Here is a 72,089-nt window from a genome sequence, read left to right on the forward strand (position 1 = left end):
AGTTCGGTTAAAAATCATTAAAATTCATAAAAAAAAAAGTTTAACCATTAATTCAACTGATTTTTTTAGTCCGATTCAATTAATTTATATCGATTCGTGAGTCAATCGACTCAATCTATTGTTCTGAACTGATACCTCAATCTACTTCAAATTCGACCAACTAATCTGATCCAATCCGAAAATCATGATTTTGAAAAATGTCCAACACTAAAATTTGGCAATCTTAACACCCATCTCTCTCTCTCTTTCTGCTTGTGTGTCGCTTTTGCCTTCAAGATGGGCAAACACCATAAGGCAAAAAATGGGTTATAGGGTATACTATTAGCTTAACATGTGTGTTTTAGGGTTAAGTTGAATTGAGTTTAAAGCAAAATTATTTATTTATCAAGATTTGGGTTTAAGTTAATGCGATTTGATAACTTGTTTTTGTTATTTTAAAATATTAAAAAATAGTTTTATATCAATATTTATATACATGGCAGTAACCATTATTATTCGTATATAAAAATTTAATTTTAAATCAAATTTGATTTAATCCGATTTAATCATAAAAATTAAAACAACCTAAACCCAAAATAATCATTATCTTAATTGATCCGAGCTCTAATTATATGTCCTAAAATGATTTGAAATTGAAGTGGAGAAAATTTTAAAAATTTATCATTTTTAGGAGGGCAAAGTACAATTTTACTTTTAATAATTTAAAATTTTTAAAATTTCAAAGGGTCTAAATAGAAATTTTTCTATTTTAGGGGGCCAGGTCCTGCCAACCTCCCTAGTTTCGCTCCTGATACTATGTCGACCTTAAAGTATGACATTTTTCTTAATGTATTTTGATATAATAATCTCTATTATAGATTTTAATTATATCTGCTATTTTTAAGATTATACCTAAAATTAGACATAAAATTTTTTCAACTCATAAATAGAAGGATAATGCATTTCAGCGCACTCAAACTCATGTTCTCCTGCATTGACAATATGCCCATGCTACTCGAGTTAAGACACAATTCACAATGGCCTTTCAATTTATATATATATTTTTATTTTTTCGATTTTTTTTACAATTGTTTTTTTAAAATAAAAGGTTTATAATATCATTAACCACCAAAGGGTACACATAAAAAGGCCCCAAAGCCTTGGAAAGTAATACAACAAGAACATGGGCTAACCAGGCCCAGCCCAAACCTGAAATAAGCAAACCTTAGCCACATAAACTTCCGGCCGTCATTGCTTGTAACGGGGAAGGGAAGGGGATGGCTGGAGAGAATAGATCCAAAAGGGCTGACGAACATATGACTGGCAAATCCACTGCCGAGGAGGGGCCAAAGTCTAGGACTACCGTCGCCTCCGTTGAGCATGTCGGGGACACCGACGGCTGTAGATCCAACGCTTTCGAGAGGGCATTAGCAACCGACCGGCGAGGGCATCGTTTAACTCGATCGACATCACCATGTGCGAGCCGTCAAGGCCAAATAGCGACGGTGTGCCGCCGTGCGCAGTGACCTTGCTGGAGTGTTCAAAACAAAAGCCGAGAAAACTGAAACTAGTCCAGCGGTAGGAAAAGAGGAAGAACCCTTGGGGGGAAGTAAGCCGCCGCCTTTTTCCGAATACCTTTTTCCCCTGTAATAAAAAAATTCAAATTACATTCAAGGATAAAAATTAGATAATGTTTTTAAATTTTAATAATTTCTCTAATGGTTGAATCGATCGTACCATCGGTTTTCAGACGATCAGTTTAATTGGTTTATCTAGTTTAATTAAATAAATTCATAATTTAAAAAAATAGAGAAAGTTGATTCAATTAATTTTATTAATCCGATTTAATTAGTTTATACCAGTCCACATGTCAATCGATCCAACTCTTTACTTTAAACCGATACTTCAATTAATTTTTGATCCATCTCAATAAATCAATTAGGTCCAAAAATTTTAAGTTATTTCAATTTAAGTTTATTATAGATTTTGATCATTTCAAGTTTAGGTCAATTTGAATTTAGATTTTTCGGATCGATGAAATATGTTTAGATTATCCAGAGTTTTGGCTATTAAAATTCAAATTGTTTTGAGTTTAAAATATTTGATGTTCGAGCTTTACTTGTATATTTTTATAATACAATTAAATTGGATCGAATTTATATTTAAATGGACTAAATTGTAATTTTTGAATTCGAATGATACTCTTAAGGGTAATTTATTTAATTGGTCATCCAATTTTTAGGTGTTTTCATTTTTGTCACCTAATCGTTAAATCTCTAGTGGCGGTTGGCTGTACACACCAAATTATGTTTAAACTTTTATTTTGGTCACCCAACTTCTAGGTCGCTTTCATTTTGGTCACTTAAAAGAAAACCATTTTTAGAGAAAAAAAAACATCATTTTTTAAGTATTGATGGGGTAAAAGTTTAAGGACTAAAGTGAAAAAGTGGTTGAAACTAAAAATAATGTATTAAAATTTGTCAAATTGTACTTGTTTATCACATTGCCAAAAATAATATATTTTTTTAAATATTGAAAATTTAAATTCCAGAACATCAAAATAAATTAAATAAATTCTTAAAAACTTTTTATCCCTTCATAACACCAATTGATTTATTACTATAATATTGAAATTAATTAAACTAACCTCCTTCTAAGTTTTAAAATTTTATTTTATGTTTTCATATTATTGCTAATGAAATAAACTCAAATCAATCATATTTAATATTTGCTTATGTTTGGTTATATAATCTCGAATATTCCATGCTAAGTTCAAAGTAAAGAAAAATCATGACAATTAATTAAATTAACTACTCGTTTTCCGTCTGGGTAAGGAAGTGATGAAAACAAATTCTAGGTTTTATTTGGCACAAAAGATAAAATTAATTAATTAAATTAATTGTAAGGATCTTTCTTTACTTTTAGCTTTAGTATGAAAGACTCGAGATAATATAATCAAAAGAAATTTGAGTTTTATAGAAAATTATTAAAGATAAGTTATTTGAGTAGATTTTAGTTTGGAAACATAAAATAAAAATTTAAAATTTAGAAGGATATTAATTTAATTAATTTCAATTTTACAGTAACAAATTAGCTAACAAGGGATAATTTTTTTCAATAATTTATTTAATTGATTTTGATTATTTGAAATTTAAATTTTCAATATTGAAAAAAAATTAAAAATTTCAAAAAGGGGTAAACAAATACAATTTGACAATTTTTAAAGTATTATTTTAGTTTCTACCGTTTTTCCACTTTAATCTTTAATGTTTTTTACCCCATCAAGACTTAAAAGAATGATATTTTTTGGGTGACCAAAATGAAAGCAACATAGAAGTTAGGTGATCAAAATGAAAGTGCATGTACAGTTAACCGTTGTTAAAGATTTAATGGTTGGGGGACTAAAATAAAAGCATCATAATAGTTGAATGACGAAATTGCAAGCATTTCATTTTAGGTGACCAAAATGAAATCTCCCTAAAAGTTGGATGACCAATAGTAGTTTACCCTACTCTTAATTGGAACCGCCCATAACCCGAATGAGTCATTAAAGGACGGAGAGGATCCGAAACTGGATCCGGTAATCGTGCCCACAAAAGGAGCAAAGATCATAGTTTTCAAGTATTTTCGTGTTTTACCCTTCTCCAGCCGTTTGGCGTTCAGGTTTTTTTTTCTTTTCCAGAACTACCCTTAGGGTTTTTTTCTTTGCTCGCTCTTCTTTAACAGCAAACCGGAAGAAACCTCCGATTCCGACGACTTCCTCTCCTAATAATTTCTGATCGGCTCAATATGGCCGGATCCGGAGCCGGAGAAGGCCCGACCCTGATAAAGCAACTCGCGGCTTGCGACAAGTCGAGCCGTGACAGAGCCGTACGGTCTCTCCTCGATGGGTGGCTTCCTTCACAGAGTGAAGTCTCCGATGAAGAGATGAAAAGGCTGTGGAAAGGTCTCTTCTACTGCGTTTGGCACGCCGACAAGCTGCCCGCTCAGACCGACCTCATCAACAAGCTTTCCTCGGTTCTGCCGAAGCTCGAACCCGGTCTATCTCTCCAATACTTCTCCGTTTTTCTTCTCACCATGCGTCGTGAGTGGACCGGGATTGATAAGTTAAGGTTAGATAAGTTTTACCTCTTAATTCGTAGGTTTTTGAATTGCTTCTTTGTTATGTTGAAGAAATCGTCGTGGGATTTGGATTTTATGCGTCGTTCGATTAGGGTTTTAGTTGATGGTACATTTATAGCTGATGATAAGTTTCAAGGTAATGGCGTTAATTATCACATTGCTTCGATTTTTCTCGAGGAAATTAGGCCCTTTTTTCCATTAAGAAAGGAGGTTGTTGAGGTTCTATTGGAACCGTTTGTTGGAATCTTGGGGAAAGTGGGTGATAAGGTTTTGGTTGGGAAGATAAGGAGCAATGTCTTTGATGTGCTTGTTAAGACGGGAAGGAGATTGCTGGAGCTTAAGCAGTCCGGTGATGAGGTTGATGAAAGCGATGATGTAGTTGTGTTCGGGACGATTGGTTTAGTGATGGGGTTCTCTACAAAGTTCTATGAATTGGGTTCTTCAGTAGATTGCTGTCAGGGTAATAGAAAGGCTGTGTTGGCATTACATGAGGAATTCTTGAAGTTGGAGAAGGATTTGACGTCATTGGGTATTGATATTTCGATTCCCGAGGGTAATGAAGGCAATGAAGAAGATGAGGTACCTGAATTGATACCTGTTGGTGGTGAGACAGATGCGAATGTTTCAAATGATGTTTTGGAGCCAGTTGAAGTTAATATTACCGGTTCTGTGAAGAAGGCCACAAAGAAAAGCAAGAAGGCCAAAAAGGCAACTGGGGACAATGGTAAAAAGACTAAGAAAAGCAAGAAAACTGAATGTAGCCCTGCAGATCAGGAGAATGATGTTAAGTTACCTGCAGAGGTTGCCAGTTCTAATATCGAGCAGAATGGTGATGGGGATTCTATAACATTTACGGAATCAGTGATTTCAAACCTTCAGCTCCAGTTTGAGAAGGTTGCCGCAGAAGTGGGTTTGAATAGCGATGTTGCAACTGCCTGTGATTTACCAAAAGTTAATGGTGCTGTCTCCAAGAAGAGAAAGAGAGCAAAGGGTGCGAGTGGCCGAAAACCTCAGAATGGGGAGCTAACTGGTGAAGCTGATGGTGAAGGAGATGGAACTGCGAAAACTTGCGAGAATAGCACAAAGAGGGTAAGATTTTCAATGAAAAGCAATCTGGTTTGGAAGCCCCACAGTCCTTTACCTCCATTAAGTTTGAGGTTACCTCCCTCTGTTACTCCTAGAGGAAGTGCTCTTAAGCAAGGAATTCCTCCAGGTCCTATAAAGGAAATGGCTCCTATGACTAAGAAGGGAAAGAAAGCTAAATCTGTGAAGAAGGCTCGGAAAGTGATAAAGAGTATGTATCCTCTAGTCAAACGCACAAAGAAATTGAAATCTACTTCCTCTTAGCAGAGTCTGCTCAAGGGAAATGCCTCCTATGTATAAGATGGTGAAGAAAACTAAATCTGGGAAGAAGGCTCAGAAAGTGATAAAGAATGTGTATCCTCTAGTCAAACGAACGAAGAAATTGAAATCCATGCCCTCTTAGCAGAGTCTGCTTTGTGAGTTTCTTATGTGGAACAAGTTTTATATGCTTAGTCATTAAAATTCTTCTAAATTTGGCAGTCTTTGTCTTGTTTTTCTCTGTTTAAACCTTCCATAAGACATGTTATATTTACTTGGTAGACCTTTTGGTCTATGAATTCTGAAGTTGATTGTGATGAGAAGGTGATTTATCCATGAGTGAAAGATGGATTGAATTAATCTTTGGATTCTGAAGTTTGCCATGATGAGAAGGTGATTATTTATCCATGAGTGAGATGGATCATGGAACTTCGATTGAATTAGTCTTTGCTTTCTGGTGGACAGTATTACTTCATTGCTGCTCAAATTTTCTAGCGTATATTTGTTGCTTTATGTTTTCTTATATTTGTGACCTTAGTTGACTAATTTGGTAATAGAGCTCTTCTTTATTCATAACCATTCTCATTGATATGAATCTGGTAGCTTATGTTGAGGATTTATGAACTTTTCAACCTTCCTCATGTTCTAGGACATGTAATCTTTACCTCTTCCCTTCTGTTTCACTATGTTCAAATTTAATTTTCCTTAAATATTATTATATTAGCCTTTCACTTCTGTAATTTTTCGAGTCATGTTACCTCTTACCATGTGAATCACCATCATCATCTCTCACAACTCACAAAGGGTTAAATGTCTTAACAATCGTTGTCTAGGATTTAAGTTGGAAATGGAAATTGCCTCCGCTTCTTTGTTGAATAGTAACTTTCACGACCCCATAGACTGGCCAGGTACTCTTCACTTCCTCATAGTGTGTCAATGTCATGACCGCAATCTTAGTATTGTCCTCTTTGGCTCAAGCTTGGGGACTCGCATCTTAGGATGATCCAAAGAAAAGAATACTGGTAACGTACATGAGCTCCCAAATGGAGAGGGCTTGGGCACAAATCCTCGAGAAATCAATGGACAACCGAAAAAGACGAATACCGATTTATGGGCACAAAATCATTGCATAAGGAGGAGAGGAAGCAAGCAAAGGTATTGAAAGCTGAAACCCCTCTCTTTTCTTGCAATGCATAAAATTCACCTCTATCCTATAGGCCATAATAAGTCCATTATTGTGTCTGTGGTTACAAATATCTTTATTTAAGTAATTAATACTTGCCCACTGGTTCTGGTCAATTCATCATGGAAATAATACATAGAGAGGGACAATCATGGCAGTGTAATTATTAATACTATGGTAAACCAAACTGAACTAAACCCATGGAATGGTAGAATGTCCACTGTGTCATACAGGCCTAGCAGATTCGTATTCTTTTTTGGTTGGTGCATTATTATTAGATAAGAAAAAGAAAAAGGCCACCAAACTTTTAAAAAATAGGATTAGGATAAAGGATTGGCTAACTTCTTTCCAATGATGATGATGATAAATGATTGAGGAAGCTAACCAAAGCCTTTACGGCCCCCATTGACATTTGTAGTGTTTGATAAGCTGGATGAGTTGTATTCTATGCTTGATTTATGTCCATGCGGGTAACTTGTGTACTAAGTTAATGTATCTTCCCATACGACCCTTAACCCAGAATCAAATTAGCTAAGTCGGTTGGAATGGTTGGATTGGAAACCGGTCAGGAATAGAGAGTTAGACTGGTTGAGCCGATTGAATTGGGCTTTTATTTTTTTACTGATTTTTTTATTTAGTTAATAATTTATTCAATTGAATAAGACAAATTAGTTAGACTAGGAATAGGTGGTATAATTGGTTTAATCATCCATCTAATTAGTTATGAAAATCTTGCATTTAATCATAATTTAAACTAAATTATATTGCGCTGACAATGTGAGAAAAATTATGTATTAAATATCTTCTATTGAAATAGTAGAATTAAAGGTTTAAGATTAGGGTATTTTAATCATTTTTCAACTAATTTAATTTGGTGCTTGGTTGATTTACGTCATTAATTTAATTAGGAATTTAAATAAAATATACATTTACGCTTCATATCATATCTTAATCAGAATGTTCTTTTAAATATGATAAATTTCTATTAAAATTTTAATTTAATAGTTCTCATTATTAGACTTGTTGATATTATTAAAATCTTTCAAATAAATTATTTCTTATTAGCAAATCTATAGTACAATTTTTAATAGTTTGATATTAAAATATTATTCTATTAAACTATTTTTTCAATTTTAATTGGTACATCAGGTATCGACCGTATGCGATTCATGCATTTTGAGGAAGTGATCAAGCTAACATATTCAATTTTTCACTAATAAGAGGAAACATTTTTATCATATTTAATTTAAAATATAGTTTTACTTAATATAGTTAATATAAAGTGTTATGCCCTTAACCCGTCGGGTATAATTCTTCGAGAATTAAGGCCAACACCTTGAAGGTCACTCGAACACCATTCTTCGAAAATTGGGACCCATCCTTTGGGTCACCCCTCGGAACATTGAATAAGTGAAACTTTTTGACAGACCATGTTATAAGAACTCTTCAAACCAGACATATATGTACATAAGGCATGTAAGGGCCATACTTAGTCGCCATTTATGACAACAATCGTTAGACATCAATCCCATCTGACATGGTTGACAGCCTATCCATTTGTCACCCTAGCAACCACACCTAAGCTTAGGCTTGTTACAACTGGTCAGTTGATATAACCACCCGTTCTCACTAATAATGCTAGGGCATGTGGCACCTCAGGATTACAACTTTCTATATATAAATTAATATCAACTCCTATATTAGGGGACCGAATCTCTCTCTCTCTCTCTCAATCTTATAATCACCTCTATCACTAACCTTTTTCCAACCATCGTCCACAATGGCTCTTTGCCTCGCCTTAAGCTAGGTGAATCGTTAATTACTGTTGTATGTTGGACCCCTGCATCAACAGTCCATCGTCACCGCCCTAAACATTAGTACCCCTCACCATTCTCTCTTTACCAACTAAGAAGAGGATAATCGATAAATAAGCTTACCAAAATTAGGAGATCATCTAGCTTTAGGAAAAATGAAGCAACATTCACTCAAGAGAAAGAAAGAAACAAAAATCAAACCAAAGAAACAAGAAGCAGGAAATTTGACTTAAACACTACAACGGTAATAGAATATCCTTGGGGAAAAAACATAGGTTTTATAAAGGTTTTTCAACCAAGGAAGCTTCTAGAATAAGCGTTAATGCTTAACCAACTGATGACGGACACGTGTCCAACTAAACAACACATCGCAATAGAAACAGGCTTTGTCAATTCTTGAGAATGAGTTGTACCCCATGGCAATGAAAGTAGGTGTATGCAAGCATAGATGGAGAAACAATGTAGACCACACGTGCATTACACGCACCAAAGCCAAGACAATTTAAATTCAAGAACCTCAACAAGCACCCTAAACATGTTCGACATGTGGTAATGTCTCGAGGAAGGTCACTTTATAACCTTTCTCCAAATTAGGGGGCAATTGTTATAGCCTTAACCCCTGGGGCATAACTCCTCGAGAATTAGGACCAACACCTTGAGGAAGGCCCCTCGAACACCACTCATTGGAGACTAGGACCCACCATTTGAAGTAGTCACATGCCTCAAAAAAACCCCTCACGTGTCACCCCTTGAAGCATCGAATATGCGAAACTCCTCGCCAAATTCCTTGCTAGACCATGTCATGCGAACTTCTCGGTAACTCCTTGGACTAGACATATTTGTTTATAGGGCATGTAAGAGCCCCACTTAACCGCCATTTATGACAACAATCACTAGACACCTATCTTGTTTAACATGATTGACAACCTACCCAATCGTCACTTTAGCAGCCACACCTAAGCCTACGCTTGTCATGCTAGGCCAGCTGATGTAATCACCCTCGATCACCAATAACGTCAAGGCACGTGACACTTTGGGATTACAACTCACTATATATAAACCGATATCAACTCCCATATTAGGGGACCAAATCTTCTCTCTCTTACAATCACCACCATCATCAACTTTTTCGCAACCACCGTCAACAACGGCACCATGCCTCGTCTTAAGCTAGGTGAACTGCCGATTACCATATCACCCCTTTTGTTGGATCCCTACATCAACACAAAGCAACATTATTCAAAATAATAACTAATAAAAATAAATAACATATATCAATTATTTAAAAAATGATATATTATAAATTAAATTCTTCCCTATTCATTTTTTCTTAACAAATTTTATTATTTGGAATTTTATATATGAAACACAAAGCTCTCTATTATATCAATAATTAAAACTTATTATTTAAAATCAAATTTTTTTCTTTTTTCTTTTTTGTTAATGGAAACATAATAATTTAAATACAAATTAATCCAACATAGAATTTTTATTTATTATATAAATTCATTTAATAAAAGTTGCTTAGTTGAATCAAAATTATTATTTATGATAAAACAATTCTATTAAGTAAATTTATTTAATCAAATATAAAATTCTTATTTATAAATGTGATAAAACTTATAAATAATAAAAATGTTTAAATAGAAGATTTAGTAATATAATCAACAAACAAAGACTATATTGATAAGTTCAATAGTTTTTTCAAATTCATACTTTTATATATATTATAGAAAAGAAAATAATCATTCAGGTACCTTAAAAAAATTTAAAGATTATGGCACATGATGTTGGTGAAAAAAAATTCTGTAACAAATATATTTATTAAAAACTAATGTTATGATTAAACGAGGCTTTTGTTGAAATGATAAAATTAAGACTTGAAAATTGTAGTGTATTTTTGGGTTCAAATCCCATCAAGTGTATTTTTCTAGAATTTACATGATTTAAAATGATAAAAATACCCTCGTAACAATATTTATTTTTTTATAGAAGGAAGGAATTTTAGTAATTGCTCAACTGAATTAGGATTTGATTAATTTGTGACACCAACTTAATTACTCTTTTAAATATAGTATATATAAGTATCTAACTAGCAATGTTATATCTTCTACGTTCATTGTTCAAATATAGAGAGGGATCCACTTACACCCATGTAACCACACTCTTTCGTATCATTTTATAAGATTAATATTTTAATGATCCAATTGTCATATTTCATATTCCATTAGTATAGAATATTTTAATTATATATTTTGTGTAAAAATAACTTTCAACCATTCAATAAATATTAATATACAGAATTGTGCTAGATAGTATCTCGTCAAAGTTTATCACCTCACCAATGACAGAAACCCCACCATAGACCATTTGCTACTTGTACAATATGTCAACATGCCATCATGCAAACTGAGAGAACCTTGTGAAGCCTTTATTTCCTTATAGAAAATCTGCGTTGCAAAAGAATGTTTTAAAATTTGTGTCGTTCATAAAAGGAATATATATATGTAGAGAAATTATTATTTGAAACTGTGATTCCATGTTATCCTTATCCCTTTTCAATTGAAGGATGACAAATCAGTTTTTTCCTCTTGATTTAGAAAAAGCTAAAAATCAAAAGGAAAAAAAATCTGATTTATCATCCTCCCATTGGAAAAAAAAATAAGACTAAAAACTAAAAATCAGGAGGAAAAATCTGATTTATCATCCTCCCATTAGAAAAGAAGAAGGATGACGTGGAATTATAATTTCATACAATCTCTTCTCTATGTATATATATTTCATGTGTCATCTATGAAAAGAGTAAATTTTGATATCTTTGGTCGCTTTCACATTAGTGATTTGTTGTTGTAGTGTGAGACAAAGTAGACCTTCTAATTTATTGAGACAATATAATTGGTTAGGTTATGGAATTAAATGTGAAATGGAAAGCCTATCTTTCTTTTTCCAACTATTGCCAATTTTGTATATTTGAAATTGTACCATGGAAAGTGGATACAAATGGTTGATTATTTATTACCATTTGAGTAAACAATAACATGGTAAAAGTATTATGGAGGTTCTCGTATTAGGAGTTAGATTTCATTTTACTCCATTTCTTTAAAAAATAAATAAATTAGTCTTTGTACATTAAATCAAAGAGCCAACCAGGCTTTTCTATTAAAAATTTCATCTATTTTTACTGTGAAAAACTAGTGTGACTGATGGAATAATCAGATAGTTACACGTGATCACGTGTACCTCATTCTGACGTACAGGAACTAGTTTTTAACAATAGAAATAGATGAAGTTTTTAGCAGAAAGACTAATTTACTATTTGATCTGAGGTACAAAAACTAAATTGCTATTTTTTTTAATAGAGGAGACAAAATGCAATAAAACTCTTAATATAAAAGTTTTCATGATACTTTCACCGCACCACTAATATATTTTATCCTATTTAATGGATGATTTATTAGTACCACTTTCGATCTTTTATGAAGCTTATGACATGTTTTAAGCTTAGACGGAGATAACCTCATCCCCTTTATCCAAATCCGGGTAACATTGGTTCCTAGTTTTGTAATTGTCATCTACTGTCGAACAGTGTTGGATAACTTTGATAGGTAGTTGGAATCTATTTAGGTTTCGTTTAACATCAAACTCAAACTATGATTTCAAGTCAAAAGTAATGGTAAACAAAACTTTTAAATTATATTATATTTTTAGATCGCGATAAATTTTATTATTCTCAATTAAAAAAATTTAACATATCTTCTACTTTACAACATCATATCTAAAATTGATGTTTTAATTTTTCAAAAGTATTTTTTAATAACAATAATAAACATTGTCAAACATTTCAAAAGTATTTGAACCCTGTTCAAAAATATTTTTCTATCGTAACAATAAACTGAGCAGTAAAAGTATCATGGAGGCCTCTGTACTATGAGTTAGATTGTATTTTGTTCTCTTTACTAAAAAAATAGATAAATTAATCCATGTATGTTAGACCAAAGAGGAAATTGATCTTTTTCTATTAAAATTTTTATCCATTTGTACTATTAAAAATTAGCGTGGGTGACGAAAAAAAACTAGACAGTGACACGTGGTGTGCCAAGTGTATCTTATACTGCTGTACAATTACAAATTTTTAACAAAAGAAATTGCTCTTTGATCTAACATATAAAAATATAGACCCATTTTTTGAGTGGCGAAGATAAAATGTAATCCAAATTCTAATATAAATCACACTAAAATTTGAGTCTCAGCAGTAGAGCCATTTATTGGATATTCTGTTAGTTACCACTTTTAGTCCTCTATAAAGCCAGTGACGTAGATTGAGATAGCCTCCTCCCCTTGTATCCAAATCCAGGTAACATGGGTTCCTAGTTTTGTAATTGCAGGAGATAACAATGATTATTACATGGGGTCTCAACAACTGCAGAACAGTGTTGGATACTTGTATAGGTAGTTGGAACTTAGAGCTGGCAAGTAAAATAGCCCATCAGCCAATGTTCACATCCAAGGGACCCGGCAGGTTCGAAGTTGGTTGGACTCTTTAACATAAAAGCCAACCATGAAAGTAACATATTACTATTGTTGCTAAGCCTACAGTTTCAATTTTCAAGGAAAGATACCCCTGCAAAAATGGGTTCCTTTTTTGCTAGACACAGTTAATGCGTGGGACCATGATTTTGTAGTACAAAACAGTGAAATTCAGTGTTATATTGAAATTGTAACCTTGTCTATAGCGTTACAAGCAACTTAATCCACTGCCATACTTACCAACCAACCGCCATTACTCTCCTCAACACAAAGTCAAGCCAACACATGTGCTGAAAACCAAAATTTCAGACAAATTTCCTTTGTCTAGGTACTTATAGTTAGCTCAATTCTAAAGTACAAATTATAGAAAATATAGAGGGACTAATATAATAACTTAAAAGTTTTTTTATCACTAATTGACCATAGTGGTTCTACAATGCAGGCAAAGAGGAAGTATGAACAAGGGTTGAATCAAGTAGGTCATTCTATGGTCTCGGACTGCTTCCAGCACTGCTGTTAGAAACAGAACCGAAGGTAGTCTTTGTTAAGACTCCAGTGGGAGATGAGGCTAGCCGCTGCCCAGGACTATTGTTCCAATCATCGCATGTAATAAGGTTAAGTGCTGATGAGTTGGTGCTGTACAATACCTCACCAAGGGGGCCACCCATGGAATTCTCCCAAGAGATGGGTATCCAATTTGCTTGCTTATGGTTTGGTTCATTAATAACACTGCCTACACCTAGTCCCATGTGCATAGTGTCAAATTCACGAGATAATCTGAGAGGCGATGAAGACAGTTTTTCATTGCTGGGAGAAGAAGTTGAGGACATGAAATCAGAGGCAGCCATTGGTATTGATATGGAAAGTTGAGTCATGTCTGATTTAACATCAACTTCAGGCCAGGAAATGGTTGAACGATCGGACTGGCTTTTAGGCCAATCATCCATGAACTCTCGAAGGGAATGTTGGGATTCAGTTGCTTGACAAATAAGGTCTTGAGATGAACCAAAAGTTCTGCAGTTAATCAAGGAAGAGTCATTATGGGAAGGGTTAAGGAGTGAGTCGGAAAAAACAACTCCGAACTCATTTCTCAAGTTTTCTTCATACGTGATCAGTTGCTGCATTGGCATCAAGAAAGGGTTTTCTTTGGATTTTAGATCCAGTGTACTTTCATGTAATCTTTCACCCAAAGTTTCTTTGTTCACAAGCAACCTGCAAAACGACAACAATCATGGAATGAGATAAGTAAATTCTACAGTTACTATTAGTTATAAAGGAAAGCAGGTTATTTCTATCACCTATTAACAGGAGCTGTCACTGGCTGCAAATTCTTAAACTGCTGCTGAGCAACAGTAAGGCTGTTGGACTCGCTGCAGCCACTGATCGGCACTACCACTGATGCCAAAGCCGATGAGACAGTAGACATCACCTTGGTGGTAGTGGTGCTAGTGGCTCCAGCTGAATGGCCTGATTGACCTTCCACAGGCTTTCTTGAACGATGGCGGCCCCTATTCATGTGCCGCTCACAATACTTCTGGTCGGCAACTGCATCTCTCGAGCACCGCCATTTCTTTCCATCTGTTCTACGACACCGTCCGGGTTCAGGATCAGTGTTGTTCGAGAACCCAAGACGAAAAGCTCCCCATCCCACTATTAGAACATAAAAAACAAAAATGAAAAATGAATGCCAAAGCACTTTCCTGTTAGATAATTTGTATATGGTACAAATATTTAACTTTCTGCTTTAATTTATCTTGATAAAAACACATTGTTTATTATACTTTAAAAAGGCTGAGACAAGTTGCCCCAACCATTGTAGGGACCAAAACAAAAGTGGCAATGTGCTAAAGTTGAAAATTTTAAGTGGCATGATATTGATGCTTTTGTTTGAAACAGATTCTAAAGCAAGCAAGGCCTGTTTGGGGTACTGTCTCACTCAACTCAACATTTGGTAAATGTACTAGTAACCGGATTGTATTTTGACTCCTCTACTTAAAATGGGCAAATTAATTTTTGCACATTAGATCAAAAAGTAAACTGGTCCTTCTAAAAATTTCACTCACTTTTGCTGTTAAAAACTAATTTTTGTACGACAGCATGAGGTATACATAGCATATCGCATGTCTAAGTCTTTGATTATTCTACAAACAGAAGAAATATTTAATAGAAATGATCAATTTGCAATTTGATCTAACATATAGAGATTAACTAACCCATTTTTTTAGGGGATAAAATGCAATCCAACTCTTAGTACTTATTAGCCAATAAGAGAGTAAAATTAAAGCATAATCTCGTTAACCGTGGAATGCAGGAAGAACACTGTTTGCTGCAACTTTAGCATCAACCATGGAAGTTTCATATAGACATTTTAAGGTAAAAAAAAAAAAAGAAGTGGGTTTTTTCTTGTTAGTCTAAGAAAAAACAACTTACATGTATTGGTTTTTAGGGGACCACCAGAAAAGCTAGAGAAATCAGTAGAACCAAGGGCTTTTCTTATAGGAATAAGAAGATTAGATGGTATAGGCTCATTTGAATTTATGTATTTGTAGATCAAAGCTTGGTGTTCAAGTTCCATCCATTGAGATGGTGTAAATGGTCCTCTGTCTCCTCCTAATAATACCCCATGCATGTTTTCACTATTGAATCCACCATTGTTGTAACCTTAAAAACATACAAAACCAAGACAAAAAGAGAAAAACAGATGAGGTTAAAAGAAGGCAAAGAAATTGAAGCCATAAAAAGGTTTGTAATAAAAAGGGGAAAAAAGGGTTGTGGCAGTAACACAGAAACCATAACTTGTCTGCAACATTTAAGGTAGCTACAAGAATCATGGATCTGTTGTCTTTTGATACAACAACAAAACAAACACACACACACACATATAGTCACTGTTTGATCATTACCAAAAGTGTTTCTCACCTAAAACAGGAAGTGATAAAATTTAAGAGGAAGAAAAAAATGGGAAACATAATGCATTGACAAGACATAAAAAACATTCCAAAACCATGGAATTAAACCATAGAACCAATAATAAAAACAAGTCCAATTCATACTACAAAACTCACAAGCATGCCTTTAAACCAACAAATCACAGCCATTTTTTACAAAGTTAATGTCTTTCCTCCATGGCAACAATGTTAGAACCTTAACATTCCTTCACACCCACACACACACACACACACACACACACATGTATATATACCTGTATTTCTAGTAGAGGCAGGTGATGTGAGGTGGAAGTAAGGGAAAGTGACATTTTGGGAGCTTTTATCCACTGAAAGAGCTCGGGATTTAGGTGCAGAAGAAAAGCTCAGCATTGCCTGAGAGGCTGAAACCCCATCAGAGAAGACAGAGGTAGTAGCATTAGCATTAGATCTCAATAAACTATTCTTGTCGTGAAGCAACAACGGCATTGCCTCGGAGGCTGAAACCCCCTCGGTTTTAGCCAGTTTTGAGCTCCCCCACAACAACACATCTTCATTATTACCAGGTCTCTCTTGCTTAAGGAACCCAGATCCGTACAACTTAGCCTTTGTCTCAGGATCTGAAACAAGGGATGAAGTAACTACAGTCTCTGAACCCACAAACCCCTCTAAACCCACCACTACACCCCCAATATCCATATAGAAAAACCCACCAAAGCTACACAAACTCTGCACTCAAGAAATCAAGCATTGGGTTATTAGCAGTACTAAAGAAAGGAGCTTGTGAAGGTACAAAAAGGATCATTTTTTTCTCTAAGTGTTTGGTTACTATGGCCTAAGCTTTTTAGCTCACACACAAACCAGACTTGCTGTTTGTTTATAATAAAGATTTGATATTTGAGAAAGAAATATTCAAATAATTGGAGAGAGAGAAGAAGAAAGTTAGTAGTTAATGCTACCACTTTCACATACATACACATATAAATAAATATATATACATGAGTAAAAATATTACAAATTATATTTTATATCTTTTATTTTAAATTTGCAAAACTTTTGGTTTTTTTAGTACTACTTTATCCATATCCTGGTTAGGTAATTGAACACCATAAAAATATATATTAATGAAAATCGAAAATTTATTTGGTACATTGTTATTAAAACTCGTGAATCATAACCGATCAACTTATCATGTAATTTTAATATATTTATATTATAGTCACTCCCTAATTCATAAATAGGAGGATAATGCGTTTCAGCGCACTCCTCGAATCCACATTTTCCTATATTGATAATAATGTCCATACCAATCGAGTTAAGATTTAATCGACGAAAAAATAAATGTTGTCAACCAACAGACAAGATCCAAGTGGTGAATAGTGATGTTAATGTAAATTTACAATAAATAACCTGCTGAATTTAGGTAAATGCAATAAATAATGGTCATTTAAGACAGTATCCTTTGTGACAACTTCAATAATTTGTAATAAATATGTATTCACTAATTATGGCTTGCATTATTAATCCAAACATGTTTTTTTATTTAAATTGGAATTTATATTTAAAGGGAAAAAAACAGAACACTTTTTTAATTATAGCTTTGATAAATGGAAGTGAAACCTTTTTTAATTATTGGCCATGCATTCAATCTCATAATTAATCATAAATGTTGATGCCCTTTCTTAGAATTTTTATTGATGAACTTGAAAGAATTGTGAAAAAGTAAGGTTAAATTTGTCGTAGATTTAGTCTTTATGCTTTAATTTGATTATTTTTAATTTTTATATTTTCTGATTTTTAAAATTTTAGTCTTGACCAATCGGTAACTACTAATTTCGTTAAGTTAAATTCTGTTGTTTTCAAAAATTGATGTGGAAAAAATATATATGATCATATATGTAACGTCATGTTAGTTTGTTATTTTCATATATTACTTACAAAAAATGCAGTTAATGGATTTAACGGCTATCGTTTGCGTAGAGACTGGAATTTCAAATTTGAAAAAAATATAGGGATTAAAAATGATCCGATTGAAGAACATGGACTAAATCTATAACTTTACACATAATATATTACTAATAGTAGAATTTAACCAAACTGGTTTTAACTACTACTACTACTACTTGTTTAAGGCTAAAATTTTAAAATTTAAAAAGTACAGGAGTAAATTTGACTAATTCAAAAAGTACGGCAATTAAATTTGATCAAATTAATGTATAAAGACTAATTCCACAAGTTACACAAAGTGCAGTAACTAATAGCAAAAATTAACCAAAAAAAATATTGATACTATTCAACATAAAATAAAAATATAATAAAAATATTTTTTTTATATACAATATAAGGGCTTCAAAACTTGAGGAACGATGAAGAGAAGGGAATGCGTTAATTGTTGGATTAGTATATGCAATTATACACAATAATTTTTGGGGTTAAAGTACCTAGAAGGTCCATGTATTATGGGATCTGGATCAAATTAGTCGTTTTTATTATTAAATGGATGAATTTAGTCTTTATATTATTAAAAAGGATGAAATAAGTTCAGTTTGTAACAAAGTTAATATCTAATGTATAAAAAATTTTATTTTTTTTCAATTGTTGTTACAAATAAATTTATTCGCGTAACCATAAAAACTTTAAAAATATTAATTTTTCTGAACAATAAATGATATTTCTTAAACCGTAGATGTTAGCGCTATTCCAATTTAGCTTTATTTGATTCTTTTTAATAGTATAGAGATTAAATTAATCTATTTGATAATAAATGGACTAATTCGATAAAGCCCCTATAATAAAAGGACTTCTAAAATACATACACCAAAATTTTGGATAGCATTCCAATAATAACATATTCATTATTATGATGTTAGGAGATTTGATGACTATAAGGAACATTCATAAAATTCTTTCAAAATTTCGTCTTTCAAAATATGTTTTTTTTTTTAAATTTTTTTTTGAATAATCTACGATTTTATTTGACACAATGCTTAGAATTGCCCATAATTCCTCTTCAACCCATAAATAGGAAGATATTACGCTTTAAGCATTTGAATTCACGTCTTTTACATTGATAACAATATCCGTACTAATCGAGTTAATACAGTAATTATAACCCAATTCAATTTGCAGTTTTTAATTTAATAATCTCAGAAACATTAATTTTCGTATACAATAGTCAAATTCACCCGTGAGAAGTATTTAAAGCAACATTCATATTTTTCTAAATAAAAACTTTATGATTATGTAAATCACATATGGTGAAATCTTTCGAATTTATATTATTCATAAATTTAAATTTAATTTATGTATTTTTATCTTTAAAATTTTAGTTTTTTATTTTATTTTTTTAGTTTCAAAATTTAACTATTAACACTGTTAAAATTATTTTATTAAATTTTAGTTCATTACAACTTTATTTTTTTAGTTAATAATCCTAAGTGAGTTTTTTTTTTAATTTCAAAATGTCAAAACAACAAATAAAAAAAAAACTAACACTGCTAGTAATTAGACCTGAATTTTGAAATCTGAAAAGTAAAGAGACTAAATTTTTGAAAATAAAAGTATATGAGCTAAATTTTAAATTTGTAAAGAGTATAGGGACTTATGAAATATTTTAACATTTATAAAACCACATCTTTCACTATATTAATCAATCAAAAATAAAAAAAATTTATATCGATTAATTTAAATTTAAATCTATTCAACTTGATTTAATCATAAAAAATACAACAATATGAACTTGTCCAACTTAAATCCAAAATAACTCAAATTTGTAATGATCTAAAAAGTAGTTCAAAATAACTTGAATGGGAGGTGACCTAATCGGAAAAACTCAACAAGTAACCCTAAATGACTCGTACTCAAAATTATTCAAACCGAAAACAACTCAACTTCAAAATAACTCGAAAGTTTTGAAATTTCTATTTAACTAATCTAGATTAATTTAATCCAAAACCAATTTAAGGTGAAGAACTATTAGTTGGCATTCTTTCAAAAGAAAAAAAGTATAGATCACTTAAATAAGTTTTTATTTATTTATTTATAAAATGGTTTGAAATTGTTATTTAATAATAGAAGTATATATATTTTTTTAAATTAAAAAATTTAAATTGTAATTCAAATTCTTTTAGATATCCAAAATTTAAACTCGAAATGTTTCAACTCTTATGTAGCTGTTTTTTTCTTTTGTCTTAAATCTTTTTTGTATACGACAATTATATTGAAATCCCGATTAAATTTGGAATCGAGTCGATTTAACTTTAAATAAAAAAATAAAATATTTTTTAATAATAATTTATTTATTCATCAAAATATAAACCTAAAACATAAGTGGATAACAGGCATGCATGTTGTTTGAAAAGTGCATGTCTAATACTTAAAAAGGTCCCATGATGAGCTGCCCTTGAAACTGAAAAGGAAACATCCCTTCAATTTCCATTAATTGTCTTAAAGTCTAAACAACAATGACATTGATGTGATTTATAACATACCCAAATGGCAAGTATATTTTAAAAAATCAATTATGGCCGAAAAGGATAATTAATGTCAAGTTTCCAAATAAAAAGCAAAAATAAGTTCAGACCAAAGGGCGCAAAAATATGTGTATTAATGTTATGTTTGGGGGGAAAAGGACACTATGCTTATATGTGGGTGTAAACCTACTTAATTTACATGTTAGGTTTTTGATGATTTTTATTCGGGTTTAATTAGAATGATTGTATTTTTTAGTGAAATTTATAATCGAACCAACTGATTTTAATATTTATTTTAAATATATGTAATAATTTAAACTAATAGAATCCGATTATTTTAACTTAATTTGACTCAATTATAATAAGTAATTTAAAATAAAATAAGTTCCTTAATTGACTTAACCAACTGATGCTAAGTTTGTTCAATTCGACCGGCTAGGACCTATGTCGTTCAATTAATTGAATAGATTTGAAACTAGTTGATTAATTCAGTTGATACATGAAAACCAACTTTATTGACCTAAGAAACTGTCCATGCCAGTTACATGGTCCAAATTGAACACTAATTGTAACTTTATTTGTATTTGGATTACTGCGTAACTTGCCATATATGTGTTAGGCATCTTTTTACCAAAAAGATTTAAACCATTTAAAGCATACAGAAGAAAATCAAGTCAAGTAATGACTCTTTAAAAACTTCCAATATGCTCAAGTTTCTTTAATTGAAGAGATTCAGTAGTTCTAAAAGATTATTCCTTGAAGATCTTAGTTATTTTATTCCATATTGAAGACCTAGTACAATTCAAGAAGATTGAAGTTCACGCTATTTATAGTTTTGACAAGCCAAGACTGTTTAAAAGGGTTGTTCGTTGTTTTTGGTATGACATTGAAAGTACTTATCTTATTCATTGTGAGGAATTTATTTTAGTGTCTTGTTGTTGTAAGTAAATTGTTCTCTTATTCGATTGTAATTTAGGGGAAAGACTTAGTGGAGAAAGTGATCTGGTTAATGTATAAAAGTGAGGTTGCAACATGCTGAATGAGATGAACTTAAATCACATTTTGTACTCAAGATTTATAGTGGATTACTCTGTAGGCAAGGCTCCAAAAACGTAGAAAGTTTTCAAACAGTGTAACCAAATTTTTTATCCATATTAGGTTTTTACTTTTTTAGTTAATAAAGCCAATTGCAACTAAACGTGCATCTAGAAGGCAAAATTAAAAAACTCTATTTGGCATCAGAGCTAGTCACTTGACGAATTAAGTGATCATGTTATTGATTTGCTGGAAAGATGGATGGTACATCAATCTCGAGATCCCCTATGTTGGATGACACAAATTATGCCTACTAAAAGGCAATGATGAGAAAATTTATTAAGTCCATGCATGAGAGAACTTGACACTTAATACTAATTGGTGGGGAGCCTCCAACAGTTGATGTGGATGGTGTAAAAACTCTAAACCTTGAAGTGTGACACCCTACACTTAACTCAGACACCAATCGAATGCAAGAAGCTACATTTGTCACTAAAGCAACTCAGACAAACACTTATCATCGAAGCTAAAGATAAAACCAATATGACCAACATAATTTAAGTATGTTATGAATGTAAATTCACATATATTACTCTGGGGTGAGACACAGAGCCAGGTTACGAATCACGGGTCAAACTAGCAAAAAGTAAGGATATGTCTCAAAACAGTGAAGCCATGTCTTAAGACATGCCTCATCTGTTTCATGATTTTAGCTTTGAAGTTTGAAGTCCCAAGACAATGGAACCATGTCTCGAGACATGTACCCAAAAAAGCAAGAAATTCAAGTTTTTGTTCTTGAGGTCTAGAGACATGTTTTTGATGTCTCGAGACACATGTCCGAAAATGCAGAAAACAACATTGCAAGTAATGCAATTGTGACCCTAAATGCACCTAAACATGCCTTAGCCTGTCAGGTTGCCCTTTCCATCCATCCTCAAATAGAGAAAATTATTTGTTTTGATATATGGTAGTTCTTACTGCATTAGTAATATATATTTAGATTTGTCAACTGGACGAGTCAGATTGATTTTGGATTAGATTAATTTGGGTTTAAAATTTTCGAATATTTTAGAAATTGAATCATTTCAAATTCGTATCATTTTGAATTTATTTCAATCTCTAACAGGGACTCAACTAACGCGACTCAAACTCAAATCACACCTGAAACAATAAACATCCTGACCATTAAACCAACACACGAGATTTAATATATTTTATGAATTTGTACTATATAAATAATAAATCATAAATACCCATATGTACGTTAGCAACTTTGTGAAAGATTTTCTATAAATAGGACGTTGAAACATCGTATCAAAATGGGCCATGTTACAGCATATTGTATAAAAAATTTTGCTTAAAATTAAAGTAAAAACAAAAAATTTCCGTTGGCTAATTAATTGCCTGCAAAAAAAAATAGAGGAATTGGAAGTGGGCAAAAGTTTTGATGTTGGCATTTGAGAGGTTCGCCTCCCTCATTGACGACACAGATACCATTTATTTATTTTCTGTTCTAATAGGATTTTTTGTCCCACTTAATTTTAATTCAAATTTTGATTTTATAGTTTGTAGAATTATATTATATAATCTTATAATTAATATCTCTAAATTATGATATTTATTTTAAATTGATCTTCAAATTTCAAAACGTTTTAATTACATCATCAAATTATCGATATTATATCGATCAAGTTCTTCTATTAAATGACATGTAACATCTTACGTGACATAATTTAAAATAAAAAGTAAAAAAAAAAAGTAAAATGTTGCCGTATAACTTTTAAAATTAAAACTACAAATAAAGCAAAATCGAAAGAAAAAGATAATGAATAGTAGTTTTTGCACCAACTTCAAAAACCTCAAAATTAATATTTTTATAATATCCATTTTTTATAATACTCGTTTTTTTTTTAATTTTCATTTTAATTTATGTCACATAAGATTTGATGTATCGTTTAACAGTTAAATTAACGATTTTAGCAACGAAATGATCTTATTGATATAACATTAATAGTTTGAAAAAGTAATTCAGATGTTTTAAAGTTAGAAGACCGGTTTATAATAAGAATCATGATTTGATGGTTGAAGAAAAAGAAGAAGAAGCAAAAGGAGGTGATGGACTTTGAAGTGAATGTATTATCAGTAATAAAGGTCTTAATCATGGCAGCTTGACGATCTTCGGAATCTCGAACATGGGTTATACGAATGTTAAAATATGTCATAAGTCTTTATACTATTCATAAATTTAGAATTTAATCATCATATTTTTATTTTTAGGAATTTAGTCCCTTTACTTTTCAGTTTCCAAAATTCAGGTCCAATTGTTTACACTGGTAAAGTTATTTTGTAAAATTCAGGTTCATTATAACGTCATTTTTTTAGTGACATTGCTATCAAGTGAGCTTATTATTATTATTTCAAAATATCACACCAACAAATGCAATAAAAAAAATAGCAATGCTAACAATTAGATCTAAATTTTAAAATTTAAAAAGTAAAAGGGACTAAATTATTAAAAATAAAAATACAAAAACTAAATTCTAATTTTGTGAAGGGTACAAAGAGATGTAGCATATTTAAACCTTATATGAAGTACCATTGTCTATCACCGAATCTAAGCATTTTATAAAGAGAGTTTCTTTGTGGAGAAAAAAAATAATCCTTTTATGTATTTTTTTGAATTTTTTAAATAATTATACATTTTTATTGTTTTAAAGTTTTTTTTGAAAATTATTATGAATTTTTTAATTTTTTGTAATTAATAACAAATTGAGACGATGTGTAAACATTAATGATTATTTTTTTTAGAATTAACACTAAGTTGACATAAACTGTAAATATTAAAGGCTAAATTCATTATTGCCCTAATTAGAAAACAACAATGTCATTCTTCTTTTAGTTATTTAACTATTTAGTGACCAAAACCCATAATTGTAACTATTTGAAATTGAATTATCAAAATAAAAATGTATGACTAGTTGAGCGATCACTGATGTACTTTACCCTAATTTATATTATATCATTGCATTTTCACGTAATGGGCAAAAGTACTATGGAGTTTCTTATATTAGAAGTAGGATTGCATTTTGCCCCTTCTACTTGAAAATTGGACAAATTAGTCTATGTACATTAGATTAAAGAGTAAACTAGCCATTTTATTAAAAACTTCATCCATTTCTACCGTTAAAACCGGTATTTGTGCATCATAATGAGGTATATGTGACATATTCTGATTATTCTGTCAGTAAAAATGAATAATTTTTTTAAAAAAATAATCAACTTGCTCGTTAATCTAACGTATACAGATTAATTTACCAAATCTTTAAGTAAAAAAAGACAAACTCCTAATACAAATATTTCCATAATACTTTGACGTAAAATTTCATACCAAACTTTTCATTTAAGAAAAAGAAACGTACGAAATTGCAAAAGGGTCCACAAACACTGATATTTGTGTCCTTATTGCGAGTTACCATCACTGCCTCCTGGATTTGAGCTGTATATTCATATTTTTTTCTTTCATTTTGTTTTTTTTTTGGAAATAATTTTAAAATTTTTATTATAATTTCATTTTTGTCATTGGTTGGGAGGGAAACCTATTTACAACCAATTTTAAATTTATTTTGTTTTTCTCTTTATAGTGTATATCATTGTCAAATCCTTAAAAGCAACATGCTTGTGTAGATTTTTTCTTGCTGTATAAATATATATAAATGAACGCAAATAAATGGCCTCCTCAAGAATTCGACCATGAACAGTCCAACTCAATAATAATATGACTAAAACCCAACTCGCGGGCCATCTTAAGAGTATCAACAATTAATGGCTAAGGCCTCGGTGGAAGAAGCACCGAAGGCACACACCAGCTCGTGCGCATACCCGCGCGCACCATCTCTTCTGAGTCTCGAACAATCGCACCAAAATGCTACCAGTCGCTCGCTAGCTCTCCAAGTTGCGTCAACGTTAATCTTCAATTGCCTGTCACACGAAGGCTCTTATCAAACAACTCTCGACCTTTTAGGAGGTAAGGGTTCATAAAAGATGTTATGGACCCTAAAGTCATGATGAAGAGTCCTAGCTAATTAATAAGAGTGTTCTACGTACTTCTAATTAAGTTCTATTTCTAGATAACTAGGTTAAATTTAACAATAGAATCTGATTAGTGACATAATATAAATAATTATAATTTTTTAAACAATAAAATTAAAATTAATTTAAAACAAATTTTTAAAAAAATGAATTTTGAAAACATAATAATTAATATAGTATTTTAAAAATTTTATAATACATAGTATTGGACTACAATGTTTTTACAGTATGTACAGTTATTATTTAAAAATTAAAAACTTTTAAAGATAAAATAATTTACATGAAAGAATATGTTTAAATTTATTTTAATATAATTAATTGAATTTGTATAAGAACATTATGTTGTAAGCATGAGAGATTGAGTTTAATCTCAAATAACCGATTCCTCTCCCCCAATTATCAAAACAATATAATTTATTTATTTTTAAAAAATATATAAAATAATTTTATACATTTCAATGCGATGAGTAAGAAAACTAGTTTATTGTATGTAAATGAAGATTACCGAGGAATTTATAACCTCGACATTTTCGGAGTGTTACAATATTAATATAATTTATACTTGCCACCGAAATCTCTCAATATTGTGAAGCAATAATTACCGATATATGATCCTATAATGTGCCAACATTACAATAATAATGCCTAAAATTAAGCCTTACGCGAATATTCTGATCATGTTTATTTTTTAAATAATGTCTAAAATTACTCATAGCTTCTCTCCAACCCATAAATAGGAGGATAATGCGCTTCAGTACACTCAAACTCATGTTCTCCTGTATTGGTAACAATATCCATGTCAATTGAGCTAAGACTCAATGAATACCTTTGTTAATATTGTTAAACATACATACTTATAATTTTTAATATTATTAAACATACATATTTATATTTAATCATATAATAAATTTCATTTAATATTACAGTTTTCTTTGTCAAATTTTAACCAAAGTAAAGGAAAATAAAATTTTAATTACGTGCCAATTCATCATTGGCGGAAGTGTTTTGTTTTAACGAAGATGAAGTCAACGCCCCTAATGGTTACAAAATTACAGTTTAAGTACATGATTAGACAAGAAAAAAAAAAGACTAAAACTGTTTGGTTTGGTGTAATGGATTAGCCATTACACTCCTATTCCGTGGGCCTCACTAATCCCTACTTAATCCCATGTTTGGTTTGATGTATTACCTTACAACACGAATGTATTCCTCATTTTCTCTGCTTCAACAACGATTAGCCATTCCGTTCCAAAAGTAAGGATTAGCTAATCGTCTCAGTTTTACCCTCCCTAGCCAAAATCTGCTGCTCCACCCCACCCTCTCCCTCCCAACATCAACAGCAGTTTTCTTCGAACCAAATCTCCACCGTCTCAGATCGCCTGTGAGTAATCTTAACAGCAGTTGCCAGTGAAAATTGCCCTTTCTTCAAAAACCCAGCCCTAAACCCTTCTCCTCTTTCAATACTCCATTCGAACAGGTTGCGGCGTCTCCCTCCTCTGAGGTATGGCTCTGTTTCTTTAACTTTAGCATTGAACGACTCTTTTCAAGTCCAAAATTAGTCTACTCAGCTTTGAATTTAGGCCTATTTTTGCACAGTTACGGTCTTTTTGGGGGTTCTTTGTTCTTTGTTTTTTGTTTTTTGTTGGTTTGGTTAAATCATGTTCTGGTATTTGGATTTAAACAAAAAAAAAAAAAGAGAAAGACGAAGGTTTTTGTTAAGCCAATTGTGAAAAAGTAGTAGCAACAGCAACCGAATGCAGACCAAACATTTTTTCTTTGCTAAGGGTTCTTGCTTTTCAAACCATTTTTTCGCCATTTGTCTTGTAATTGTTTTTCTTGTTACAGTTCAGATTTTAGATTTTTTGGTTGTTGAGTCTTGGAGGTAGTTGTATTCAGTAATGGCTGGCTTGCTTTGATGCATTGCTTCTGTATATCTTTGTAGAAAACGAATCTGTATCTATTTTTAACACAAATTTGATTAGTTCACGCCAATGGATTTTTAACGTTAAATTAGTTATTGGCGTTAGAAATTTAGTCTAAGATGTTATATCGAATCAGTAGCCATGTATCGAACAAAAGCCAGAGGTTAGTCAATTGAAGGTAGCACCTTTATCTTGTGAGATATCCGCAGCCCAACATCTTGCAGAAGCTTGTTACCAGAAGCATCTTGCTGGTCCACGGACTACAAGCTTTCAGAAAGAAGTTCCTGTCTGGCTCCTTCAGCTATTAAATTGTTACCCTGTTCTATTTATGTTGGAGTAGCTGAAATCTGAGGTTGCATTTGTCATTAACAAATAGAAATCCAAAAGGAGAGGAAATTGATATCATCCCTCCACTTTTTGCTTGGAATTGCGTGCTTCAAATGTTCACTAATATGGTTAAAAATTCATGTTTTAAAAATTCTGTCTTCTTGTGAAAGTTTGTAGCAGTTTGTTGAATCATGCTTCTTGTTGATTTAACTTTGTAAATTCCGTGAACAAGTCTAAACCTTTACTGCTGATTTCAATGACATAGCTGCAGTTGTAATTCACTGCTGATTCTTGTGATCCAGGCATGCATGCTCTGTTAGCGGCTTGACTTGCAGTCTGGAAGGATTAATTCACTGCTGATTCTTGTGATCCACTGCTTCATTTTTTCTCTCAGTCTCAGCGTTTGGTTTGAGGTATGAATCTTGAACTTTTCATATCTTTGCCTGCCTTTGCCTTGGATTGTGGCATGTTCATGTGTGTAGTCTTCAACCGGATTCACCAACTGTATTATGTTTGATATGTGGTTTGAAACACTGAAAAATTGTACTGCTAGACAGTGAGATTTTGTTTGAAATTTTGACTGTTATACTTTGTTGTTTCATCTTGTTTTTTGACAAGTATAATAATTTTTCTGTTATACTTTGTTGTTTCGGAAAATCCATAGCCGTTGTGATGTGTTGTTAGAAATTAATTGTTTGGAAGCATTGCATCATGTTAATGGTACTCTAATGATACAACAACTGAATTCGTATGTCATTCATGCCATTGGAGACTTGTTGCATTGATATTGAGATATTGGTATTACACATATGCATTGAGAATGCGATAGGATGGCTAATTGCTTAACAAAGGCTACAAAAGGAGTCCATCATTAGCTTTTACTCTTGTCCTGACCTCTTGATTTTGCTTTCATGTATCTATTTGTTATTGGTTATGTTATTTTGCAAAAGGGAATCCACAAAATTTTTTTAATAGGCCGAGATTAAGTTATATATTGTTATGAGAGTTAAAATGCAAGTTTACCATTGTATTGACAAACATCTTTATAGTTTTTAAAAAGACTAAATCATAAGTTTATCATTTCTAAAAGAGTCAAATTATAATTTTATCATGTATTTATTTAAAATTTTATAAACATAAAAGTGATTAAAGCTAAAATTTTCCATTTTATGGGAGAGTAAGGGACTTGTATACGCCTTTGCCTTCGCCCTTAGTTCTTTTGTTACCTTCTACAATACAAATTTTTTTTCAGTTTGGGTATTTGACGTACTTGAGTAACTGCTTGATATGTTTGGAAGGTTAAAAATAATTGGCGGTGGGGCATAATATGGACCAAGATGTTGCTGTAGTCCATGAGGTGGGTGGGAAATTGATAATGTGGCCCAATTTGTTTTGGCTAATAATTCTAGGAGTAAATTTTAGGATTGTTTGAGCTATTTTCGCAGTTAATTTATAATTTAAGAAAAGATTTGTAGTTTTTTGTTGTTTTTTATCACATCAGGTTATCGTTGAATAAGAAGACATCTTATAATACACATTGTACCTAAAGATGAATTTTTTATCATCGACTACTCTTATTTCAATTTTTTTGTTATTTTACATTCTTTTAGTCTGATCAGTTGATTGAACATCAAATGTCGACTTAAATATGACATGGAACATATTTAAAATGTATGAATTAAATTATAAAACGTATGTACCTACTGTATGAACAATTTAGATCTGATATGTCACAAAAAAGATAAATAGCCTCCTAAAATTTAATAAGCATTGTCTTAATTTTTTAATACATTGGACCCAAGTTGTCCATACAATAGATACATACGTATTTACAATTTAATCCATATAACTAAACTAACAAAAGTATCCTGTTGATATTGAGATTTTAAATATTTTAAAATCTAAATAATAGATTCCAACATTTTGATGGCAAAATCTTGGCCTTCCCAGCTCTATAGGTCAGTGGAAACCCTCATCACCTTACGACCAAACACAGCTTCAACACTGTTTCATAGTACTGTTTTGAGACCATATGCATAGGTTAATGTAAAAATATTTGGACAGTAAAGCAAGTTCAAGATTCTTTAGAAATGCCCTATGGCAGCTGCAATCTCTGTCTGTTGCATTACCCATAACAAATAATATGTTTTAAATCACTCCTAAGTTATATATATTTTTACAAAATGAAATTTAAATTTAAAATGTTATAAAAGTTTTAAAACTTCAATTTCATTAGTAAACCAAATTAATTTTAGGTCAATTATACATATACCTTCAAATTTTAATATATTTAAAATGTATTTAAATATCTTTTCTTTCATTATTGTTTGGGTGATTGATAAAGAGATGAAATTAAAGTTAGGACGATATCATTTAATAGATACTTTTTTGCTTCGTGTGCTCTAATTTTGTGCTGTTTATTTTTATTTGATAATGTGTAATTGCAACTTCAATTCTTTGATAGTGTGTTCTAATTTTAAAATGTTGCAGTAATGGCTTGTCTGCCTTTAATTGCACAAAATGTGAGGCGTAAAAGAATTGGTACAGCTGTGACAATATGGTTGGAAATCTGTAGAATTGTGATTTGGTTCTTATTTAGAATGGGTGCCAGCCTTAGCCTACATAGACCAATGATTAGGTCCTATACCTTAGATTTTTATGCAAAACGGGATTATGTGAAAAGACTTGTATATGCTAGTGACGAGACATGTATTGAACAAGTTAAGATGAATAGAACTGGCTTTTTTAAACTATGTGAGATGTTAGAATCGATAGGGGGATTGAAGTCGTCAAGGTTCATGCTTGTTGATGAGCAAGTAGCAATGTTTTTACATACCATCTCCCATCACCTGAAAAATCGAGTTATCAAGCATCACTTTAGAAGGTCCGGGGAAACTGTTAGCAGAGCATTTCATAGTGTTTTAAATGTTGTCATACGCTTACAAGATGTGTTATTTAAAAAGCCGGAGCCAATTACAGCCGATTCTTCTGACACAAGGTGGAAATGGTTTAAGGTATTGGACTGAGTTTTATATATAGCTTGTACGCGAAAAGTTGATTTAGATTTAAATTAGTATTCTAACTCAAGGTTTTATATCATGTGATATAGAATTGCTTAAGTGCTCTTGATAGAACCCACATCAAGATTAGGGTTCTAACAGTTGATAAATCTAGATATCGAACGCGAAAAGGTGACATAGCAACAAATATGCTAGGTGTTTGTACACCTGAGATGCAATTTGTTTATGTTCTTCCTGGTTGGGAAGGTTCAGTTGCCGATGGACGGGTGCTTCGAGATGCCATTGTAGAAGACATGGACCAAAAGTTCCTCATGGTAAAGTGTATAGTTAGAGGACTTTGAATTATTCATTAAGATCAAACTTTGTGTGCTGAATTAATCATTTTAAAAAAAAATTATTTTATAGGTTGTTATTATCTAGTTGATGCTGGATACACAAATTGTGAGGGATTTCTTACACCATTTAGAGGACAACGATGTCATTTGAACGAGTGGCGTCAAGGTTATTAGCCAAGTTCTCCGCAAGAGTTTTTTAATATCAAAACATACCTCAGCACGTAATGTTATTGAAAGATGCTTTGGCTTATTAAAACTTAGATGGGGAATACTTAGGAGTTCATCGTTTTATCCTGTAAGGGTGCACAATAGAATTATTATTGCATGTTGTTTGTTCCATAATTTTATTCGAACCCATATGAGTATTGATCCCATTGAAGCGGAGGTGAGAGAAGGATTACCTAGTAATGTGGTGGATGACGATGAACCGAATATCACAAATATTCATCCATCGGATGCTTGGGCTACTTGGAGGATGGAACTAGCCAACCAAATGTTCGATGAATGGCAAGCATCTAGAAATTAGTTAGGTTTAGGGACAAATTGAGTTTGACTTAATTTGTTGATGTTATTTTATGTATCTAGTTTATGAAACTTTGATGGTGTTTGATTAAAATTTTGTATTGTACTAAACTTTGTTGAATTATAATTTAATTATCTTTTCATTCAGCATGTGTTATAATTTTAAATTTAGTATTGAGCTTTTGATTCATGATATTGAACTAACGATATAATTTTATAAACTGTTCACCTTTTGATTCATGATATTAAAAATAGTAAATAATGTTAATTTGTTTTTTTTTAAGATAATTATGTCAGGTGTTCCACAATCACATGCTTCTTCTCAAACTTCTCGAGAAACCAAAAGAAAATGGGTTCCAGAAGAAGATGCAGCCTTGGTTTCTTGCATGGTGGACTTGCACAATGTAGGAACATTTAACGCTGATACCGGGTTCAAAGCCGGTTATTTGAACGAGTTGGAAAAAATGCTAGAAAATGCTTTACCAAATGCAATGTTGAAAGCGAAACCAAATATTGAATCTCGGATTAGGTTACTAAAAAGGGAATGGTCAGTCGTCTATGACATGCTTAATGGCCAAAACAATAGCGGTTTTGGTTGGGACGAGCATAGGCAGCTCGTTGTTGCTGAAGATGCAGTTTGGGACTCCTATGTAAAGGTAAAATGTATTTCAAGTCTTTATTTGTTTTTTTACCAAACTTATAACTAATATGATTTCCTCATTTTTTTTAGAGTCACAAAGAAGCCACTCAATTCAGACACCGTACTTTCCCTTACTACGACCAGCTGACTGCCATATACGTAAGAGATCGAGCGACTGGGAAAGATGCTCAAACAGCTGCTGATGTTCAATAAATAAATGCTGACGATATACCTACTACAGATATGAATGAAGAGAGAAACACATTCTATGACTGTGAAGCTGACGTCTCTTTGGACGACAGGGATGTTTTTGGTCTGGAGCGGCGAGGAGATAGAGACCAAAGGGGTTCCTCATCTTCGAACAAGAGAAAGAAGAAATCTGATGCTCGTGATAATATGTATTCTTCATTTGATGAAGCTGCCACTTTATTGGCCGAAAACATCAGGGCCGTTGGCGATCAAATCAGTAGGAGTATTGCCTCTGAGGTGGTAGGTCAGCAGAAGTCAGAAGAATATCAAAAGATGGAAGAGAAAGCTTCAAATTTATATTCAACCTTATGGGAAATTGAAGGTTTAACCGACGATCAGCGGTATGAAGCTTTGAGTAAAATTCCAGATCATCCAACTCAAATGATCGTTTTCTTTAGTTTACCTTCTGTTGCTCGATTGGAATGGGTCAGAAGATTTCTTTCTCACCATTAAAAATCAATGTTCAAACTTTTTGATGTTGTAAAACTATATAACATATGGATTATGATGTAGAATTTCATTTTCATCTAACCTTTTCTTAATATAAGTTAATTATGTTTATGCAGAATATAATTCTCAAGAAATAAATGCTGATTTTAGTAAATTCATATAAGAACATTTTATTATTAAGAATTTTATGAAATTATATATCATTATTAAATTATATTTAATATTAATTATTTTAAATTGTATAAATTCATATAAGAAAATTTATTATCAAGAATTTTATGAAATTATATATTATTATTAAATTATATGTAATAATAATTATTTTAAATTATACAAATTCATATAAGATAATTTATTAGTTATAATTATTTTAAATTTTATTAAATCATATATTTTAATTAAAATATATTTAATATTAATTATTTCAAATTATCTTTTATAGTATCATATATTATGATTTGAGTAAATTCATATAAGAATATTAATTATTATAAATTTTATTAAATTATATATTTTAATTATAATATATTTAATAATAATTATGTTAATTTATATTTTATAGTATCATATATTATGATTTCAGTAAATTCATATAAGAATATTGATTATTAAGAATTTTATTATAATTATATATTTTAATTATAATATATTTAATAATAATTATGTTTAAATATGATTAAATTATTTATTATTGATATTAATAATCTTATTAAAATTTAAATAACAATTAAAATAATCATTTACTAAAACAAATTTATGCTAAGGGTATTTTAGTCACTTTAGTTTTTTCCATTATGCTATTACTCCTCTATTCCATTCAACCAAACACAAGAATACTATTACGCCTCTATTCCATTACATTCAACCAAACAATTGATTTGATATTACACCTCTATTCCATTAAATCTCTATTCCATTACGCCTCTATTACAATACAGCGAACCAAACGTGCTCTAAGTACCAAACTTAAACAAAAAGAATAATTTAAGGACTTTTTATTAAAGTAACCCTAAATTGAAATCCATAGAAGCATGCACCCCTTCGTAAAACCCTTAAAAACTAGTCCAACTTCAATTTATATTGTGTTAACTTAAAGCCCATTAAATTAGGTTTTCGAGTTCCCAAAATTTTCAACCCATTTTCTTTTTCTTTTCAAACAAAGGTTAGATTTTTCACCTGTTTCGACTTTCGTCACGCTTTACAAACCTTACTGTTTTTTTTTTCCATTTGTTCAGGTTAAAAAAGTTAAACATTTTGTTTTTTCGCTGTTCGTTGTCTCTTGCACAAATTTTTTTAGGGTTTATTGCTATAAACCCTAAAAATATTAGGTCAGAGTTTTTAGTATTCTGTTAAATTAGGGTTACATGTGACTGGATTTGGGGGAATTTTTTTAATTTCTGCTGGGTTTAAGGTTTCTAAGTCTCTTTATTTTCAATTCCAGTGGTATAATATTTCTAGGGTTGAATTAGGGTTACAGGTGACTGTCGATTTGGGAAATTTTTTTACTTTCTGTTAGGTTTAGGGTTTCTAAGCTTCTTTGTTTTCAATTCCAGTGGTATAATATTTCTAGGGTTTTAGAGCTGTTCTTACTCCTTTTTTTGCAAATTGATGTAATTCGTGTTTTTAGGGTTAGGGTGTCTATTGTTTTTACTGCAATTTCTTTTTTCTTGTGCAAATTAATGTAAATCGTGTGTTTTTGTTCAAATTGGGGGATTTTTTATTTTTACTTTTCTGGTTTCAGTAGCTGGGGTTTTAGGGTTAAGATTGGAGCAAAAGAGTATGGAATCTGATCAAGCCAAACTGTTTGTGGGAGGGATATCTCGGGAGACAAGTGAAGCTATTCTCACGGATCATTTCAGCAAATACGGCAACGTCGTTAGCTCTGTCGTAGCTAAAGACAAGAACACCAAAAGCCCTCGTGGTTTCGGCTTTGTGTTGTTCTCTGAACCTTCTTCAGCTGATAAAGCTCTTCAAGCTAGCCATGTAATTCTTGGTAGAACGGTCAGTTCAAAGCTTGTCTTTCAGTTAATTTATATCTATGTAATCTGTTAATTGATTTAGAGTAAAGTTTTTAATTTGTTTAGAGATAGAATAGCAAGGTATCTAGGTTTTTTTTTGGGTTGTTTGATTATGGTTATTGCTTGGATTTCTTAGGTAGAAGTGAAAAAGGCGATACCCCGAAGCGAACAAAACCAAATTCAGCGACATCAGCACCACAATTTGAATGAACAGCCGAGTAGGAATGGTGGTAGTGAACCTGTTGATAGCAATAATCACTTTAGGACTAAAAAGATCTTCGTAGGGGGTTTATCCGCTAGTCTAACCGAGGAAGAGTTTAAGAATTACTTTGAAAGATTCGGTAGAATAACCGACGTAGTTGTGATGCATGACAGCTTGACTAACCGGCCTAGAGGATTCGGGTTTGTTACTTTCGAATCGGAAGAGGCTGTGGAGAATGTTATGCAGAAGAGCTTTCATGAGTTGAGTAATAGGCTTGTGGAAGTCAAACGTGCAGTGCCGAAAGAAGGGAATAATGGTGGTAACAATGGTTATAACATGAAGGCTGGTGTTGTACCAGTATCACCTTATAATGGTTTTCAGCCTTTTGATTATGTTCCTGGTAGTCCTGGATATGGTATGTTCCCTGGTTATGCTCCTCTTATTGGGTATAATACCATTGATGGATATGTTTACGGAAGTGGTGTTTATGGCAATGGGTACCCAACCATTGGATATGGTAGGATCGGTTATGGTGTCCCTCCCGTTACTCCGAGGGGCTCCTTTTATGCCCCTGTAATGCTTGGACCAAGACTTTGCCCGCCACCTTATGGAACTGTATCTGCCTATCCCCCTTGCATGAACGATGGGGTTGGTCTAGTGGGTACAGTGACTGGTGGGTTCAATGGGATTACTGGGAACGCAGTTGATGGAAAATCAAATCAAGTTAATGATGACTCTCGAGATCCACCTACAAATGCCAGGCCACCTCAGACCGAAGGAGCAAACTTTGATGGTGAGGGTTTAAAGGAATGCAACGCCGGTGCTTCTAGCCAACAGGATCAGAAACATCATGATGGAGAGCTTGAGCCTTTATCTGTTGATGCTTCAAGATGATCACTCGGCACATTTGGGGGTTCGAACTTTGAAGGGTTAGTGAATTTTTTTAACTAAACAGGCTTAGGAAAAGTTTGACCATGATTTGGTCCATTTCCACTTTTAGACGTAATATTGTGCCATAACCATGCCCGGCAGTGCTCATATATATATTGTGTTTAGATTATGATGATTTGTCCGTACAGAAATCAGGGTATCATGTAATTCTAATCTCTCTTTGTGCAGTTTCACTACTCTGTCAGGCAATGTTAATAATGAAGCTATGTCTTTTTTATTCAACTGGTTTTTATTGGTTGGCTCAATTTGAAAAATTAATTCAAATATAAAATACATGGTTTTGATATTGGTTGGCTTTTTCAACCCTTCTTGGGCCTTTTTGTTTGGTGATCCGAATTAAAATGACTTGAAATTACTCAAAATCAAAATGTTTTTAGTCCAAAATTACTTAGGTAAATGAAATAGCCCAAATCTAACTCAAGTGGGAACTTAAAATTGGAACCTAAAATTATCAAAATCCAAAATAAAACAACTGGAATCCGATTTAGCCAAAAAAAAAAACAATTGGAACTTGAACTGTTCCTTAATGAGACCAAGTGTCAACAAAAGGCAGGAGTTGATGAAAGAGAAGATAAAAAGGAAAGAGAAAGGAGAAAGGTGGAGAAGTCTGTGTTCTAGTGTCCATCTCTCTCCCTTGTGCTATTGGGTTATATAGTGAGTCACTTAGGGTGCGTTTGGTTCGCTGTATTGGATTAGAGGTGTATTGGATTAGAGGTGTATTGGGATTAGAGGTGTATTGGATTAGAGGTGTAATAGCAAATCAACTGTTTGGTTGAATGTAATGGAATAGAGGCGTAATAGTAATCTTGTGTTTGGTTGAATGGAATAGAGGTGTAATAGCATAATGGAAAAAACTAAAATGACTAGAATACCCTTAGCATAAATTTGTTTTGGTAAATGATTATTGTTATTGTTATTTAAATTTTAATAAGATTATTATTATCAATAATAAATAATTTAATCATATTTAAACATAATTTTTATTAAATATATTTTAATTAAAATATATAATTTAATAAAATTCTTAATAATTAGCAGAAATTTGTTTTGGTAAATTATTATTAACAATAAATAATTTAAAAGATAATTTAACATAATTATTATTAAATATAATTTAATAAAAATATATAATTTAATAAAATTCTTAATATTAAATATTCTTATATGAATTTAATAAAATTATAATATATAATACTATAAAATATAATTTAAAATAATTATTATTAAATATAATTTAATAGAAATATATAATTTAATAAAATTCTTAATATTTAAATATTCTTAAATGAATTTACTAAAATCATAATATATAATACTATAAAATATAATTTAAAATAATTATTATTAAATATAATTTAACAAAAATATATAATTTAATAAAATTCTTAATATTAAATATTCTTAAATGAATTTACTAAAATCATAATATATAATACTATAAAATATAATTTAAAATAATTATTATTAAAAATATAATTTAGTAAAAATATATAATTTAATAAAATTCTTTAATATTAAATATTCTTAGAATTTACTAAAATCATAATATATAATACTATAAAATATAATTTAAATTAATTATTTTTAAATATAATTTAATAAAAATATATAATTTAATCAAATCATTATATTCCAATATAAATATCTTAGTCAAAATATGACTAATTTTCCGAAGCATGGGAAGAGGATTTATCTAGTAATTTTAAAATTTATCTCAAAAATGCTTAAATTAATAAATTGCAAAAAGAAAAAAGAAAAAATCGAGAGGTATTTGGGTCAGACTCAAGTTATTTCCAAAATGTGTTCGGATGCTTAAATTAATGAATGAAAAATCACATAAGCGATAAAGTGGCAAAACATTTGCATATTATACAGCTTTAAAGAAACTCAGAATACACAACAAATGATGTTTGCATTCTAAAATATGGTAAAAAATATATTGCTTTAACGAAAATACAACAAAACAGATCCCAATACCATGCCCCATAAATCTAAATTTACCCACTCTTACTTCGACCAAGCGACCGTATCGATTTCAGCTTGTGCACTCCTATATAATTCCAGTCTCTTCGCAAGAGCGGATCGGCATTCCATGACTACTGGATCCTCATTCAGTAATGCCGATAATCGTTTTTGCTACAAAAGAAATTTCCCAGAAATCATTCACTGATCATCTGTTTCACCAAAATAAGTAATAGACGGTAAGTTGGTTAAGAGAGGACATTTCTCACCTCCAGTTTACCCAATTCCGTGTAGAAAAAGTCAAGCAGGCTTCTTTTAGCTTCACGGATATCGAAGAAAGATAATTAAAAAATAAGAAAAGATCTAGTTTGAAGAATATCAAGAAGTGAAAACAAATTATTACATCAGAATATTTTCAATGTTGAAGACAAACCGATCAATTGTGCAACATTATAGAACAAAAATAGCTTCCGTGCTCACAAAAAGAACTATTCATATCTGACAACAATTTACCTCAGAATCCCATATACGAATTACAGCATCTTCTCCAGCACTAACGATAGTCCTATTGAGGGGTCCCCAAACAGCTCTGTTTATTTTACCTTACAGAGAATAAATCCATATCTGACTATTACAGCTAGTTTATCCCCTACAGAGAAATCCACCGACCTCGCAGGAGAACCGAAATTGAAAGTACATAATTGAGCTCCCGTTTGAACATTCCACAGCTTCACAGTTTGATCGGCACTTCCCGTAATAAGCCTCATCGAATCCCCTACAAGTTTTGAGGGAGGGGACTAAAAATTGGAACTTCAAGTTTAAAAACTATAAAATAAAATAAATAAAGAACAAAAAGAACTTACTTGAGACGTCGCAAGACCAAACGGCGCCATTATGGCCACGATAAGTGCCGATACGCTCGCCATTGTCGGCGAACCAAACGGTAGGGGTATGGTCCTTAGCGCATGAAAACAAAAGATCTCCATCTCTGTTGTACTTGAGAAACGTCAATGGCCTTTCATGACCTTTCATCAAAATTGGCCTCATCTTCTTCTTTTCTTCTTTTCTCGCCAAAAATTTAAAGAAAAGAAGAACTTGCCGCTTCTGTCGATGCTGTGAGGGAGAGGGTGGGTGGAGATGGATTTCAGTGATGACTGCTTGGGAGAGGCTTGGGAGGGTAAAAGAGTACCGATTAGGTAATCCTTTCTTTTGGAAGGGATTTGCAAATCAGCGCTGCATAAGGGAAAATGGGGAATCCGTCCGCAGTGTAATAGGCCCGTATTAGGGCAATACAGCCAACCAAACAAGGTAATCAGTGGGGCCACAGATTAGGGGTTTCTTAGTGCCGGGTCGCATTGGCAAGTTGGAGGTTAGATGCCAAACGAATATGATTGGTATCATGATATGTCTTGTGTAATCTTATTTGTGTCTTAAGTTATTTTGTATTGATATTGTTTTCCCTTGTTATAATGAGTGAGCCTGCTCGTCTTACAAGTTATTAGTCGAAGGGTTCTTAACGAAGGCCGAAGGCTGTTAGCCTATGAATTTTCACGAGGGGTTCCCAAGGAAAAGTCTTCAGTCGAAAGGTTCCTTATGAAAGGTCTTCAGTGAAGAAGTTTCCAACAAAATACTGTCATAGTAGGCTTAAAGAAACTATAATAACAATTCCATTGGTATAACACTCCTAATAAAAATTGATTCAAATCAAAATCAATCCATTCCCATTACCTTATCATTATTATCCCATTGGTTGAATTTGGATTTCTAGCTCTGGAAAGTAATGTTGCCATTTGTTAAAAAAAAAGACCTTTTCCAAATGCTAAATCAAGCTTCTGGCTTGGAGGGATTGATATAGATTTCCTTTGATGGGTTTGAACCAATCAAACAGACGGTTGAGATAAAAAGAAAAAAAAACCGAGAAAAAAACAGAAAATTTATTTCTTTAATTTCAGCTCTCCAGAAAGTGGTGAGAAAATATCAACGCCAGCGCTTTCCCTTGATTTTTTTTTTGTAATAACAAATAAATTCCCTTTCCGAGAATCCAAAAAAGAACCCAACACAAAACCGAAAGAAGCTCAAACATGTTTCTGATAAGCTGTCCAAGCGGAGCATTGTCGGCTAAAAAATGTTCACTCAAATTCACTGTCCCAATTCAACCTTCAATTTCCAATTCCTCAATCCATAAAAGACCCAAATTCATCCCTTCAAGAAATTCACGAAAACCCCTTCAAATCACTCTCGCCAAGGCTGAAGGAGGCCTAGACTCTGCCCCTAAACAATCTTCCCCTCCTCCTCCTCCTCCTCCATCGCCTTCTCCTTTCAACAATGGCGACGACACCGTTTTCGTTGGTCAAGATGATGTCCCTTTGGAAGGTGTTATCCAGTTCGAAAAACCCAGTTCTTCTTCTTCTCGTCTTTCCAAATGGGGGTAGCTAAAAGCTTTTTCTTTTTCCTTTTCTTTTTAATTTTTTTATTCTTTTAATTGTTTGGATTGTTATGTGACAGTCGAGTGGCTTTGCTTGCTGGTGGGGATGTGTTGGCTTTGCTTTTGTTTTCTGCAATTGGAAGATATAACCATGGTCTCCCCATTTTTGCAATGGATACAATACGTACAGCTGACCCTTTCTTGGCTGGTATTCTTTTAACTTTTACATTTCACTGTAATTTAATCATATTGGGCCAATTGAGTGTTAGCTCGGTTGTCTTTGGCAATCTTGCCCTTGTAAAGAGGAAATGGGTTCAAGCTTGATCAAGGGTGTCATCAGTGGTCCTAGACATTATATAAAAACTTATATTGTAGGTATGGAGGCCCTTGTACTATGGTCCAAATTGCCAAATTGGTCCTTTCTGTAAAATATTCATTTATTTCTATCGTTAAAATTTTAATTTATTTTTACCATATTTAATAACCTGACAGTATGACATATCACATGTATCTCATTTTGACATACAAGACCAATTTTTAATATTAGAAATTGATATAATTTTTACCAGAAGGATCGATTTGCTCTTTGATCTAATGTACAAAGACTAATTTGCTCATTTTTTGAATTGAGGGGGTAAAATGCAATCTGTCTCCTAATACAAGGGCCTCCATGATACTTTTACTCATATTGTATCAATCAAAGACTAATTACCATTTAGGTTTTAATTGTCGGTTCATACTTGACATGTGACATATATAAAACATGTAAGATCTAATTGTAAATAAGTACGTATTAAGAAGACAAACAATATTGAAACAAATTTAAGAAGCTTATTTTTTTAACACATCAAATACAAGTTAAACATGTTGTAGGTACACATTTATAATTTAATATCTAATTATGCTTCAGACTTGAGTTGACACTTACTGATTTACACTCAAGCTAATAGCGAGACTGATAGAAGGACGTGATTGATATGGTACTGATACATTGAGGCCTCAATTAGAATATTTTGAAGTTTAAGATCCAATTTAGAATTTGGATCTATTTTGAGAATGTTTAGTGCAATTCACCTCAAAGAAAAATAATAATAAGATTTTCATTATATAACTTATGTAAAAGTGGAATTGTGGATTGATAGGATGGTTTTTGAGTGCATACTTCCTTGGGGGCTATAGTGAGGATGGACGAGGAGCCAATGGTCTATCCCAAGCCCTTATTGCTGCTGCCAAATCTTGGGGTTTGGGAATTCCTGTAAGTTTCCATGTCTTGTTTTCCAAATTTCAACCATTCATATCACCACAAGTTCATAACAATTAGCATAAATTTGGGTTCATTTTTCTGTTTAACATTGGGAGAGGGTGATTTGAACTTGGGATCTCTACTATGATGAGAGGTGTGGCTACATGAACTTTACAATTATTCTTTCAGTTAAAGGGTCAATGTTGTACTTTTAATACTTCTTAGAAAGCCTTAGAATATGTTTCATCATGTTGTTCTTTGGCTTGCTGCTCTAGTGATCCTCATATAATATTTTATCTTAGCCATGATTGTAAATCATAATCCTTCATCAAATTATACCCAGTGAAGCTTCTTCTTTATCGTCTCCTTTCAAAGCTTTTTTTTATTGCCTTAGAATTTTTATGTTTGTCATGTTATTTATGACTTTCTGGTCTAGTGAACCTCATATAATTTTTTATAATAGCCTGGATTGTTAATCATACTCCTTCATTAAAGTATACTTTTTGAAGCTTTTTCTTTATTGCCTCCGTTTGAAGCTTTTCTTTCTTGCCTTAGAATTTATATGTTCTATCATATTGTTTGACTTGCTGATCTAGTTTACCTCAGATAATTTTTTATCATAGCCAGGATTTTTAGTCATACTCTGTCATCAAAGTATACCTTTTGAAGCTTTTTCTTTATTGACTCCTTTCGAAGCGTTTCTTTATTGCCTTAGAATTTATATTTTCTATCATATTGTTTATGACTTGCTGTCTAGCGAACCACATATATATATTTATCTTAATTCTTAGCTGGGATTGTTGATCATACTTCATCAAAGTATGCCTAATGGAGCTTTTCTTTATTGTCTCCTTTCAAAGTTAACTATAGACACAGTCAACATATTGACGGATTATGGTTTACTAGTTACTTTTAAGTTGAATTCTCCCCCCCCTCTTGTCTTTCTTTTCTAGTTGCTTTGTGTAAATCTAGCTGGAAAGTGACAACTTATTTATGTAAATCATGTTTTGTTACTATTTTCCCTTTTGACAGTTGGGATTGATTATACGAGCTGCAACATCAGGCCATGTTCCGCCATATGCATTTGTCTTGGTAACAATGGGAAGCACTTCTGTTTTGCTTGTTGGATGGAGAGCACTAATAGTAAGCATTTTCCCTGATGATACAAAGAAGAAGAATGATGTATATCGACGCGGCAGCCCATTTGAACTATTTGAGGTATGTGAACTTTTTCGTTATTCCCCATGTTCATGAAACAATTTTAAGCTTTGATCTTATGCTTGCAAGATCTTTGTAACACATTTGGTTATCTACTTTGGTTCAGAAACTGATAAATAACCTTAAAATTAGCAATGATCTTCTATATGATGGGACATATGTCATTCTAGAGCTTTCCATCTTTTTTCTTTGTTCGTTTTGGGTTTCAGGAAAATACTGAACCAAGGCGATATATATTTTGTTTTGAAAAGGAAAAACCTAAAAATCAAATCCAAACTGAAATGAGACCTTTTTTGTCGTTAGTCTTCTTTGATTATGAACTGAAAGACAAAATGTTTTCAACTCCTGTTATCTAAATTTCAAGGATATACTCCTTTAGTATGGTCTTAAGTGCAAAACTTTTACGAATTGAATTTATCATATGTACCTTTGAGTTGGTAGTACTCTTCTGCTCATACACGAAAAACACACTCTAAACTGAGATGTGATTACTATTTTAATTTTGCAGTTGCTCACATCATTGGTACGAAGATGGTGATCCCCGACAACCACCATGAGGTTGATCCCGTAAGTCATCAATTTTTACAATCTTCATGTATACATTTTGTACTAATCTGATGTAGTTCGAAGCTTCAACATTGTAGCACGATGATACAGTCCTGTGAATATCTGTGGTAATCGTCATTAAAAGTGTAGTTCTATTAATGGAGAGTGTACTAACTCCCAGAACTGCTACCTTGCACTTGCATTATCATTTGTAAATCGGCTTTTCTTTTAAATGAATGTAGCAATATGATTATCTTTCCATCCCCGCAGTTGACAAGCAATAAGAAATAACCAAGTTGGATGGTGATGCTACTATTCTTTATCACAAGAGAATGGTAGATGCTATTATTGTTGTTTGTTGAGTGAGAGAGAACCATGTGTGAATACAAGCAAGTAGCCTCCTTTTAGTTGTGCAAAAAGTAAAAACAAAACAAAACAAAATAAAAAAAACTTTAGGTCATTCTTTGTTGTTTTAGTTGTACAATGCAGATATGTCTACCACCGAAAGTCATATTGATGTTTTCCACCTTTTTTTCATTTTATTTCTCCAATAGAAGATTGTTATTACTGTGAAATGCTGAGGAATGTTTCCCTGATCGCATGCTTTATATGTGCATGATAGTATAGGAATTGCATTGAAAATCTGCTTATAGCCGCAAGTCTAGTGCCTGCATTGCTGGATACATATAGAGTGGGACTTTTTAAGTTGAATGTTTGTGGTATTCGATTGTTTTGAGTTACTGGTAGGGATTTAACTATACTACACACTGTGTCTTGTTTCTTAATGCCATGATGGTTGAAAATATGAAGCCTTTGAGGATATTGTTAGATGGCTTTATCTTTTTGTTTAATGTTGTAGGTTCCATGCTGATTCAGATCATTGAGACATTCAAATGGATTTATAATTACATGTCTTGGTGGGACATTCATTGACATCTCTAACAAATGCCAGTTAAAAGTTTTTGTTGTGTAATGAAACCACTAATGAGGGGAATTATAAACAAACCAAAACATCATGTGTTACTTGATCCAGTTGGATCCTGTAAATTAAGAGTAAAAGAAGAGGCTTTGTCTGCATGAGGAAAAAAGATACGTACCCACCATGTGTTTCAAACGGAGATTCTTCAGCACATAGGCATTAGCAACTTTGATGGATTTGACGAGGCCTTTTTCAGGTAGCAAATAGCATATAGGCAATATGGGGTTGGATAGGGATCATTTCATCGTCTATGGTGGTAAATACAATAGTGGAGCCAGTGAGTAGAGTCTATAACATCTTTAAAAGATAAGCCGTCACAATGAAAAGACCGTCTTATTTGGATACTTTGCTTCATGAGGAGTCCCATCAATATTAGAATATGTTATACATGACCAAAACCAGTGGGTTTTTTCATTGATTTTCTTTCGTTTTTTCTCTCCAGGCAACTAATGGCCAGGCCTCAGACCCTTTTTGGGTATTTTTCTTTGACCATAATTCATTTCTTGATGTTCTATTTGGTTAACCCATCAGCTTATCACATCATCGTTCGGTGTTACGACTTTTTACTCTCCACTATCTCCATTGCCATCCGCTGAAGTACACTGTATTAAGTTGTATTAACCCCTTTTTTAATACAAGAAATGCACTTTCATCTTCAATGCAAGTTTCCTTATTTCTACTCGGAACTGTTCTCTTGAATTTCCTTTTATTGAGTGTTTCTCTTTTGTCCGATTGTTTTCAATTCAGCTTAAGTTTGCTTGCTAATTACATAGAAATAAAAGGGTATCAAAATCACTAACTCATGATGAGCATGTAAAAGTAGCATTGAAGCGTTATATTAAGAGTTAAATTATATTTTATCTTTTTTACTAAAAATATGGATAACTGTGCATATTGGATCAATGAACAAAATGATTTTTCTGTTAAAAATTTTATTCATTTTCTCTTAAAAATTGGTTTATGTACATTAGAATAAGGTATACATGAAATGTCATGTATAATTATCTGATTATTCCATAGGTTTTTAACTCACCTCCCGCATTTTTAAAGGAGGGAGGTGGGTCCTTAGCGCTACCCAATGAAATTTTTAGCATAAATGATCAATTTACTTTTAAAATTAACATACATGGACTAATTTATTTATTTAGTAAATTAGGGTAAAATGAAATATAACTCTTAACGTAGAAACTTATATAATACTTTTATCTAGTGAACCAGGGGTAATAGGTTTGATATTTTTTTAGTATGGTTTTGAGTTCTTATCTTATGTATGAAAAAACATGTTGAGAAAGCTTGCTCATCAAAAGCTCGACTTTAGACCTAGCCGAAGCTCTGGTGGCTATTAAACATAGGGTGTTAGACAAAAAGGAAAGGGTACCAAATCCAAAATCCAACAAATAAGTTGGAGAAGATGGGGGGGGGAAGAAGTGGAAAAAACTAATGGCAATGGACAAAAGAGAGAGCTCTTAGCGTTAATTGACAATTAACTATGATCACGTGAAGAAGTTTTGAAATACTATGAAAAAAAGGGGAGGATGCTTTCCTTTTCTTCACATTCCTTGCAAGTCAAAAACATGTTTGGTCTTAAGAAACCAACATTACTATAAAAAGAAACATCCTTCATAGGTTTTCTGCCATTAACAAGCAGAAAGAGAGAGTAAAGGAAATAAGTTAACACTTCAAAACCCATATACCATTCAAAAAAAAAAAAACATTAAAGGCACATGTGGGACTTATGGGGTATCTTGGAGAAGTTACTGCTGAAAAAGGAAGCCCCACACCCCCCATCCCCATCCCCATCCCCCATTCTTTATTTCTCTTGTTTTTTATTTTGGAATTCTTCCATACCAAAAGTTATTAATTACCCCTCCCCTTCTCTTTTCACTCTTTTGGCAATTAATAGAGCATAGAGAGGATGTCTCTAGGATATGGCTTGTTTAATTGATTTGTTTTGCTTGATTGAGCATTCTAAATGATGAAGTTTCTTTTGTTTTGTTTAGGTAAAAGCTAGGTTGACAAAAAGAAGAAGCTAGTGGTCTATTTTTAAATATACATCAATGCTAAGCTGTCCCTCAACTTGCTTATCTCTAAAAAACTCTCCTGAGGAAACAAAGAAAAGAAGGAGAGAGAATCTAAGTTGATTATGACATAACATATGGACTTAGATCTTTGATATGTCACCACTGGTTTTTTTCAAAGGGAAGCTATAAAGTAAGTGACAAATAGGGAAAAGTGTATAGGAAGGTAAGGGTTTAAAAACAACTTTAAATTGTCAGGTTTGCAAAAGGGTCCTCTTAGTTAAGCCTTATAGAAGGATACATATGAGAGAGGTATAGGATATTTAGCAGCTAAAATAAACAGCTAGCGAGTTACTGAGTCACAGCTGTTGCTGTCCTTGTGAAAATTTGGGGTATATCAGCCCATCTATCTCTTAATCTCACTTTCCTTTTTCCTCTGTTGGCCCCTCTTATTGGCTATTGGCTCTTGTTGTGGATCTTTCATTAGATTTTGTTTGGATTTTGTGTGTTCTCACGTGATTCTCATAACTCCCTTTCCCCACATTTAAGTCTCAAAGTCTCTCAGCTACACAACCTCTTCCTCAGACAGGGTTTTAGCAGCACTAGATCAATAAGTTAAACCATTAGTAAATGCATGAATTTCTCCAATTATCCTTGGGATTTTGGTTTGTCTCTAGAAGGGTTTTTCATTTTTTTTCCCTAATGAACCTACATGGACCAACAACTACCAAGCAAAAAGCTCAAAGCTGGAAGCAGCCTGTCTTCCATATGTTGTTTTAAACATTTTGGTCAAATTATGTTTTGGTCATTCTACTATATTTAAATTGTGGGTTCAGTCCTTCGGTCTCTACTCTTACAATTTGATTCGTTAATCCAAATAGTTAACTACTCCAGTTTAACTGCTAATATGAAATTTTCTTAAGAATCCATGTCAACATTAACATTTTAAACGGATGATAATTATTTGATCTAATTCATCGGAATTCACCAAATATTTTCAAATGCTACTTGGCTTGCCTTGTCTTGTCTTTGAGTCCACAGTAATATTCTCCATGCATTATCTCTATTCTATAGGAACTAAGCTGAGGGAAAACTCATGTTTATGCATATTATTGTTTCTAATTGATGGTTGCTTTAGAACAAATCTTTGCCCATGGATTTTGCTGAAAGCTGGTTCTGCAGAGAACTAGAACCACATGATTTGGTTATGATTACTACTTAGTACATCTATTTTAGTAACTTGATACTATAATTGTGGTCTTTTATTTCTTTGACTAATTGGGTTTCATGTTTTGGTAAATTTTTTATTTTCTTTTTATTTTGTATCATAACTTTTCGAAAAGTTAAAAATTTTTGAAAATTGGTATCAGACCAAATTACTCTCTTTATTATTAAATAAATTAAATAAAATCTCTTATTTAATTTATTTAATAATAAAGAGATTAATTTAATTAAGTTTCCTTATATCACCTTTAAAAAAGGATTTATCTATCAATATCTTTTGTACCTTGAATGGTAAATTAAAATTTCGGATTCAAATCTTATGACTACGGATCTTCACTCTCTGTTTAGAACTTTGACTCGAGATTCAATATAACTATCGAATACCGAAAGAAAAAGGAGATTGAATAGTTCCCACAGTTTCAAATTCTATATGTCACAAAGTCCATATTGTCCTTTGGAAACACAATAAAAACGGACTGACTCCCACTGAGGATAAAAACATTTTCTAATGCAAACTGTTTTCTACTGTTTTTGTCTTTTGAAACAGTGATTTCTTTTTCTCTTCTTTTTTTCCCCTTTTACTGCAGATTGTAAGGTCCACATCTCTGACTAAAATACAAACCCTGCATGCATATTCAACAACGGGATAAAATTGGTTCCTCTTATTGTCTGCTTTTCTTGTTGATTCTTTCCCTTAAATATATATACATATATTTATATATTACATTACATTTACAATTTTCTCAACCATTTCACTTAAATTAAGCCTTTGATAATGGAGAAGATTAACATGTGTTTCTTCTAGTTCTCTACTGTTCAATAATGGACTTCAATATATGTGTGTATAATTGTGTTGCAGTCAAATATTTGCTTTTTTCTTCCATTTCACTATATATATATATATATGTAGTGTTACTAGATCACAGTTACTGTTCAAAGTACTGCATATAGTGAAGAACAATATAGATTGCAAATATAGGTTTTGGCTTTTACTTCTTTTTTTCTATTTTCCTAGCAGATTGGTATTTGTTCATGTTCTTCTTGTTGGTTAAAATTTTACATATCAATTTCATTGGGTACATTTCTTTGAAGCATTTAAAGGAGAGCAGTTGGTTCATCTGATTAGTTGGATTAAAAGATTGAAAATTTGATTTAGCCGATCAATTTCAAACTTGATTAACTGATCAAAACCAATAACTAACCAATATAACGTATTATAATTGCCTACAAAACCATCATACTTGATTAAAAGACATTGATTAAGTTGGTTTGAATCGACTTTTATTCACCCCTAAATTAGGAGCAACAATAGGGGCATGCAAAGACTTTCGTCTTTTAAAATGGAAAAAATTTTCTTTAAATCTTTTTAAATTCGTAAAATTATAGTTTAATCTTTATAAAAATAATAATAAAATTACATTTTAACTCTCAAAAAATTAATAATTTAATTTTAGCTCAAAAAAAATCCTAATTTCACCTGTACCTAAAAGCATCCATGTTTGTTGCATACTCAAATATAGGTATAAACATACAAACTTCCAAATACTTTCTAAATACATGAAATGCTTAAAAATTAAAAAGGATTACCCACTTTCCCTTGAAGTCGAGTAATGCATATGTATATCAAGGCACAATGCCATGGACCAGGGTGAGGTGGGGTTGAAGATAATAGTCTAGGTTTGCTTGTATATAACATGGAGTTATGTGAAGCATCCCTGTTCCACATCTATATCTATTGCATATTTAAATACGCAATACAAACCTCCAAAAAACCTTTTTAATAAATTAAGGGTAAATTACACCTGTAGTTATTAAAATATTAATAAATTTACGTTTTAGTCACTTAACTTCAGAAAATTATATGGTTATCGAACTATTTAAAAGTTTTTATTTAAATTATTGATTTGTTAAAATTGCTGATGTATGACCTTTGTTTCTACTGCCACACCAATCAAAAGTTCTCATTCTTCTTTTTTTCTATAGTTTTTTTTTCATGGAACAACTTTAATGTCACAAATTTGTGAACCAAAATCCAAACTAGTTTCTTCTTCGATCACTGGCACTGGTCATCAAATCAAATTGGATCTAAGGTATGTTCTACTCACCAATGGATACAAAACAACCTAACCGGTCGTTGAATTGTCATTTAGAGCTCACTAGTCAAACTTTAAAAGAAAAACTTAACAGCTGAGTGATTTAAATGAATACTTTTAAATAATTCAATAACCATTTTGTAACTTTTTTAAATTGAGTGACTTTGAGTGTAATTTAACCGAACAGCAACTACCAACAACCCTACCACAATTGCTTCTCACTGAAAAGGTTGGTGGAAAATGAAAGTGAAATTATAAGAGAGAGTGGAGGCAGCTCTTTGCCAAAGGGCCCAAAGCCATTCACTAATTCATCAACATTTACAGGAAAAAAAAGAAAAAAAAAGTTCAGTGCTTTATGTATTTTTTTCATGGAGATGTGTGGGTGTTGATGGATTCACTCATGATTGCAATATAATCAAAAGAATCAATCACTCATCTTTCTCTCCCACCTCTATGCCCACAACTCAAACAACTCAGTCTTTCATTGAAGGGTTTCAAACCAAAATGATTTACATTTGAATATCTGTCTCCATGATTACCCCTTCTTCATGCACATCTCCCATGCATGAAAATATCCCCCACTTTCTCTTTGCTGCTTTTTTTTTAAAATTAACCTTAGTAAATGACAAACCTGGATAAAATTAAATGAAAGGAAATAAAGTTTTACTTCAATATTTTTAAAATTAATTAGAATGACCGATAATAAGATGCTGGACCGATTAATTCACAAATCGTTTGAAATAGTCGGTCGAGCCAATTAAATCAATAGTTAAATTAAGTTTTTTATCTTTATTTTTTAAAATAATTTATTTAATTAAATTAGACAAACTGATTGATACTATCAATCTAATTTCTGAAATTCTTAATTTTTTTCATACTATTTTTTCAACCCGCAAACTAAAATTCAAAAATTTACTTGAAATGCATAAAATTCATTACTACTATCCAACTCAAAGCTTTAAAAAGATAAAGAGTATGCTTTGCTTTTCTTTAGCCACTCCAAGAAATTCAAAAGGAAAGGTTGACCATCAAAAAGGGGGAAAAAAGTGACCCATTAATTAAAATTCAGCAACAAAAAAAACCCTAAAGTTGATGGATAATATTGCTTAATTTTGCCTAATTCATGATAACATCATTGACCTTAATTAATTAATTAAAAGACTACTACTATAGCTTGTGCAATTAAGGAAATGGTTTGGTATCAATGACGAAAACACATTCTATTTCATAAAAACTTTGGAGGTTGGGTAAATATGTCGTACAAGTCCCTGTATTTTATTTTAGATTGTATTTTAGTTTTCTTACTGAAAAAGTATGTAAATTGATTCTTATATATTAGATGAAGTAAAATAGTTCCTCTATTAAAATTATGTTTTTAAATGCTTATTTTATGTGTTATATATATAATATAATTATAAATTTAGTCCTCAACATTCATATCTTTATTTAATTTGGTCTTACTATTTTATTTGGAGCAAATTGGCCCTAACACTTTATTATTGATGTAACATTATTTTGTTTTATATATCACATCAATAAACAATTTAAAAACATAAAAAAAATATTAGAAATGTAAAAATAATAAAAGAAATTATAAAGGATTTTCACATTTTGAATAATTTTTTTAAAAAAATTAAAAGAATTTTAATATTTTAGAAGTTTAAATATTTAAAATTTTCCAAAAATCATATAAAAAATGTTTTTTTTTTCTATTCAAGTCCAATCCAACTAAAAGTAGAAGAAGAATTTTATGTTCATATAAGAAAAAAAGTTGTCCTAATTTCTACTTAAAAAGATAAAACTTTAACAAATTTAAATTACATGAAGACAAATATAGTGGAATTTATGTACTTTAGTTCCACAAATCCAAAGTTTAAACTACTAGCTGTGTAAATATCAAGTGTTTTCACCTTCTGAAGTACCGCTTGGTTTATACGTCCAATTTGGGAAGCAGGAATGTGTGGATGTCTATGAACCACCACCATTTTCTCCTAAACAAGTTTCAAAGGGAAGCCATGCCACTTGATCCTTTAATTATTACACGGACAGATGCAACAATTTCATAAATTTCCAAGCAAATTCACAAGCTTAGTGGAATAACTACAATACTTATATTAATTTAAGTCTTATCTCGACTGGCATGGGTATTATTGTCAATGCAAGAGGACGTAAGTTCGAATCTACTGAAGCGCATTATCCTCTTATTTATGGGTTGGGGAGAGACTACGAGTAATTCTAGATATTGTGTCAAAAACAGAAAATATAATTAAAACCTATAATGAGATTGTTAAAAAAAATATAGGACCTTATAGGATAATAATAAAATCTTAAATATTAAAAAAAAATCATAATTTTTGGAAAAAAATAAAATTCTTTTGCAGTTTTTTAGATAGATATTTTTATTTAATTTTGAAATTTTTTTATAATTTTTTGAATTTTTATATGTTTTTTTAATTTTAAGAGCTTTTTACATAATTTTTGGAGTTGTAATGTTTACTTTATGATTTTTTAAATAATTTTTAAATTAGTTACTAATATGATATACAAGTTAAAATAATGTCACACCAGCAATGGAAGAAAAAGGGTCAATTTGCTCCAAATAAAAGAGTAGAGGTCAAACTGAATAAAAGTGTAAAGATCGATGGATAAATTTGTTATTATACCTTGTATATAAAACACCAAAACTAGCATTTAGTGGCACAGTTTTAATAGAGGGAGCATTTTGCTCATTCATTTAATGTACATGGACTAGTTTACTTATTTTTCTGTAGAATGACCAAAATGCAATTCGAAGTATAACCAAAATGCAATCTGAAGTATAGTTTAGGGATTGTTATAGTACTTTTACCTACTTAATTTGCAAGTTATTGTTTGTTGGGTAAACTACACTAGTAGTCACCCAACTATTGGTAAGTTTATTTTTGGTCACCCAATTACAAAAGGTTATAAAATGGTCACCTAATTATTTGATTTACTTATTTTGGTCGCCAAGTGTTAAATGACTAACAGAAAGTTGACATAGTAGCTTTTAAATTCGGCATGGTAACAACTTTAACCCTCAACATTTATACATTGTGCCAATTTAGTCTTGAATCTAAAATTTACACATTGTGTAATTTGATCATTTTTTCAGTTTTACTTTTCTTTATGACCCTTTTCAACATTGTCTCTACGTTTGATTCAATGAAAAAAATGAACCACAGCAATAAAGAAAACAACCCAAGAATTGAAAAAAAAATAGCAAATTCAATTGCTTGTTCTCGAAGGAAGAGGCAAACATCGTTTTATCTTTCTTATTTGCATCTTATGGGCCGTCTGATATGCTTATTTGGGGTCATTTGCCGTAAGGTTGCTACTTTACAAAGTTCGGTTATAGTTGGCTTTTGTTTAGGTCTATTGGTTTGAGGCCTCACCGATTCTTTTAATGGGCTATATGGAAACTTAAAACTCTTCCAAAAATTAGGTTGTTTACTTAGCGAGTCGGCGATGCTCTGTTGCCTACGGCAACCAAGATTGCCTTAACCACACTTATAGATAATGCCAATTGTAGTTTATGTAGGAGCCTACTGAATCTATCTTACAAGTGTTACATGATTGTCGAGTATCTCATGACATCCTTACTTTGGTCGGTATTCATAATGCTCTTATTGATGATGGGCCAACTTAATTGATCAGCTTGAGAAAGCTATGCGGTTTTTAGATAAGGAGGCCTTTACATGCTTATTAGTATTGCTTTGGAATTTATGGAATGAGCGTAATAATGTTGTGATACACGATGTTTCCTCAGCCCTTTAGCTTATCCTAGCTTGGGCAAGAGAGTTACATACAGATTTTAGGCTCCATAATCTTATTCGTCATCCGTTACTATCACACCAACCGAGACTAATGCGTTGGGTACCACCCACTAGGGGGACATTGAAGGTTAATGTTGATGTGTCATTTATCTCCAACAATAATTGGATGGGTGTTGGAGTGCTGGTGCGAGACGAGGATGGCACGGTGTTTGATTATGATGATCTAACTTGGGAGGATATCCAGGCCACCACTTCTGGGTTAAAATTGGCATCATCTTCGGGCTTCTGTAACATTGTACTTGAAAGTGATTGTGCAATTGTGATAAATAAGTTGGAATTTGATTTGTTAGAATTTTCTATTTTAGGCCATTTGTTAAATGAGGCTAGAGCTTTCTTTGGTTTGTTTGATGTTTTATCCTTAAGTTTCGTAGCTCGGCAATAGGATGGCAGATTTCCTTAGTCATTTTGGTTTGGATTGTGAGCATGAGCTCTCATTTAGGTTGGATTATCCATCCTTTATACATTTGCTTGTACTGAATGATATTTCTTAGTTGAACGAATTGCCCTTTATGGCCTTTTATAATTTAAGAAAAATAAATAAATCTAATTGCTTGAAAATAAAAATATTTGTTTCGTTATTTCAACCTAATTGTCAATCTAACAACTTAAAAAAAAATTAAACTTTGATTTTCTTCATCAATGGTTGTTAGCTCAAGCTAACAAAAAAAAATGAATTAATCATCATTAAGAGATATCAAGTTCTTAGTCATCTGAAGTATAAGGAAAACAATGTATACGAGGATTGTCTACTTTAATAATAAATAAAATTTAATATATATATTTGTTTTTATTTCTAATTTACACATTGTGTATTAAATTATAGGATAAACTATACCATTTGTAATAAACTATGGGTAAATTTTCGTTTTGGTTAGTTAACTAAAAAAATTACAATTCAGTCACTAAACTAATCTAAAGTTTTCATTCAAGTCACTGAACTATTCAAAAGTTTTTACTTAAGTCATTGGGTTGTTAAGTTTTATTCCAAAGTTCCACTAGCGATCTCCAAGCGATGATTCGGTGATTGATTTTGTGGATCAATACACATCGACGAGTAGAAGAACATACCTTAAATCCAATTCAATCTGACGACTAGTTTTGGAAACCAGAGAAAAGCTCTTTGAATTTTGGCTTATTGATTCGTGACATCCAAAACTGTTTCATTGAAAAAATTGAACTGTAGATGAGAATGGCAAAGAGAGATTTCAATTGGTGCATGAGGTGCGAACAGAGAAAGCCTTATAGCATCGATTTTAGTAACCCAATGATTTAAATGAAAACTTTTGAATTGTTCAATAACCAATTATAACTTTTTTAGTTAATTGACCAGAATAAAAACTTAGCCATAGTTTAGTGGCTAGTGGTGTAGTTTACCCTAAATTATGTTTTTAGGGGAAAAATAGGATAAAGTTAGGTCATGTATAAACATTGAATTTTAAATTTTTTTTAATTTAAGACTAAATTGACACGAGGTGTAAACATTAGGAGCTAAATTTTTTATAAGCTAATTTTAAAAGCTACCACATCATTTTTACATTAACCATTTAACATCGGGTAACTAAAAAATAACAGTGAAATAATTAGGAGACCATTTTATATCTTTTCATAGTTGAGTAGTAAAAAAAACTTAATAATAATAATTAGGTGACTACCAATATAATTCGCTCTTATTTGTTTTAGTTACAAGTATTAATTTAAATTCTTGTATAAATAATACAAAATTTTCAAATGTGAAATACCAAAGGAATGCATGTATCCCTTGAGGAAATGAAATGCATGTATCTAATTTTGTACTATAATTTTATTAAAATATGTTTTAAGGAAATTTTATTATTATATTATTTATCAAAAATGTACTTTTTAAGGATTATTTTTGATACTTGTGAGTGTTGAGGTCCACAATAATTTAATTTTCATGGAATCTATGTCAAGTAATGTAGAGTAAAAGTTCTATAAATACCACACTCCAATTTTTTTTCACACAAAACCTTAAAATTTTTAATCTCTTTTACTTTAACCTTGATTCCCTTGCTTTTATTGTATTTATTGAGGTTGCACAATGAACACGTAAAATTACTCAAGATATCAATAAAATTTGTTAGTATTAAATTTAGTCACAATTAATTTTTTTATAAAATTTTGTTTAAACTATAGTAAAGTAGTTTCCACAATTATTATTAGGCTCAATATAAAATTTTGAAGCCCGCCATGGTATGATTTTTAATGCACTAGATGACCAAATCAAAGGCCATTTACAAAGGGCATGTTTATATATAAAATCTAAAATGATCCACTTCGATACGGTGTTAAAGTTGTTTGCTAAAAAATGGACGTCTGAGACACATGCTTTCCATTTTTCATGGGGTGAAGTGATAATAACACTAAAGGTGTAACTCTAATAATGAACCTTTTAGTCAACTAAAAAGCAATAATAGGAGAAAGTATATAGATTTATTCTTGTTACTCCATAATTTTTTGGGCGCAATTCTTGAGGAATACAATGATCTCGAAGGGTGCCATGTTAACTTCACATGGTTGAAAAAATTGATCGACCCCCTCGAATGTGAGTGTTAAACAGATCGATCGATGTACAAGGCTTACATACTCTACATCCTAGAAGGAATGTTGTTAGCAAACAAATATGGCAATACAATATATTGCATGTATTAATAGTTTGATTTAGTCGAGACATTTAGTTGAAGGTTTGCAGTTTTGGTATTCCTCTACAAGGCACCTTGTAGGGTGACTCAAATTTTCATCAATTGAAAAAATGATTGATGTTTATTTCTACAAACACGAGTATGAAAATGGTGTTTTTAAAGAGATTATTAAATTCAAGAAATTATCATTTTCTTTGTCCAAAAGAGTTGTGAATTGATTATATGAGCTATCAGATGAATCAATTACAAATCAAGATCATGTTGTGGGAAAATTCTTATTTAAGTCATTCCCTTGAGCTAAGACAGTTAAATTGTAGAATGACATCACTAGTTCCTAGTAGTATAATAAGGAAAATTCACGTGAGACGTGAGAATGGTTTAAGGACATGAAAGAAAAAGTGTCATCGCCATCAAGTTCCAGAATAACTTGTTAATGCAAACTTCTTACACTAGGATAAATGAGTCAATTAGAGGTAATATGGATGAAGTGACCAATGGAGCACTATTGAGTAAGTCACCTGAAGAAATTTTATGATAATTAAAGACACAACAGAAAATAATTTGCAATGGGTTTCAAGTAAAATAGTTGCCAGCTAAAAGAAAACTGTTGGAATAGTAGAGATTAATGTGTTGATAGCCTTCATTGCCAAAATGGCTACTTTGAGACGATATTTGCATGAGAAAATTGGGGTTAACAAAAGTAGATTGTCTATGCTATTTATGAATAGTGTAGAGATAATCATAATTCTTGGCAGTGCACAACTGAGACATAATTGGTCAGATATGTTGAAAATTCGGGATGATAACAACTTAACCTATTTGTGAACACCTAAAATCTAGGATTAAGAAATCATCAAAATTTTGGTTAGGGTACTAATCAAGGCAATTATTCTCAAGTTATACCATTTAGATCACCAAGTTTCCCTCGGAACCAACATCAAAGGTAACAACCGTAACAACCGCAAGTAGTGGAGAAAAAGTTTGTCACTACAAAACTTTTTTAACAATTTATACATATAACTAATGTTGGATTGAAAGATTTAGAAACTCAAATGGGTTAACTAGATTAGGCAATCCATAATAGGCTACATGGAGCACTAAAATCAAATACTCAACCCCTTTCAAAACTAATAATCCCAAAAGCTTGGTTATGCAATTCAAATTCCTGCTACATTTGTGAGGTTTCCTTAGAGAGCTAATCCACCATGTAGTAATGATTTAAGTCCTACAACTCACCACGTAGTAACCTCATACTCATACACAAATTTGGATCACTCACCACTAATACATTCTAAATGCATTCTAAACAAGTTCCTTACTAAACAAATGATAAGTTCTAACTCCCTTGTAGTTACTAATAAGTACAAGGCTATCATATATAGGAGTTTTAGGCTTGCTAGGATACATATAAATTAAAATAAAAGTTTATCACAAGTAACCTTACACAAAGGACCACAATTATCTTAATAAATACTAAGGTAAGTGCTGAGATCTTTAAGATATCTTCATGTCATCACGGTCTGATCTAGATAAAATAAGAAACTCGAATTCTATTGAAACATTTGTATACGATCATTTTGAGATTTGATTTCGCATAAGTTAACATAAAAAATGGGCCAAAGCAACTTCCACAAGATCAACAAGCTCATAGCCCAATAGGTTTTGTCTCAATAGATTGCCAACTCAAATAAGGCAAGTTGTGGTCTAATTCTGTCACTCTTCAAGTTGCAACAACTATTGTAGCTAGAACCATAAATTCTTTAATAGGCAAGTTTGCCTACTTGGGAAGGTTGGGAAGCTTGGGCAACTCTGGTACACTATTGTAGATTCATTCGTCAGGTTGGGTAGCTTAGGCATGTGCTTTCCTAGGTTTCCTTTAGTGGCTCATAGATGCTCATCATTCTCTAAACTAAAGATGTTATATGGCTTAATAAGATATGATAGACTGTTTACATTATACTAGTAAGTGTAAGTATTTGTTGGAGTGAAAATTTCATTTATTCTCAACATCCGTAACTTTATATTAAATACAAGTGGCCTAAAGTTTGATCCATTTGCTAAGAACATTATTCCAATAATGATTACTCCATATATGCAAATCAAACTCATTAAGTTTATCGATGTTTTATTGAATCTAATGGAATGTGTTGGATGATCTTGAACTATTGCAAAACTCAGTTGATATGATACCACTTAAAAATATGGAAGCATATAAACATCTTACTTATTTTAGACATGAGATTGTGTGTGCAAGTTCTTGTAGTAGAACCACCATAACATTATAAACCTAGCAAGACATTGGCATACACCTTAAACTTTTGATGTAAATATAGTTAAATTCATTGTGAGTAATAATTATATGAATTAAATGTGAAAATACCAACAATTTATTAGATCTTTGCATATTTATCTATTTTTATCGTAACCAAGTTAAGTCCTTTGTATGAGTTGTATAGTCTAAACTACTAATGCTCCATTTGTTAGAATATAAAATGTAAGTATTGTTTTCATAAATTGTTAGTGTAATAAGTTTTATAACACAATAAATTAAGCATGCTTATATTTTTCCCTTATAAGAAGAAATATATGTGGTGCGAAAAGGATGGGCACTAATAAAAATAACTCATACCATTATTACGCTTATAGAAGTTGAAGGCAACCATTTATTTCATTCACATCCATTTGTGCACCTTATGAAAAATCTTAGGAAGGCAAAAGTTCTAACTACCCTCAAACTATATATTTTTAGTAGTTTTGAAGTCCACTAACAATCGAAGATATATGTTATGAGTTAAATTACTAACCTTATCTGGCATCAACATTTTTTCAATCAATTGAATAGTGAAAGCTCTAACATTTTGAGTGATTTGAAATGGCATTGCATCTTGTGGGAGTTCATCGTATTGTCTCTACAACCATGTAAATTTCACCAGTTTCCCATCCACATCTGATTTCTCTACAGGGTTTGTGCTTAACAATTCAACGAGTTATTTCAAAAGCATAAATTACTTCTCATTTACAGTGTCAGGATCGGCTGGATAGGTATAAGCCCATTTCTGATCTCCAGTGTTCATCAAGAATAAGAACAAACTTTAACATTAGGTTCAAGTTGGTCATTTGACTAATTATATAAAAACTAGCATTCGTTAAGTGATTGTTGATTCTCACATTTAGCAAGCCTAGCTTTTTATTTTCCCCAACCATGAAACACTCTCTCTTGATCCATTGTGGTGTGTGCGTGCACGTGTGTGTGTGTTTTGCAATATTAAAAATGGAGGAGGCCATCTTAATATTTTGAATTTCAAGTTTAGAAGTAATTTTATGAGAAAGGTATGTATAATTAGATTATATGTATATAGTAATATCTTGGCCTTGAAAAAGGAAAGGTTAAAATTTTCTAGTAGTCTCTGTACTTTAAATTGATCACTTATAGTCAATCTACTTTTCAAATTTTAAAATTTTAGTCCTCACCAAACAATTATTATTAATTCATTAAGTTAAGTTCTGGTATTTTCAAAATATGATGCACAAAAAATATTAACATATATGTAATGTCATGTCAGCTTATTGTTTTCATATAATGCTCACTAAAAATTTAATTAATAGATTAACGACATTTATTTGCATCAATATTGAAATTTCAAAATAAAAAAAAAGTTCTTATAATGATCCAATTAGATAATATGAACCAAATCTACAATTGCATACGTAGTAAAATACTAATAATTGAATTTAACTAAACAAATTTAGCTGCTATTGTTAGGGTTAGAACTAAATTTTCAAAAATTAAAAAATATAAATACTAAAATTGATCGATTCAAAAAGTATAAAAACTAAATTTGCAACTTTCACAAAGTATAAAAAATAAACAAATGAGATGCAGTACTTATAGGATTTTGGATTAAGGTTCTTTTAAGATATTTGTGTACAATCTACGAAATCATTTTTAGATGAAAGAAAGGATTAGAGTTTAATTAGAAATATAGAACATTAGTTAAAGTTTTATTATTATTTAATTTAATATTTTAATAAAAAATGGGGTCCCTTTGCTCATCATTTCAGGAATATTTCAAGCTAATTAGAGTCCCACATCTCACTTTTGGTCTGAAGCAGGTATTGACTATCAATTTTCTTCAATAAAAAAATAAAAAAAGATTTTAACTAAATTTATAATAAATTAAAAGCCTTTCATAAATATATTTATTTGCTCCTTTTTACCTTTAAAACGTGTTCATTATAAAGTCGTTAATTAAATTTCAAAATAAAAGATAAACGAAAAATGGCATTAACATGAGATAATATTAATATGATATATAACAATTGAATATAATTTTAATAAAAAAATATAATAACACTTAACTCGATTGACATGATATTGTTATCAATGTAAGAAAAAATGAACTCAAATTTTATTTATGAATTAAGAATAAATTATGAGTAATTCTAAATATTATATATAAAAATATATATACTATCAGAATTTATAATAATATTTATTTGAATTTTCTTTTATTCATTTTTCTCGGAAGACAAACTAATTTTCTTATCTCTTGCTGGTTGTAAAAAAAAATTTATGTAATTAAAAAATAAAAATAAAAGTTGGTGTTTCCCTGTCACCCTAGCATCACAGCCAAGTTCATTCTGTCAGATGAATAAAGCACAAATTCAGCAGAGGTCACGTCAGAAGACCCACTCAAATAAAAGATCTTACGGCGGGTGATAGGCTGTGACCTATTAGTGGTCACAGTTAGAAATATCCAAATATATTTGAGACTTCTAAATGTTAATACTAATGTGGGTTAATATATGGATTTGATATCTGAATTTATATTTAATATTTAATTTAATATTTTAGTTTAATTTTGTACACAGGTTAAAGGTGAGTTTGGATAGGCGATTAGGTGCAGTACAGTGCGTTTAGCTTACTTTTTGTCTCACACTACAGTGTCGCTATAGTATCTAATCTCACCGCCACCGCTATTTTTATAATGATTAAATTTAATTATATTTTTTTGGATTTTTTTTGTAACTTACATACCTTATATTAGAATATATATAATTTATAATTTAATTTAATGATAATTAAAATTTTTACAACTAAATATTTTTTTATGATTTTAATTAAAAATTATTGAAATAAATATAAAATGATTAACTAATAAAAGGTAAAATAACCTTTTTATTTAAAATGAGTTAATAGATTTTATTAAACCTTAAGAGATATAAATGAGTAATTACATTAGATAAATGAATTTTTCATTAAATTTTAGGGGTTTAAATAATTTTCCCTATTTAATAGTTTGACATAATTTAATGTTATTACTATCGCTAATATTAAGTATGCTTTAATTTAATATGTTTTTTTGGTGAATTAAGAGGAGAGTAAAGTCCTAACAACAACGTAACTAATACGACTTAAATTAACGTTACACCTGGCACGACGAACCCCTTGACTATCTCATAGAATCCATCTTAATTCTTCTACTATTAAAAATAATACATTGGTGTTTGAACTTTTGAGAAGCTGACATTTTAATTATGGCACGATAATTTTATTGTTACTAAAATAGTATGTCTTAACAGTGATTAGCGATACCTTAAATTAAATTAAAATACTAAACAACAATTTTGAAAAATAAAAAGAGATAAAAAAAACTGATTTTACTTTTACTTCCATATTATTTTAGATTCTATTTGTTTTTGGTACATAATTGTCGTGTTTAAATTATTTACAATTTGGTCTACATCAGTCACCATTAAATCACGCCATTCCATTTGTTATTAATTCTTTTAATTTTATTTAATGCCACATCAGTTATTTTTAATCCGCATCATTCCATTAATAATAAAATTAATGTATAGACTTTTCAATTATAAAAAGTAAAATGTTCTTTCTAATACATAGATACTTATATTAAACTTTAACCTGTAATTTTCATTTTAAAAAGAATTCAAAGTCTAAAACTACAAACTATAAATTATGTCATTTAAATGATGAAACTATTGTTATAAAAAAATAATTATACTTATTCTTCATTTAGAAAATATTTTCAGCTTAATCTCAAGACTTAGACTATTTTTCTTAATTTCAAATTAAAATTTCTTTTAATAATTTAGGTTAAAACATAACATCACTCATAATTTCAACTTATTTAAACAAAATATATTCCTGTTAAGTAAGTTGATTTCTTTCAAAAAAAAAAATCAAAGCAGTTTAGCCTCTGTCAATTTCAAAAGTGAGTAACTAAAGAACAATCAATTACGATATTAATATTTTTTTGTCAATTGTACATAATTTTGATTGGTATAGTAACAAATTTAGCATTCAAAGTTTATACATTCTGACAAATTTTCCTAATTTAAGAAATTTAGCCCGCAACATTTGTGTAATTGTGTAAATATTGAGGCTAAATTTGTTAATCTTTTTATAATTAAAACCAATTTGACAAAATATATAAACATCAACAACTAAATTTCTTATTATACCAATCAAAATTATGTACAATTGACAGAAGACAATAACGTCATGATTAAATACTATTAGTTGCTGACTTAAAAAATAGACCAGATTAGATTGTTTTGATTTTTTTTAAAGAAATTAATTTTCTCAATTTCGAAATCGATAGAGACTGAAGAAATGTTTTTACCAAATATTTTAAAATGAAAGTTGGGAACGAATATATCATTTAAGAGTGAAAGTATTTTAGAAACTCCTATATTATGTGTCGAAATGTATTTTGCCCATTTACTTGTGTTAAATTAAAGAACAAATCAATCATTTTATTAAAATTTTTATCTATTTCAACTATTAAAAGTTATGAACTAGAGGTGTGGTACGTTATTAAGATTATTATTACAGGGCTTGGTAGAAGTTTTACCATTATTTAATAAGTTACGAAAGAAAAGGAAAAACATATATAGATTTTAAATTGGATCCTCTTTTGAATTTGCAGGTTGTTTACAGTACTGTGAATATGAAGTGACTGGATAGGCAGTGTCCTGCACGTCAAATCTATCACCCCCCTCTGTGAACTGTAAAATATTAAAGCAAAATCCCAGACCCTTCCCCTCTCTCCTCTATCTCACTTCCCTCCTCTAATATTTTAAAGCTTCTCTCATTAAGTTTATAATTAAATTATTTCTGGGTTTTCTTGTTTTTTCATTAAAAAACTGAAGCAAACAACGTTTTTGGGTTTCTTCTGTTTGTTTCTGGGTTTTTTGTAGGGTTTATTAAGAGTGTGTGTGTGGTGTTGTGTTTTGAAAAAACAAAAAACAAAAAGAAAACAAAGGTAAGGGGACGTGGTCGTCTTTCTCATATATATATACACAGATCCCTATGGAATAAAAGGGACACCCCTCCCTCTTCTCTTCCAACATTGCTTTGCTTGAAATTTTAGTTCTTTTTGTTTAGTTTTAAAAGAGAGACAAAGTGAGAGAAGGAAAGAGAAGGGATTCAATTGAAAAAAATGTGAGTTTTTCTTTTCTGTTTACTAGACAACAAAAGACCCAAGTTTTCTCAGATGGGGAAACAAGCAAAAACAGATTTGGGGTATGATTATTATTTTTTTTTTAAATTTCACCTTCAATGATTGAGTTTTGCTTTGCAGCTTGGGGGGGTTGTATATAAGTAATATATAAGTGTGTGAAAGAAAGAAAAAAGTTAGAAATAAGATGAAGACTATGAGTGACAATGGCAGTGGTAGTAATAATAACTGGTTGGGGTTTTCCCTTTCACCTCATATGAAAATGGAGGTAACTAATGATCCTCGTCACCGTCATGATCATCATCATCATCATTTTCATCATCATAGTCAAGCTTCAGCGGCTGGTACTGCTGTTAATGTTGTTCCTACAAGTTTCTATCGTTCTGGTATTTGTTTTGGTGTTGGTGAAAGTGAAGGCTTTCATGCTCCTCCTTTATCTGTTATGCCTCTTAAATCAGACGGTTCTCTTTGTATCATGGAAGCTCTCAGTAGATCACAATCTGAAGGTACATATCTTCATTTTTCTGTGTTTTCTTTTGGCATTTTTAGATTGTTCTGTACTTTATATTAAAACCCTTTTTTTTATATCAAGGGATTGTACCAACTTCATCTCCAAAACTAGAGGACTTTCTAGGCGGTGCAACAATGGAAACTCATCAATATGGAAGCCATGAAAGGGAAACAATGGCTTTAAGCTTAGATAGTATGTACTATCATCAAAATGCAGATCATGAAACCAACTTTGCTGTTCAAACACATCCATACTATTCAGGTCTGGCTTTACAAGGCATGTATCAATCACCATCGTTGGAAGAAGAAGCTAAAGATGGTCAACTTGCGGACTGTGATACAATGCCATGTTTTAAAAACTGGGTAGCTAGGCAACAGTACTCCACTCATAGTTCACTTGAACAACAAATGACAACTAGCATAGTTGATGATGGAGCAGGTTCAGTACCTGCAATAGGTTGTGGAGATTTACAGTCATTAAGCTTATCAATGAGTCCTGGTTCTCATTCAAGTTGTGTTACAGCTCAAAGACAGATCTCACCTACTGCCACTACTGAATGTGTGGCCATTGAAACAAAGAAGAGAGGGCCTGGTAAAGTGAGTCAAAAGCAAACTGTTCATAGGAAGTCCATTGACACATTTGGACAAAGAACATCTCAGTATAGAGGTGTTACAAGGTCTGTTCATTCGTGTTATTGTTTTTCCACAGTTTGTTTACTGTTTTTTCTCACATTATTATATTCTGAAATGTATTTTTTTCCCACCAGACATAGATGGACTGGTAGATATGAAGCTCATCTATGGGATAACAGTTGCAAGAAAGAAGGGCAAACAAGGAAAGGAAGGCAAGGTTAGTGTCCTCAAAAGCAAAAAGCCAAAAATTACAGTATCCATTTGGAAGTATTCCTTCTTTTGACTGCAATTCATGGTCCATCTGTCTTTAATGGCCTGACTTGTGTTCATTAATTCCTTGTTGTCTTGTTGGTGCTTCTCATGGATGCCATTTCAATCAACTCATGCAAATTTTCAGTTTATCTTGGTAAGCTTTCTCTTTAATCAGTATTGAAATTAATAAATCTTGTTTTAAATCTTTGTTAATCTCTAGTTTTTCAAATAAATCCTCAGGGGGTTATGACATGGAAGAGAAAGCTGCTAGAGCTTATGATCTTGCTGCTCTTAAATATTGGGGTCCCTCCACTCATATAAATTTCCCAGTAAGGCAACAACTTTTGTTTGATCATTTTAACAAAAAATACCATATGTTTAATTGAGATTCTATTGATTATGGGTCTTTACCAGCTTGAAAATTATAGAGAAGAATTAGAGGAAATGAAGAACATGAACCGCCAAGAATATGTTGCTCATCTAAGAAGGAAAAGTAGTGGATTTTCTAGAGGGGCTTCAATTTACAGAGGAGTAACAAGGTTAGTATATTGAAACTCATCAACCCTTTTTTTATTATTTTTGTAAGATTTCATATATTGATTCTTCTATATATGCATGTTTATATATGTATATATATATAGACATCATCAGCATGGAAGATGGCAAGCTCGCATTGGAAGAGTTGCAGGAAACAAGGATCTTTATCTTGGAACATTTAGTAAGTTTTTTTTTATTTGAATCTCTTGCATGACCTAAGAACTTTTTAAAGTGTATTCTTATGGCATATATAGTGGTATGCTTTTTTGTAAGGCTTATATGATGACAGTTTGCTTTAAAAACTGTACAATATTCTGATTTCAGTCTCAATGAACTTTTTTAAAGGCTATTTTTTTAGGCACCCAAGATGGGAAAATTTCTTAGTCAAAAGCGTGATTTTTTTTTTGTTTATTAATGGTTCAATGTTCATTTTAGGCACTCAAGAGGAAGCAGCTGAAGCATATGATATTGCTGCTATAAAGTTTCGAGGTGTTAATGCGGTGACCAACTTCGACATTACAAGATATGATGTTGAAAGGATTATGGCCAGTAGTACTCTACTTGCCGGGGAGTTAGCTAGGCGAAACAAAGAGATGGATTCTAACAAAGATACTATCGAAACCAACGGAGAGACCATTCAACATGGCCATGTTTCACAGCAACAACTGACTGTTTGTGCTGCTGAGTCTCTTGAACCGAAGACTACAAGTACCGGAAATTATCGAAACCCAAGTTTCTCCATGGCTTTACAAGATCTAATCGGAGTTGATTTGGTGAGTTCTACACAAGCAATGGTGGATGAATCGTGTAAGCTAGGGACTCACTATTCCAACCCATCATCGTTGGTAACCAGCGTAAGCAACTCAAGAGATGGTAGCCCTGATAAAACAGGCTCGACAATGGTTTTCGCGAAACCACCCTTGGCATCTAAGTTCATTACTCCTACTACTGGTGTTAATTGGTTCCCATCATCAACAGCAACTCAACTAAGGCCGGCTACTGCCATTTCAATGGCTCACTTACCCCTTTTTGCTGCTTGGAATGACACTTAGAAACCCTTTTTTTTTCTCCTATTACTGAAAGAAACACATGAAAGTTTTGCATGAAGAAAACCAGTGGGAGTTAGTGGAAAAAAGGAAAAGTCTTGATTATGTCTACTAAAAGTGCAGTTAGTGGGCGGGAATTTGGGATCAATGAAAAGACAATGGTGGGGGACCTAATTGTAGGAAACTTTTTTTCCTTTTTTTTTTCAAGCTGTAATCTTTTGGCTTCATATTAGAATATGAAGATTTTACAAAATGGAGGGAAAGTATGGGATTAAGTTGATATGGGGGCCTTAATGATTATATTCCATGAAATGATGTAATTCAATGTTTCAGTGGTTGTTATATAATTGAATCTACTTTTCTACTTTTTTTTATTCATAATAGTTGCTGCCAAGTACAAAACCAGCTCAATGTTTCCCAATAATGCAAAAAGTTGAGCTTATTTTTGAACACCAAGTCTTTGCATTAACACCATTATGTCAATAAAGGGTGCAAGATATTCTCAAAAGGAAACACTATAACAAAGCTTCATATTATAAGACTTAATGCCCATAATTAGTTACGACTTTGTCTGCAAGTAAATTATTATTTGAGGTTTGAAATTTATAATTTTTATCACATCGGATATATATTTTTTTGTCCGAGTTAAGTTTTGAACTTGACAATTATTTTCACGTTAGAATTTGAACTAAGAAATTGTCCAAGTTAGTCTTTAGCTTGACAAATATTTTCATATTGAGGCCTGGTTTTCAAGGATTAACTTGAAAAAAATGTTTAAGCTCTAGCATGAGAATAATTGTCAAGTTTAGGGCTTAATTTGGATCAAAAAAATTTAAGGTCCCAATTTGATAATATTTACCAAATTTAGGGTCTAATTTGAAAAAAAATTCAAGCCTCAATATAGGAATAGTTGCCAAGTTTAGGCCCTAAAAATTGATTTATATTAACTATGTAAAGGTGCTTTAACTTTTTCTTCTTGATTCCATATGATGTAAACTAAAGATTAATAAAAAGGGATCCCATATCTTGGTGTGGACTAGGGAAAAGGAGATGATGGCATGGAATGTGTCTAAATTGAGAGATTTATATCGTATCCCACATTTTCTGCTACTTTGTTTGCATGTCTGAGGTGGATAGCAATCTTCAAATTTTAGATTTGTTAAAAGAATTTTGATAGGTTGACAATGAGGAATATGTGCCGTAAAAGCTGGATTTTTGAAGAACTCTATCCACATTTATTATTTTAACTACTAAAAGTTTATAGTTCAGACAACATGCAAGAAATTATCCACTTCAAACTGTCGTTAACTTGTTCCAATCTATCTATTTACACTTATATGATAAAAAAGAAATCATCAATTCATTTGATAAAAAAAGGGAAAATTATTAGGTAGGTCCTTTCATCTTGTAGGACAGGGTCTCATTATCCAATAATATTATGTTACGTAAGGGGTTTTTTTGTACACATAAACCTTCTTTCTAGTTTGACTCAAATTTATCCCACGTCTTCCTTCATTGTCAAATTCTACTTAAAGGAAGGTGATAAGCCAAAAACATGTGAAGATGGGTTTTGTTGAGACAAGTTTTGGAAGTAGTGACTCAAGTAATGCCCATTGCACTTAGCACCGTGTAAATCATATAACTTGACTTACTTATTGGCATATTTGATTAAAATATATTAGTTATTTGCTTGCATGTTTTTATCGATTTTGTACAACCAATCTCATTATTATAATCAGAGAAGATCAAACAAGATTATTTTTAATGTGATCTATTTACCTTATATACAGAGATATGTAATCCAAGAAGATATGTACTGACTTTATAAATATTTGTCTCAATTCTTTGTATCCTTATATTGAGGGTATTTGATTTGATGAGATTTGAGATGTTATAATAGATGTTGATAATGACGATAGAACAATTGCAAAGCAATAAGAAAATGAAAAATAAGAACACATGGATTTTGCGTGAAAAACCCTTCGGAATAAACCACGGGTAGGGGAGGAGAAATTCACTTATGTTGAAAAACAAATGATACAAGAGGAGAATCGATTACATCTATTTAAGGGTTGAAAAATTTTGTTCTAATCAAAGTCAAATAGAAGAAGAATAGTTCTATACAGATTTAACTTGTGCCACTGTATTTATTTCTTTAACAAGTGACGGGATTCGAGTCACACAATCTCTAACATGTGCAAATCAGGATGGATTAAAGGTTATTTTGTGAAGCTGGATTTGTGCTCAAAATATGAAAGCCTTATTTAACCTTAAAAGAGGTAATTGTAGTGAATATTATGAGACCAATGACAATCTTTTGCAACAAAATCTTTGGGCTATAAATTGTGCTAATATTGTGGAATATGATAGTCCATCTATGAAGAACGGCCCATTTGAAGCAACATATCTTGAAGATTGAATCAGATCGAGTCAAGCAATCAAATCCTTTAAAATATAAGATTGAATCATGATTGCATTGAAGACTTATCTCAAATTATTCTACTTTCTCTTGGACTTTATTATTATATTGTATATGTTATTTATGTTGCAATTTTATAGGAGAATTTATTATAATTGATCTAAAATTTTAGCAAGTCTCGAACTCTTATATATTTTAAGAGACTTGTATAGGTTTTATATCGAAAATTGTAGCACTTATTTGTTAATTGAGGAACTTGTTATTTGAGAGTGCATTGAGAGTTTAAACAAGTTTATTAGAGGTGAGTGATCTAGGTCTCACAGACATTGGAAAGCTAGGCTAGATGCATAAACAACTCATTTGTGTTTTTCTTTTTTCTTGTTGCAGCGCCATCTTCAATGGGCACTGTAGTTGACACTTCCATTTGCACAAGTTATTTTCTTTGCAATTATTGATTGTAGGTTCCAACAATTGGTATCAGATCTTCCTACTTAATTTAGCTAGTGGTGTTTCCGAATGTTAGTAATTACTAGAAATGGAAGGGTCTTCGGTGTCACATCCCTCTATGTTGAATGCTTCCAACTACGCTTATTGGAAGGTAGGATAAAGGAGCTTGACATGCGATACTTATTGGTTGGGAACCACTAGTTATTGAGATTGAAGCAAGAACTCCCAAATCTGAATTGGCGTAGAGTACAGATGAAAAGTGACTTGCAATTGACAATTCCAAAGCACTTAACGCTATATTTTGTGGAGTAGAGGGTTAGGAGTTCAAGAGAATCTCGAAGTGCACTATTGTCAAGGAGGCATGAGATATCCTTGAGATTGCTCATGAAGGCACTAATACAGTGAAGTAGTCAAAGATGGGTTGACTACAATGTTCGAAACTCTTAAGATGTAGGACAATGAAACAATAGGTGACTATTATGCTAAACTTTGTAATTTTTCCAACCAGACATTTGCACTTGGAGATGAAATCTTCTAACTCTAAATTGGTTAGAAAAGTCTTGAGATCCATGCCTAAGAGGTTTTTATTGCCATTGAGGAAGCCAATGATATAAATTGTTTGATGATTGATGAACTTATTAAATCCTTATAGGTGTTTGAATTGAACCTTGACGAATCTAGACGTAACATATCCAAATGTGAAAAGAGTATTGTTTTGCAAGTGACAAATATAGTGACTAATACAGGGTATACTGTGATTGAAGATTTTTAATAAAAAAATTGTTTTGCTTACACAAAACTTCAACAAAGCTTTCAAAAAGCAGTCTAGAAGATTCAAAAAGTTTGAAATCACCAAGAGCTTTCCAAAGATTAAAGCCAAAGGAGTAGCTTTCAAATAAGAAGGTGAGAAAGAGAAGGAGGAATCCAATGCCAAGAATGTATCTAAGCTGAGTGTGCGAATAGTAGGAAGAAGAAGAAAAAAAAATCCTTGTTGTTAGAGTGAATAGTTCTCTATAGAACATATTGGTATGGGCGGACTCTATGATTGAGGAACCACCTATTAAAGGATCACCACTGAATGTCTTTTATAAGTGCAATACTCATATAGGTATTATATTATTTGAGGATCGATGTTCAATTTTAGTGGGAGATTTCAATTTGTTTTTTTGTTATATACTCATTTAAGTTATTTAAGTTTACACACACATTAAGGTTATTTTTCTAAGAAATAAACTTTCTTTTGATTTATTCACACTTTAATTTTGGTATGATTTGATCTCATTAAGATTTAAAGAGGATCAGTTAGAAATATATATGTTTAGATCACAATGCATGTAATTTTCATGTAATACATCCAAACTTGTTTTGTGTCATTTAATTGTGTTAATACACGCGATCATGGATGGATTTAGTTACAATATACATAGTGAAAGTCACCTTAGTTCTATATTAACATAATTAATGGACGAGATTGTTCAAAATATCTTTTGATTATTGTTATACCTCCACCTCTTGAAAACACTCCTCAAAAGATTCCTCGAGAATAACCCCATACAACCAATCCTCAATCACACAACCATGTAGGTCCCATGTATTAATCGCCACCTCTGACGCAAACCAGCCACATCTTGTCTAAAGTGATTGACGATGTATCCAATCGTCACCCTAATTAAGTTGTTCAATTATAACATATACTTATGATTCAAGTCAATATTGTTGAATAATTCATCTGCATTGTGTTTTGTTTAAAAAATAAATAAAAAAATAAAGAACCTCAATAATGTCGAAATAAATACCAACCATAGAAAGGAATCACGTTGTAAGAAAGTAGGGTTTGGTTATTGCCAGTTGGTTTGAAGATATTGTCAATAATTTTTCGTGATTTACATTTGGATTTTTGGCCAAAAGCATGCCCTACACCCATTGCATCACAAGGAAAATATAATCTTCTTTTACTTTTTTGAAGAAAAGGGTTGAAAAATTAGATGTCAAGAGGAATTAAATCAAAAGGTTTGATTAGACAAGAAATAAAGGGGCTTATTATAAAAGGATTCATCACAAACCTAAGAAAAGCTCACTGTTTGTGTAAGATTTTGGTTCCAGATAACAAAAATCGAAAATCGACTTTAATCAAAGTGTTTACACGATTATAAAATGTAGGTTAAATGATTACTGTTATCAGAATCGAACTGACAAAATTTAATTGGATTTGGATGTGAGTATGGAATTTTAAATGAAGAAGAAAGTGACAGTAAAGGAGATTGATGGTCAAAAAGATTGATATTCTTTGTGGAGGAAAGTTTTATTTTTTTATTTTTATGAAAAATAGTGAACATATAAGCATTATTGGGTGAAAGATTTCAAAAAGACAAAAACCCTCCTTTAAGTTCAGTCAACAAATATGATTACAAAGGGGT

General features: G+C 31.6%; 6 protein-coding genes and 1 pseudogene across 14 annotated transcripts; 5 read left to right on the forward strand and 2 right to left on the reverse strand.

Moving 5' to 3' along the window:
• Positions 1-3,525: 3,525 nt before the first annotated feature.
• On the forward strand, positions 3,526-5,802 carry LOC107938319 (ribosomal RNA processing protein 1 homolog). The gene has a single exon (XM_016871425.2). It carries the CDS (start codon positions 3,769-3,771, stop codon positions 5,446-5,448), a length of 1,680 nt encoding a protein of 559 aa, XP_016726914.1. The 5' UTR covers positions 3,526-3,768; the 3' UTR covers positions 5,449-5,802.
• Positions 5,803-13,143: 7,341 nt separating this feature from the next.
• Positions 13,144-16,860, reverse strand: LOC107938334 (growth-regulating factor 1). 2 transcript variants are annotated; one of them, XM_016871447.2, is made up of 5 exons: positions 16,169-16,860; positions 15,397-15,627; positions 14,265-14,616; positions 14,074-14,178; positions 13,144-13,980 (listed from the first exon to the last, which is right to left on the reverse strand). In XM_016871447.2, exons 1-5 carry the CDS (start codon positions 16,587-16,589, stop codon positions 13,452-13,454), a joined length of 1,638 nt encoding a protein of 545 aa, XP_016726936.1. In that variant the 5' UTR covers positions 16,590-16,860; the 3' UTR covers positions 13,144-13,451. The 2 variants fall into 2 exon arrangements, with proteins under 2 accessions (XP_016726936.1, XP_016726935.1); XM_016871446.2 differs by having other exon boundaries at positions 13,144-14,178.
• A 9,712-nt stretch (positions 16,861-26,572) lies between these two features.
• Positions 26,573-33,108, forward strand: LOC107938303 (uncharacterized protein At2g29880). Of its 2 annotated transcripts, none has more exons than XM_041094977.1 (4): positions 26,573-26,987; positions 28,038-28,148; positions 31,897-32,268; positions 32,343-33,108. In XM_041094977.1, exons 3-4 carry the CDS (start codon positions 31,903-31,905, stop codon positions 32,463-32,465), a joined length of 489 nt encoding a protein of 162 aa, XP_040950911.1. In that variant the 5' UTR covers positions 26,573-26,987; positions 28,038-28,148; positions 31,897-31,902; the 3' UTR covers positions 32,466-33,108. The 2 variants fall into 2 exon arrangements, with proteins under 2 accessions (XP_040950911.1, XP_040950912.1); XM_041094978.1 differs by having other exon boundaries at positions 31,910-32,268.
• Positions 33,109-33,989: 881 nt separating this feature from the next.
• Positions 33,990-36,344, forward strand: LOC121218187 (RNA-binding protein 1). 6 transcript variants are annotated; one of them, XM_041094979.1, is made up of 3 exons: positions 33,990-34,113; positions 34,693-34,952; positions 35,106-36,344. In XM_041094979.1, exons 2-3 carry the CDS (start codon positions 34,731-34,733, stop codon positions 36,063-36,065), a joined length of 1,182 nt encoding a protein of 393 aa, XP_040950913.1. In that variant the 5' UTR covers positions 33,990-34,113; positions 34,693-34,730; the 3' UTR covers positions 36,066-36,344. The 6 variants fall into 6 exon arrangements, with proteins under 6 accessions (XP_040950913.1, XP_040950914.1, XP_040950916.1 ...); XM_041094980.1 differs by having other exon boundaries at positions 34,029-34,113; positions 34,696-34,952; XM_041094982.1 differs by lacking the exon at positions 33,990-34,113 and adding an exon at positions 34,120-34,186.
• A 1,565-nt stretch (positions 36,345-37,909) lies between these two features.
• Positions 37,910-39,421, reverse strand: LOC107938328 (eukaryotic translation initiation factor 3 subunit I-like; annotated as a pseudogene).
• A 744-nt stretch (positions 39,422-40,165) lies between these two features.
• On the forward strand, positions 40,166-45,154 carry LOC107938327 (uncharacterized). Of its 2 annotated transcripts, none has more exons than XM_016871439.2 (6): positions 40,166-40,512; positions 40,590-40,717; positions 41,652-41,764; positions 42,785-42,970; positions 43,479-43,537; positions 44,376-45,154. In XM_016871439.2, the coding sequence occupies exons 1-5, from the start codon at positions 40,166-40,168 to the stop codon at positions 43,506-43,508; spliced, it is 804 nt and encodes a 267-aa protein (XP_016726928.1). In that variant the 3' UTR covers positions 43,509-43,537; positions 44,376-45,154. The 2 variants fall into 2 exon arrangements, with proteins under 2 accessions (XP_016726928.1, XP_016726927.1); XM_016871438.2 differs by having other exon boundaries at positions 44,938-45,154.
• Positions 45,155-63,305: 18,151 nt separating this feature from the next.
• On the forward strand, positions 63,306-67,170 carry LOC107938332 (AP2-like ethylene-responsive transcription factor ANT). Its single transcript, XM_016871444.2, has 8 exons — positions 63,306-64,334; positions 64,421-65,015; positions 65,106-65,188; positions 65,369-65,377; positions 65,464-65,552; positions 65,638-65,762; positions 65,865-65,941; positions 66,196-67,170. Exons 1-8 carry the CDS (start codon positions 64,016-64,018, stop codon positions 66,810-66,812), a joined length of 1,914 nt encoding a protein of 637 aa, XP_016726933.1. The 5' UTR covers positions 63,306-64,015; the 3' UTR covers positions 66,813-67,170.
• Positions 67,171-72,089: the final 4,919 nt, after the last annotated feature.

This window comes from Gossypium hirsutum, chromosome D06 (genome assembly GCF_007990345.1).
Source record: "Gossypium hirsutum isolate 1008001.06 chromosome D06, Gossypium_hirsutum_v2.1, whole genome shotgun sequence".
Classification (NCBI taxonomy): Eukaryota; Viridiplantae; Streptophyta; class Magnoliopsida; order Malvales; family Malvaceae; genus Gossypium; species Gossypium hirsutum.

Bases quoted from the DNA above. Each gene is read 5' to 3' on its own strand.
- LOC107938319 (XM_016871425.2), top strand. From the start codon at position 3,769: ATGGCCGGATCCGGAGCCGGAGAAGGCCCGACCCTGATAAAGCAACTC.
- LOC107938334 (XM_016871446.2), bottom strand. From the start codon at position 16,589: ATGGATATTGGGGGTGTAGTGGTGGGTTTAGAGGGGTTTGTGGGTTCA. The intron at 15,628-16,168 runs GTATATATACAT...TATGTTTTTAAG, and splicing joins TGCCTCTACTAGAAATACAG to GTTACAACAATGGTGGATTC. The intron at 14,617-15,396 runs GTAAGTTGTTTT...ATGTTCTAATAG, and splicing joins TCCCCTAAAAACCAATACAT to TGGGATGGGGAGCTTTTCGT.
- LOC107938303 (XM_041094977.1), top strand. From the start codon at position 31,903: ATGTCAGGTGTTCCACAATCACATGCTTCTTCTCAAACTTCTCGAGAA. The intron at 32,269-32,342 runs GTAAAATGTATT...CATTTTTTTTAG, and splicing joins TTTGGGACTCCTATGTAAAG to AGTCACAAAGAAGCCACTCA.
- LOC121218187 (XM_041094979.1), top strand. From the start codon at position 34,731: ATGGAATCTGATCAAGCCAAACTGTTTGTGGGAGGGATATCTCGGGAG. The intron at 34,953-35,105 runs GTCAGTTCAAAG...TGGATTTCTTAG, and splicing joins ATGTAATTCTTGGTAGAACG to GTAGAAGTGAAAAAGGCGAT.
- LOC107938327 (XM_016871439.2), top strand. From the start codon at position 40,166: ATGTTTCTGATAAGCTGTCCAAGCGGAGCATTGTCGGCTAAAAAATGT. The intron at 40,513-40,589 runs GTAGCTAAAAGC...GTTATGTGACAG, and splicing joins TCTCGTCTTTCCAAATGGGG to TCGAGTGGCTTTGCTTGCTG. The intron at 40,718-41,651 runs GTATTCTTTTAA...GTGGATTGATAG, and splicing joins AGCTGACCCTTTCTTGGCTG to GATGGTTTTTGAGTGCATAC.
- LOC107938332 (XM_016871444.2), top strand. From the start codon at position 64,016: ATGAAGACTATGAGTGACAATGGCAGTGGTAGTAATAATAACTGGTTG. The intron at 65,553-65,637 runs GTAAGGCAACAA...GGTCTTTACCAG, and splicing joins CCACTCATATAAATTTCCCA to CTTGAAAATTATAGAGAAGA. The intron at 65,942-66,195 runs GTAAGTTTTTTT...TGTTCATTTTAG, and splicing joins TCTTTATCTTGGAACATTTA to GCACTCAAGAGGAAGCAGCT.